At 37.5% G+C, this 56,625-nt stretch overlaps 6 protein-coding genes and 1 long non-coding RNA gene across 7 annotated transcripts; 3 read left to right on the forward strand and 4 right to left on the reverse strand.

Annotated features, from left to right (window-relative positions):
- Window positions 1-3,805: 3,805 nt before the first annotated feature.
- On the forward strand, window positions 3,806-8,032 carry LOC103450507 (uncharacterized). The gene is made up of 3 exons (XM_008389872.4): window positions 3,806-4,053; window positions 4,825-7,355; window positions 7,451-8,032. Exons 2-3 carry the CDS (start codon window positions 4,839-4,841, stop codon window positions 7,727-7,729), a joined length of 2,796 nt encoding a protein of 931 aa, XP_008388094.2. The 5' UTR covers window positions 3,806-4,053; window positions 4,825-4,838; the 3' UTR covers window positions 7,730-8,032.
- Window positions 8,033-8,259: 227 nt separating this feature from the next.
- Window positions 8,260-9,912, reverse strand: LOC103450508 (F-box protein SKIP8). Its single transcript, XM_008389873.4, has 3 exons — window positions 9,686-9,912; window positions 9,036-9,186; window positions 8,260-8,890 (listed from the first exon to the last, which is right to left on the reverse strand). The coding sequence occupies exons 1-3, from the start codon at window positions 9,716-9,718 to the stop codon at window positions 8,313-8,315; spliced, it is 762 nt and encodes a 253-aa protein (XP_008388095.2). The 5' UTR covers window positions 9,719-9,912; the 3' UTR covers window positions 8,260-8,312.
- Window positions 9,913-17,622: 7,710 nt separating this feature from the next.
- Window positions 17,623-22,071, forward strand: LOC103430400 (phosphatidylinositol:ceramide inositolphosphotransferase 2-like). The gene is made up of 12 exons (XM_008368538.4): window positions 17,623-18,292; window positions 18,441-18,530; window positions 18,984-19,070; window positions 19,188-19,256; window positions 20,073-20,153; window positions 20,575-20,646; window positions 20,811-20,868; window positions 20,955-21,057; window positions 21,160-21,255; window positions 21,357-21,403; window positions 21,503-21,630; window positions 21,739-22,071. Exons 1-12 carry the CDS (start codon window positions 18,260-18,262, stop codon window positions 21,817-21,819), a joined length of 945 nt encoding a protein of 314 aa, XP_008366760.2. The 5' UTR covers window positions 17,623-18,259; the 3' UTR covers window positions 21,820-22,071.
- A 5,565-nt stretch (window positions 22,072-27,636) lies between these two features.
- On the forward strand, window positions 27,637-32,356 carry LOC103430401 (serine/threonine-protein kinase BSK6-like). Its single transcript, XM_029089623.2, has 9 exons — window positions 27,637-28,172; window positions 28,260-28,480; window positions 28,590-28,859; window positions 29,052-29,157; window positions 29,530-29,615; window positions 30,117-30,305; window positions 31,162-31,326; window positions 31,472-31,585; window positions 31,895-32,356. Exons 1-9 carry the CDS (start codon window positions 28,091-28,093, stop codon window positions 32,135-32,137), a joined length of 1,476 nt encoding a protein of 491 aa, XP_028945456.1. The 5' UTR covers window positions 27,637-28,090; the 3' UTR covers window positions 32,138-32,356.
- Window positions 32,357-36,547: 4,191 nt separating this feature from the next.
- LOC103450511 (uncharacterized) lies at window positions 36,548-40,009 on the reverse strand. The gene is made up of 2 exons (XM_008389875.4): window positions 39,063-40,009; window positions 36,548-37,130 (listed from the first exon to the last, which is right to left on the reverse strand). Exons 1-2 carry the CDS (start codon window positions 39,497-39,499, stop codon window positions 36,893-36,895), a joined length of 675 nt encoding a protein of 224 aa, XP_008388097.2. The 5' UTR covers window positions 39,500-40,009; the 3' UTR covers window positions 36,548-36,892.
- Window positions 40,010-45,092: 5,083 nt separating this feature from the next.
- LOC103450512 (transcription factor MYB44-like) lies at window positions 45,093-47,447 on the reverse strand. Its single transcript, NM_001329010.1, is given in 2 exon segments — window positions 45,093-46,367; window positions 47,078-47,447. Coding segments are annotated over 2 exon segments (1,170 nt in total). The 5' UTR covers window positions 47,376-47,447; the 3' UTR covers window positions 45,093-45,495.
- Window positions 47,448-50,210: 2,763 nt separating this feature from the next.
- On the reverse strand, window positions 50,211-51,791 carry LOC139190202 (uncharacterized). Its single transcript, XR_011574281.1, has 2 exons — window positions 50,920-51,791; window positions 50,211-50,548 (listed from the first exon to the last, which is right to left on the reverse strand). It is a non-coding gene; the product is annotated as an uncharacterized lncRNA (long non-coding RNA).
- Window positions 51,792-56,625: the final 4,834 nt, after the last annotated feature.

Below are 56,625 nucleotides of genomic sequence, written 5' to 3' on the forward strand. Positions count from 1 at the left end.
GCTCTCAAGCATCCAGGTTCCCGAAGAATCAAGAAAGCCTTCTTCGTTCTTCGTTCATCGTTCTTCCAAGATCAAGCCCCGACGGCCCTTGGATCAACAATCATCCACCTTAAAGATCAAGCCCCGACGGCCCTTGAAGAAAGCGTTCTTCGTTCATCGTTCTTCCAAGATCAAGCCCCCACGGCCCTTGGATCAACAATCATCCACCTCCAAGATCAAGCCCCGACGGCCCTTGAAGAAAGTGTTCTTCGTTCTTCGTTCATCGTTCTTCCAAGATCAAGCCCCAACGGCCCTTTGGATCAACAATCATCCACCAATTCAAGATCAAGCCCTGACGGCCCTTGAAGAACTTCCACCAATTCAAGATCAAGCCCCGACGGCCCTTGAAGAAAGCACCATCGTTCATCATCCGTTCATCCAAGATCAAGCCCCAACGGCCATTTGGATCAACAACGTCGACAAATCCACACATCCAACCGTTCTTCAAGATTAAGCCCAAAAGCCCTTGAAGATCCGTTCATCACTGTTTTTCAAGATCAAGCTCAAAAGCCCTTGAAGACCCGTTCATCACCGTTATTCAAGATCAAGCCTTAACGGCCCTTAAAGAAACACTCATCCTTAACATCAAGCCCCAACGGCTCCTTGAAGATCCGCTCAAATCCACCTTCAAAGATCAAGCCCGCGGTCCCTTGAAGAAACTTCCAACAGTTCATCCAAGATCAAGCCTCAACGACCCTTGGATCAACGAAACATCCACAAATCAACACCTTACGGAGATCGAATCAGATGATCAAATTTGAGAGAGATTGTAACCCAAAATCATCAAATACAAATATTTGTTTGTGCACGTTGTTCTTGTCTCTTTCGTTTCAGGAAAATTTCGTGTTTACAATTTCATGATATGCATTGTGGTATATTGTTGAGACATAGCGATTTATGTGATGAATATTCGAGTGTAGTGATATGACGAACTACGAATGGCTTGATCCCTATTAAGGGTATGTAGGTAGTCTAACGAGAAGGTTAGATGCAACCATAAAGTATATGAAAAATTACTATGCAATTCGATTCTCGAGTTGCGATTTGCCATATCCCGGAGGTGGGGTATGTTGAGATAAGGGTATTTAGTGATGTCACGTGTCGATTTTAGACGTATGTCGAGATCGGGGTGTGACATAAGACCTCTTGGTGAAAAGGAATGCTACTAGACCATAGTACTAAGTGGCAATTTGAATATTGAATGGGAGGTAAGCAAATACTGAATAGGAGGCTGGTTATATGAATATGGGGCTACAATGGTACATAATACCTAGTGGTATGAGTTTTATGCCGGTATGAGTTTAATGTGAGATTTAACTATTGCCAAAATTCAATAAATCTCTCGTGCAAAATTTAATCGTTAATTTTCTAAACCATTCAGTAACACATACCATAAAAGAAAATTGATGAACTGAGCATATGTTTTGGTTCATTTCCTCCCTGCAAAATATTGCCAAATCTACAAACCAAGAGCCTAAAAAGGCAAGAGTAGCTTGGAGTTAGAAGAAGCTTTTGTGGTCCTTGTGTTTTTATTTCAGCTTTAGTCTTTTCCCCTTAATCATAGAGAGAGAGAGAGAGAGAGAGAGAGAGAGAGAGAGAGATCTTGTTTCACTATGCACAAAAGGGCAAATACCAAATCAGAAATGTAAAGATCGCCCACATAGTAAAGATCATTGGAAGAAATACTTGATTTTTGCACCTTTATTTTCCCCCGTCCGCACTTATTTTTGCTTTTCGAGCTAAAATTAATAGGTAGTGATATTCATATACATCTTTTTACTTCACATACATGTTTGGTAACTTCTATCATTTAATTTTTTTTTAATTCATTTAATCCGACAGTCAAAAATTGAAGAAAAAAAATATAGAAGATAAAACGATGTATGTAGATAACATCATCCAAACTAATAATAGAAGATACGAGAAAATGAGTGCAAAAGAAAGAAACTAAAAGAGCGTGAAGTTGTGAACATGTCTACGAGAATAAGCCCAAATTGGAATATGACAAGGAGAAATCACAAAGAAATGGAAATAATCCCGGAAAATGAAATAAAGGGGTCCAAGTTTGTTTTCTCCGCACATTTTATTAGAGGTAGGGTTTTTCTCTTGTCGAGTATTGTATTAGTAGTGCGTGGTCCATGCCGCCTGTGATAGTGTTGAAATTTGAGGCATGGATTTATGGAAAGTCAAGCCATTCACAGGGAACCTGCTTCTGTCATGATCACGGTCATACTGCGAATATATTGGGATTCATTAATCAAAGATTTTGTCTAATCCACACTGTATCATTCATTCTCTTGTTTTTGTTAATGATTCTTGTTTTATTTAATTAATTTTAGGAAACGAGGAGCAACGCAAAAAGGAAATGAGAGTACAAAAATCAGTTCTCATAACTCTCTTTGATTATAAGGTAATGGGCAAAAAATTGTTGGGATGCATGGTTAAAGGAGCGTAAATGGACAAACTAATCCGAGCAATTTAGTTTGGTTTTTACATTATAAAAGGTGAAATTTTAGATCGAGTTTGGTTCAAAACCTATTTGAGACAGCCAAAACCAAATCAAATTTCTTCCTTAATTTTTATTCTTAATTGTTATTATTTTTACTCTTACGTTATGCGAATTTGACGTGATCTCTCTCTCTTTCTATGTCTCTCAGGGTTAATCCATATTTGATACATGTAATATTTCCTTAATTGCTTATGAAGAGAAATGGTAGAACCAAATCAAACCAAATTGACTACCAGAATAATCAATTTGGCTTGACTATGTTAGTTTGAAGGTTAATCCGAACTCATCTAAATTTGGACGTTATGTTGTGTAATTTGAAGTCTAAATTGAACTCGATTTGTATTTTGAGACCTACACTAAACCTGATGCATAAATTAAGGCCTAAACTGAACTTCTATCTGAAAACCCCTCAACGACTAGACTTAGGTTTTTCAGCCATCTATTCAAACAATCACCTATACCTTTGAGATTAACAAAATTGATTTTTTTTATCGATTGGATAGGTTCTTCCTTTTGTTTACCGTAGTTGTACTTCTTTCCTCTTCGTAACGAGTAGTTACTTTCACAGGAGCATAATCTATTTTCTAATAGCATTTTCTTTGCTTGGTTAGATTCCCGCGCAAAAGAATTCACTCCGAATAAAAGAGTATTCAAAAAGGGGCAAGAAAGAAAGAAGCTAGGCTTCACCCAATCATCCGATCAAATCTTAAATTGTGCGCGCCGGATCCCTTGGGTGTCATATTTTGCCCCAATTTACCATGCCTCAAACTGTTACATCATATTCGGATACATAATTTGATACTTAAGCTAAATCAGAATGAGTCGTATTCATATAAATCAGCCAAAATGAGACCAAGGTAACTTTTCTTTGTTTGATGGTTTCAAGGACAGCATATATACAAATGGATATGTGTACTTTGGGTGGATTATACAAAGAAAAAAAACAAAGGTTAAGTCCAAGTTAAGGAACCTTAAATCCGAATAAAACCAAAACAAATGAAGAAAAATCCCAAACATTGTCGTAATCCTAGTCGTAATCCTAGTCATAGGCCAGGTGCCTAAAGCCATAAGCCCACCTCCAATCAGACCGGCCGCTGACATAGCCAAGGGAAATTTTCGGGCCCCACACATTTCATAGGGATCCGTGATAAGGGAAGAAGTCTCCTTGTGGGACCCCCGATAGCCACCTCCCCCTACGATGATGTGACCCCTCCTTCAACATCATAGCCTCATACCTATACACTCTTCGCTCCATCTCAGCCGTCCGATCGAAAAACCCTCTCCCTCTCTTTCTCTCTCTAGCTCAGACTGACAGAGTCAGCAAAAGCACAGTGACAGTGTGAACGTTGCAGATTTGTCTCTGTCCTCTCTCACCTCTGAATGCTCGCCTCCTCCGCCTCCGGCGGAACGAAAACGCAGCCTTTCCCACGCAAGCGGATCCCAACAACGGCCGTTTGAACCGAAACCGCTACAGCGGCGGCGCTCGCGGCTTTTTTCTTCTGGCGGTAAAAAAATTTCTTTGCTTATAATCTACGTTGCTTCGCGGTTTTTTTACTCTTTGTTGTTACGTTTCGGATCTGTGTCGGAAACGACGCGTTTCGGAGAATGCGTTTCGTTGTGAAAGGAACTTGTGCTTTCTTTCGTTTCTAGAAAGTTCGTTGTGAGAAACATGTCAGCGCATTTGGAATTATTTGTGTATTTTGTGCTCTGTTTGGTTGCCGAGAAAGTGGAAGGAAAATAAAGGACGAGGAATCGTTTTTGCTACAAATGTCGTCGCTCGTCATTGGAAACTTGCGAAAGGAAAAGGCTTTAGCTTGGTTCTTGCGCGTTTTGCATTTTCCTACATTTTCTTTGCAACCAAACAGAAAACAAGGGATTGAAGTTTTTTCCTTTCTGTATGAGCTTTGTTAGATCTATGAGTTTCTTGCTTTCAAGGTGGCATTCATGTGCTTTGATCTTGCATTTAATCTTGGAAATTCCATATTTTTAAGATGAAATAAGAGTTTCATGAAATAACTATATTTCCTTTTACGTAGTTCTCTTATTTTGTTCTTAATCTGTATAATTTGTGACAAAATTGGAATGTGATATCGTTCTTCGCTGTATAGCTGCCATCCGATTGCGATTCTTCAAACAAAATTGTTCTTAATACCGTGGTCTTTCAGCCGAATTTTAGATCCTGGCAAATTTTCGCAATGGTTTTGCCGGTAATGTGTGAAAGTGAAGCTCGAGAGTTATAATGCAATCTGATTGATGTCTAAATACTGGCTTTGTAGAACCTGCTGAAGATATGGGAAGTACCTCAAAAGTGCAAGACAATGTTGTGCAGCGCCAAACTAGTCGAAGAACAAGACATGTAGAGAAGGCGAAGGTGAGAACTGGTGTTGGTTTGCAGCAGAATGATGTGCATTGTAAAGCAAGAAAAGATGCAGGTGATGGTGCTGTGGACCAAGAAAAGTCTTCGGGAAGTCAAAATGGGAAGGGGAATGATGCAGCTAAAGTTGATGAGCTGGTCAAGCACATGTCAAACTTGCCCGGTTATCTTCAACGCCCTGCGAGAGGAGAAAAAAACCAAGAGAAGGTTTTGAATGTTGGGGTTTTGGATTGGGGTCGACTAGAGAAATGGAAGCACAAGCAGAAGCCTTTTCCTGAAAAAGTTAGCGGCAGGTCATCCTTGGAAAGGGCTATTGGATCATCTACATCATTTGTTGTCGTTCGCAATGGGACAAATGCTGAGCAACCCTCTTCGCGTTCTAGTGTCAAGTCGTCTCAAAAGAATGGCCTTTCACAGGGTGTCAAACCATCTGTCCGTAAAGATATGCGCTTCCAGGACTCCAAAACTGCTTCAAAGAATGCCATTCATGGGCAGAAAAAGATATCCTTTCCCAGGTCTCTTGGAAGAAATCACTCAGATATGATGCTTGATAAGGGAAAGGGAAAATATTCAGATAAGAAGTTCCCTTCAGAAATGGGGAATGCAGCGGCAAACTTGAAAAAGTATGGAGTGTCATTTGGTCCAAAGGACAAGGTTGGCACAGGGGATGGTCGAGCTATGGAAACAGAATCAGATATCAAGAAGAAAAATAATGATCAAAGAATCACTACGGAAAAGGGAGCTCCATCGCCTAAATTCAGAAGTTATGATGCCTCGCTGAGTTCAAAGGGAAAGACAATTGCTTGTAATGATAAAACTGAGAATAGGGTGGAAGAATTGCACAAATCAAACATCAGCACAGCTCATCAACACTGCCCTGCTGCGGAGAATACCGTTGTTCTTTCTCCATCAAAGGAACTGCCCCAAAATGACTTTCCAGAGGTCCTCCAGCTTTCACAACCAAGAGCATCAGGGGATGAGTGTATGACAGAACCTGATAAGATCAGCTTCTCGGGAGACTTTTCTACCAAGGAGATGGACTTTGCAGAACTCTGTTCAGAAGTTCCTTCTGAAGTTCCACACTCATGCCCCTTGCCTTCTGTAGTTGACACTAATACAGGATCAAACATGGTACCGAATAGCTCAATCAACGGTAAGAGTGCAGGGCTTAACTTTGTCCCAGCTCACATGCGCCAATGCTCAAACGAAACACAAGACCTCCTATATGAAGATAAATTTGTACAGAAGAACAGTTCAGAGAAAATGCTTACTCGTTCAAGTTTTGATACTTCAAAAACATTGGATCAAGAAGATGTTGAGCTAGCAACTAGAAAAGGCAGAAGCCCAACCCCCCATCGCCGGTTTAACTTCAGCTTAGAACGGCTTGGTAGAAGTTTAAGTTTTAAGGAAAGTTCAGATATTCCGCAGTTAAGTTCCACATATATGACAGTCAAATCAGGTCCTGTGAGATCCGGAACTTCTGACTGTCCAGATAATCCAAACAGAGAGAAAGCAAGTACTCATAACCGAGCTAGGTCAAGCCCGTTAAGAAGGTTACTAGACCCAATATTAAAGCACAAGGAGGCAAATCTACACCATTCTGCTGAAGCTGTTAGACCCCCGAAATCACTTTTTAATTCCTTCGTCCCCAAGCCAATTAATATCAGCGAGTCATTACAGAATCTGAAGGCTGAGGCATCATGGGTTAAAGCATCTTTGCAAATAACAATCAAGAATGGACTTCCTTTGTTTAAGTTTTGGGTTGACAACATCAACTGTTTTGCGGCAACCATGAAGAATTTATCATCTGGGAAGGATGACTTCTGCCAGTATTTTACATTTTACTGTATTAATGAAGCCAAGAAAAAAATTGGTGGCTGGATGAGTCAAGGAAGTAAAGGCAAAAGTTGTCGCTATGCCTACAATGTTGTTGCTCAAATGAAAGTTTCTAGCTCCGACTTATCTGATGTTAACAGGCAGGACTTAAGCAAGTGTGTGGTAAGAGAGGCTGTTATGTTAGGTGTTGATCTAACACAAGCAGATCTAGAATCACCAAGCGTCGTACCACATGTGGAGCTTGCTGCTGCTGTTGTCAAGTTACCTAGGAAAGACTTGAGCCATTCTGAACAGCAGTGTGACGAGGAAGTTATGGAGAAGAAGGGCTGCGCCAAAGATTCATCCGAGGATATCTGCTCTTACAGCTGGGAAGATAGTACTATAGTCATACTTCCAGGTGGAGTCCATAGCTCACCGAACAAAGGAGCACCTTCACCATTACTTGACCGTTGGAAATCTGGTGGGTTATGTGATTGTGGAGGCTGGGATGTTGGTTGTAAGCTGCATGTTCTCTCAAACCAGAACAAATGCTGTCAGAGTCCAAAAACATCTTCCGCATGTTACCCTTTTCCGGATACTTTTGAACTATTTGCTGAGGTATGATTTTTGGTTTCTGCAAAGCACTGTCAATATCACACATTTGATGGTGGTGTTTTAGCCAATTTACATGTTGATTTTGTATTTCATTTCAGGAGGGAGCTCAGGAGAACAGGCCAATTTTCAGTTTGGCACCAGGGAAGGATGGAAGCTACTCGGTTGAATTCAACACGTCACTTTCTTTGTTACAAGCGTTCTTCATCTGTGTTGTCATAATCAGCAGTTGCAAACCATCAGATCTTTCAGAAGTTAGTAACATGACAGAAGCGAAAGATTTCCAGGAACCGAATTTGAATCAAAGTAATGGAATCCAGGTGACAGGGCCGGCAAAGTATGCTCCAAATCCACCCATGTCCCCTGTTGGGAGGGTCTAGCTTTGTTCGAGGAAATCCTTTTTGCTGTTCGAGTCCAACAATCGATGGTTTGAAACACATCAGGAAACATCTCGTAGCCAACAATCCATTTGTCGTGTGAATCCATGGATGCTCAAAGTTTTGGGGAGACTTGCATGTTGTTACAGAAAACATGTATGAGTACAGCCGTTGCTCTTTTTGTGCTGGTTTTACTGCATTACCATGTGTAAAGGGAAAAACTCAAAAACCGTTCTTCGAAATGATGGTGTAAATATACCTATGCTAGGGCATTTCAGATATGACAGTACTAATTCTCCATGCTTACCAGTTCTGTTTAGATGATGTCATCAGGCTTCAAGCCATTCCTCGTCTCATCCTTACTCATCCTTGTTTATTATTAGTTTTTTAGATTGAATAAATCAAAGGAGGGCGGAAATAAACAGGAGCGTGTAGAAGGAGAGAATGGGTGTCCGGAAATCATTTCCGGCTCAGAAATTTGGAAAGTAAAGGTTCTCAAAACCAGAAAAATATAGTTAACCGAAATTCGAAAATGCGATATAAGCAGGGAAGTCGTACATTATAAATGTATTATAGTTTGTAAAATTCACAAGTCAAGAACTGAAGCATGGTGAATACAGATAAACCATTTACCATCAATTTTCTCAAACACATTTGTTGCAAACTGTCCCCCCCAACTGCTGCCCTTTGTCTTAACCAATTCCACACAAGAAACATACCCGACATCCGCTCTAACGTAAACATTAACGTCTTTCAGCTCAATCTCTAGTGGAAATTCGTAGTTTGCCCACACATAGTCCCAGCTAGTCATAACATCTTCGTAACCGTAGATCCCACATGCACCCGGGTGCACGCAACAGACTTCTTTCCTTTGGGCCCATAGGGCTTGCATGGCAGCTAAATCCCCAATCTTGAATGCCTCATAGAATTGTGCATTTGCTGCTCTAACAGAAGTTAGACTATCCTGCATCAGAAGTTTGAGGCTGTCACGAATTTGTGCTGCTTTGGCATAGTTCTCTTCTGCAATGGCAATGTCTAGATCACGCTCTAAAGTTTGTGCATCCAATATGACGCTTTCGCCGCTGCTTGAGCTTTCCTTTGAGTCATCGCCTTTCACATTACAGGGTCTTAGTGACCGCAATCGAGAGGCCTGAACAGAGGATACTGCACTGAAAAAGTAAGAATTAAAAGCATTCAAACCGACGTTACATTGCATTAAACGTCAATGTACTCCATTTATGGGTCACGTCCTAAACAAAGGTGCTCAAGAAATGCATATAGTTTATAGCTGCAGGGATAATATTCTTACTGGACTCTTCAGTTCGCAATTTGAGCCGAAGATAACCAGGAAACAACGGAACTTTATGCCCCTTTCCCAAAGTCTTTGCCACAACTAAATTGTTTTTCCTTGAAGAGGGTGAAGAAGGATGATGATTAAGCTCCCTAAGAGAAACATTGCCCTAACAACATAAAGATCCAAGTAAGAATAAATCACACAACCTTTAAAATCGGCATCGAAATAAGAATGCAAACAGTAACAAAAGATTTGATTGACAAATTCAACATACTCCACTCGTTTCTCTCTTAATCTTCAAAACACTCAATCCAAATATGAGATTCCCAACACTCAATCATGACATGGAAACTCGGAATCAAAGTGATCTTGTATCAGATGTGGATTAGGTCAGTTCGTTAAAGCAATGCGCCTGCCACATTGCACCAGAGTTCGAATCTTCTCCCCCATACAATAGAGCAGTTTACAATAAAATTGTACCTTTGAAAAAAAAAAAAATTTATATGCATACCAAATAAGCGTTCTTGGTTTAATCATCATGCATCAACCACTTTGAAGCTAATTAGTAACTTAATCAAACGTTACGAACCAATCTTTTTTTCAAAACGGGGAACATACAGAGCAAAATACAAACTAAACGACATTGATATGCAAGCATAACTCACATTTACGCAGAAGCTAGATCCATGGAGCGCCATGAAAACAGATGAATTTCTGCAATCCAAGCACAACCCAGAATTATATGATTAGAAATATGAAAAGGGTAGGGATAAGGATATAGGGTTAGGGCTTAGAGCTAGGGTTTTGAGCTGTCGGAGGCTCCTGCTTTTAGGCTTTTCGCACAGAGAGAGTCCTCTGCAGGAAATGGAAAATTTAGAGTGGTGCGGAGGGCATTTGAGGGAATAGAAAAATTGGCCCAATAAGAAGATAAAATGGGCCAAGACAGGTTTGTTTGGGCCTGGGCCTAAACTTTAGACCAACTCTGGACCTTCTAGAAAAGAGGTCGTTTTCTTTCTGGAAACAAGGAGGGATTTTGAAAGATACTTCCGAAGACAAATTACAAGTTAGCTTAATCGCGTAATGGCTCCAGAACATTCTAAGAATTTTAAATTGGTGGCTTTAAAATATTAATTTAATTAATTCTTAAGAAAACTTCATTGACTTGTTAAAATTTTACGCGTCGTTATATTAAAAAAATGTATTTAAACTTATAATATATTTAAAAATAAACGTACCAACTTTGGTATGTTTAGATTCTATTGGAGGTAATCAGACACACCTCTAAAAAAATTATAGAAAAAAAATATTTAATCAAATTCTTAAAAGGAATAGATGTTTAATTAACGAAATTGAAAAACGAGACGCTTATACCAAAATACTACTTAAATATTAAATATATCCATTTGCTTTGATGTTTTATTATATTTTTCTAGGAAATTTCAATTGCTCAAACTTACTTCATCGACAACCAATTTTCTTGTTATTTAAACTTGGAGGGGTGGACTAATCCCACATTCTCACATGGCATGTTTGATGTGACTTTTCAACCCCCAAGATTTCTATACAATCAAACTTATATTGTATCGAGTTGCTTAAATTGTACTTTGTCAAACGTCAATTAAGACATTTTGGTCCAAGATAATTGAATATAGTTTTGTGAAGAACGCCATCCGTACATTCAAAAGTCTAGATAGAGATGTGGTCAAAATTGGAAAGCTCTTGAAGCTTTCATGGAACGAATGGCATCTAGTAAGCGGGAGTTTTTTTTTTTGTTATTGTAGGAGATATGTTTCTGATTGTATGCTATAATCTCCGCCAATAAACGGCAAACACTAGGTTGTTGATGTTGATATATTTTCGTTTCTTTATAAAAATGACTTACAAGGACGGAGCTTGCTATAGGCTCTCATGGGTTTTAGCTCATCTTAAATGTAATCTACACTTCATGCTCTATAGATATCAGCCTAGCCTTATACAAAACGAGAAATGGCAAACACACACATTTTTTATCTTCTCATACATTTGTTTTAACTTTTGGTCGTTGAATTTGATAAATCAAACAAATCAACAGACTTGGTTTAACAAGAGTATGTGAGAAATTAAAAAAGTATGCTATTATTTCTTTATAAATTTCCAATTTTGCTCTTGACTTCTTCATGTAACGAGTCTTCCAAGTCATGTGATGAGTCCTAAGAATATAGAGAGGTGGGGGTAGGGGTATGTCGGTGTCGCCCAAGTACATTATTTGGCAGACAATGGGATCTTTCATCTTTTGCAAGGTTGTGGGCAAAAGAGGGTACTCTTAAGGAAAAAGCTTGAAATAATTTCACCCAAAATTGTGGAATTGCAAAGTACATATTTGTTAAGGTAGTAAATTGACTATTCGTTGTGCACCACCAAGTGGTTTGTTAAGTTGTCCCCTTGCCTTGCCTAGCTTTGACACCAAGAAGCTGATGAAGCCTAACAAATGGAAGACTACATCATTGTCCATTCAACTACATCAAGGAGCCAATAACAAGCCTCCCAAAACTCTAGAATTTTTTAAGTAGTATGTAAATTATCGTTCCACGCTAGTTACCAAAGTACAAACTACGTAGTAAAAAAAACTGTAACCATGACTATGAATAACATTACCAAAAACTATCAGAATCGCATTGTTTACTGATACTTATACTAGAACCAATATTTTCGTAAACTCGAAGTACCAATATATGTACGTGATATTTTAATCTCTATGTTGTGACAAAATTAGGGTTTTGGTAGATGGGTAGATCTAATTATCTAATAGCTATATATGTTTTGAACCTGTCTTTGCCATACAATAATTAATTGACAATTAAATGTAATATAATAGCACTAATAATAAGCAAATTAAGGAAGGGCACATAGATCTCTTTCTCGCAGAAACCCCCAAACCCCAGCCTTTGTCGCCGACTCCTTTCTCTGGTTGGGGTCGGCAGGCATCCCCTTGCTGCTACCCCTTTTCTTCCTCCTCTCTACCCTCTGATCTTCTTTCTCACCCCGCTCCCCACTCTTCCTTTCCTTCCATCTGATCTTTTTTCTCTCCCCGCACCCCCTCATCCTTTCCTTCCTTCCCCTTCTTCCCTGGGATTCGCTTCATAGTTTCTTCCTCTTTCTCTCATGGGCCGAGGGACTCCTCTTCTTTCCCTCTGTTTCTTTTCCTTTTCACTGTTGTTGTTCCTTTATTTCTCTACTTTTCTTTCCTACGTTTCTCTAGCCTCTTTGAGCCTTGTCTCAACCTCTCTAAGCTTGTCTCAGTTTTGGGTTTTATGCCCTTTTTTACCCCCGATGTTTCTCCCCGTCGTCAATCCTTCCCCGCCGACCTCCGCTACTCGTCCCATGGTGTGTCTCATTCTGGCAGTGCACCTTGGTGTTGGGTGGTTTTTAAAGTGCGTTTAGCACTATTTGGTAGGATAATGGAAGCACTTTTTGCGGGGGGTGGCTCGCTCACCCCCATTTTCCGTTCATCCAGTTTGTTCGTGGGTTCTTTCTCTTGGTGGGGGTGACGGATCGGCGATGGCGGCGCAGCTGGGGTGGTGGAGTTTGTTTTCTTTCAGATCTAGGGTTTTTGTTGATGTAAGCTTGCTCTTTATGAGCTTGTCGGTTGTTTTTATTTGTAGCTTTTACTTGTATATGGCTTGACTCCGAGCCTTCCATTTCTTGTATTAGTTTTTATTAATGAAAGTTCTCAGTTTGTCAAAAAAAAATAAAAAATAAAAAAAGAGAGGAAGGGCACATAGATATATATGGGAATCTTGGGCCTCCTTGGCACGTGACACGTTGCAATCACGTGGAAGAAGTCGCCGTGGCCGTTTATTGTCTTCAACCTTAACCCCCAACGACGTTCGAGTCTTTGACCAATCATTCACTCATATTGATTAGGTTCCCCCTCCTAATTTCAGTCCATTTTGTTCTGCCCCTCCGCACGTTGCTATGGTCATATGACCAAACTACCCTTTCCTATTTACTGTTTCTTTTCTTTTGATTATATTATTGAGATAATCAGAGCAATAGTTCCTAAATGTAAACTTAATTTGAGCTTTGGTTATTGAATAAAAATTTCGTAAATATTAGTTTCTGAACTTGTCATAACTTCGTTAGAACTTCTATTCATTTTTTGTCCACTTAAACTTATTTTGGATGGAAGTTAACCAAAGAACCATTACTTCAATTTTCTAAATTAGATATTTGTCATTGGATTCAATGAATTTGTAAAACACATCAAATAATTTTTTTTAATTATTTTAGCCGTTAGATTTAAATTTCAACGGTTCCAACTTTCCTTACCTTTAGATTTAATCATATTAAATCCTAGCAACTAAAAAAATACACATATATTGTGGGTCAGACCACTAAAACAGGAAGTAATTATGGGCTGAATTTACCCCAAAAAATGGGTTTTCTGTTAAAACTCATTTTTGGCCCAAGAGTTTGAGCAAGTTGGAATAGGTTTAGTCACTAAAATTTGAGTTTACGATAAGGGTTACAGTATGTCTTAGAAATGAAACCAATTGTTCTTATTAATCTATCATTTTTAGGGATAAAATATTTAAAAAATCGAAAGAATAAAAAAAGAAGAAAAAAATCCTACTAGCCGTTGTGCTCATGTAGCACAACCTAGGTTGTCAGATTGCAAAAAAAAAAAAAAAAATTATTGTGATTTGGTTAAAAAAATGTTTAAAAAAATTTACACTATAAATTAGACAAAATTATTACTAAATCATGGCATGCGGCGCTACGAGATTGATTAAAATTTTTATCCCGATTTAAACATAATATTATCTTTTTATTTATGCAACTGCCTGAACAATTTATTTACAGGATAAAAATGCACTTAGACAATTACTATCCATTAAGACAATAATTATCTATTATCCATTTAACTTAGCTATCATTGCCCTAAAGAGTGAAACTGCTTATCTATCACAATAACTGTATTTCTTCATCTTTTTAATGAAATTAATCTTTTTGAACCAAGAAAAATATGGCACAAGAAAATAGAAAATCAATACAGAATACAAATAACAACAATCCCATAAATAACTGAGTAGCAAAAAGAAAGAAAAAAGAAACTTCAAATTCGAATATGTACTCAATGAGACTCTCTAATATTTAGTGCACTCTATGTATGATTATATAAAGAATGCAAGTTATTTTAAGTGATTATAGGGGCTTCCCTATTTATAGAATGTGAGATACCTCTTTGGAAAGTATGTGACTATTCATGAAGATTCAAAAATTGCAACACTTCATTTAAGTAGACATATATTTCTACCAAAAGGATTTATTTCTAATTTCCATTCAATTAATAAATTTAATATAATAATAATATTATTAAATTTTCCAACAACTTCCCACATGAATGAAAATTGACTCAATACCATGCAAATGACAATGCAGACACTAAAGAGAGAATTCGGTAGGAAAAGTACCACATCGGGATATGTGGCTTTTGGCTTTGAACATTCCGTAGTGAATTACTATCGGATTTACTTAACTAATCAGGGAACGCGATGTCTTGAACTGCTCAGTCGTTTGTGCAAACCAAGACAATAGTAATCACACAATACCTTTCTAGACACCCCATGGTTGCTCGGTTGTGTTCATTTTTACCCTGAATAATTCTTGGTTTCTTATGAGTGCTTTTAGAGAACTAAGCCCTTCAAAAAATTCTCACAGAAACGGCCCTATTCCTCACTCCAGATAGGTGACTTCCTATTAAGAGTATCTTGCAATACCCCACTTGTTATTTCCAAGTATAAGAATCATTAAAAGCAAAGTTTATCCTACATACATTGCAGATATCACTGTTTCATCATAGGACATGGGTAGGAGGTAATCTCCACAGTGCCTGCATTGTCACATATTAGTAGTCTCAAGTGTAAAGGTTTTGTTTCAAAATATGGTAATTTACATTCATGTTACGTGGACTTGAAAATTAAACTCCCACCACCAATCAACCCTTTACTTCTTTTTTTTTTTAACAAACGATGTTATCTACCATAAGGGAGATGAGTGGGCTCTTCACAATGTGCTAGCAATAATGTAGTTCAAATTCGTATTTGGCGAGAATCAAACCTAAAATCTCTCACTTACAAATGAAAAAGAATTTGACTAGACCGTATTACTAAGTGGTCAATCAACCCCTTACTTTGTCGGGGCCTTTTACCTAGCTTGAAACGACACGCATCTTTTAAAGATAATATATCTGGTTTCAAATCTTCATATTTGAGTTTGGGATAGAATGCATCGGGTTATCTTTTATTTTGGGCTAAAAATGTTTATTCCGTTGTTTTATATATATATGTAGCTCGTTTAGATATACTTTTAAAATGACTGAAAACGTTTTTGGTGAAAATGTTTTTGGAACCAATCTTTAGTAAATATGCAAGTAAATCTTGGAAAAGCACTTAAAGTGTTTCCTGAAATAAGCACATAACTAATGCTTCTTGCAAAAAGCACTTCAAGTGCTTTTGGAACCCTAAAATATGCTCTCTAAAACGTGTAACTGTTCTAGGGCTCATTTAGAATGCTTTTAAAATACTTGGAAGTGCTTTTAGTGAAAATATTTTTGAAACCTATCTTTAATAAAATGCAAGTGAATCTTGGAAATCACTTGAAGTGATAATCATATAACTGGTGCTTCTTCTGAGAAGCACCAAGCACTTCAAGTGTTTTTTGAATTCAAAAACATTTTCTCTAAAAACGCTTTCAGTCATTTTAAAATACTCCCTCTACGTGTTTAGCTTGCTTCCCATTTTTCACTTCCATTTTTTCCCCCTAAATCTTTAAAATTTACTTAAAATTGTTATTGGCATGAATAGATTTAAGGGTTAACTACGCAACATTTTAAAGTGATTCCAAATTAGTCTAAATTGTTATTGGCATGAATAGAATTAAAGGTTAAGTATAGATAACTACGCAACATTTTAGAGTGATTCTAAATTGATCTCAATCTTTTAAAATATTCCAACTAACTACCTAATGTTTTAAAAATTGGACAAGTGAGAACATTATCAATATCAGGTGAAGTCGTTACTAGCATTAAATGATGAGATGGATAAATACTGAAGTTAGTTTTCACTAATTGTCTTTTTTGAAGCTCTAATCCCCAAAATTGACCATTTTTAGTCAAGTTAAATAGTAAATTTACGTAGCTAAATGCATCAATTTGGATATTAAAAGCTTCATAGATGACTTCAGAATTAAAATACGTTTTAATATTTGTCCAGATCATCACTTAGCACTAGTAAACCTAACAAATGTCATTTTTTAAAAACTTTAGGTAGTTAATTGGGGAAAAGGATCCTCGTTGGATCATCGCCGGATTCTTTTCCTAAGGATCCTAGGGATCCCGCAGTCGTGTACTTTTATTGTACATTGTACTATCAATTTTCGTTAGGTACTATTTATATTTGAATTTAAAATTTAAAATTTAAAATAATTTATAATTTCACGATGTACGATGAACGAACACGGTTGCGAGATCCCTAGGATCCCCAGGAAAAGGATAGAACCAATTTCAGTATTTAACCCAAGAATTAATATAATAAAATGGAATTAATCAATAATGAAACTCCAACATTTTTTTTGGACATGGATCCGGAAATCCTAAACCACCAAATTCATTGACTATTGAAATTTGATCAAACAACTAAAATTATTATAACTTTTAAAGTGGGCCGCTGTTTATAGTCGTTGGATCAAATTTCAATGATCCATATACATAGATTTGGTGGATTATGATACATGGATTCAGAGAGGATTAATGTCCATTTTTTTTAAGGAAAACTAATGAAAAATGATTGAAAACTTTGAGTTTTAACGATAAAGACAAAATAAAGGGTAAAGTGAATAGTATCATGATTGACTTTTTAGTGTAAAAATGTGATTTTTCGTTAAAATGAACAGTACCAGAAGTTTTTTGTTAAAATTCTATTTTTTTTAATGAAATGAAAATTTTAAATTTAATGAGCGGACCAGTGAGTCCGTTATCATCGTTTACTGAGCCCAAACGGCGGGGACCAGAGTCAGTCATTTCCCACTAAAATCAAGGACATAATCGTAAGTTGGCCACAGCCTCCAAACTTGATCCCATAAATCGTTTGATTAAGAAACTAAACAAAAAAATTAGTAATTTCATAAATCTGAATTTATAAAAAGAAATATAAGAAAATAAAACAAAATTAGAGCAGGCCGTGGCCGGACTATTTATTTACCGCCTTCCTCAACAGTAAAAGAAAAAACTGTGATACAAAATTATTATCCCTCTGCTACTTAGTATTATATTTTAACAGTATTCTATTTTATTTATAAATAAGAAATTTTAAATTTAATTTTCGTCAAATATAAATTTATTCTACAACATCGTTAATTTATCATGAAACTAAACTCACTATCATTTTTCAAAAAGAATAAAAAATTGCCGCCCCTCTTTTATTTATTATACTTTTTAAACCGCAACATTCAGTTACAGTTACTGTTTCGAGAACGAGAATATCTGCTTTTACCTCGTTTTCTCAAAATTTATTTATTTCCCTTCTTAGAAAACAAAATAAAAAATAAAATTACTGTTAAGAACAAGAGAGAGAAAGTGACGAGAGAGAGAGGGGTCGGCGATTTCCAGTAAATTAAAATAAAAAGGAGGGATTTTTCTTCTTTCCCTTCTCCATTTCGCTCTCTTTTCTCCCATCTTTGAGGTTTGCGTTTGTAGAGAGAGAAAGAGGAGAGGGAGAGAGAGGGAGATTTGGATTTGGATTTGGGATTTGGAATTTGAATTGAATTGAATTTGGTGGTAGTACTTTTCTCTCTGTCTCAACTGTCGCCCGCGTGTTCAACTCGCGTGGTGGCCCAGCACTACTCGACAGACGGAAGCCAAACACAAAGGAGAGAGAGAACTAGAAAGAGAAAGCAAAGCAGGAATCAAAATTTCAAAAGCCTTTCCCTTTTCTTATTCCTCTTCCGTTTCGCGATTCATCAAAATTTGTACGCGTTGGATGCTCTCTCTCGGATCTCCAGGTCGCAATCCGTGATCCCCTTCAGAACCCACCTATAAAACGACCCCGTGTTGCTTCCCTTCGTCTTCCTCCTGGCATTCGATTCGATTCTGGAGGTGCCCAGCAATCAATCATGGAGGTGTTGAACTTGTGAAATAATATGGAAGTTGTGGTTGCGTCAATAAGAACAACAAGAACAATAACAACAACGAGTGGAAGAAGATGACGCTTTACATTGGCCGCGAGTCGTCAAAGGTTTGCTCTTTTTATTCACTTTGCAGTAATGCCCTTTTGTTTTTCCCTTTTTTAATTTTAAAAAAAAATTGAGTTTTTGCTTTATTTGTTCTTTACTGATGGTGGTCATTCTTTCTGTTTTTCTTTTTTGGGGGTCTGATTTGCGAAGCTCTGGAAGAGAATCTGCGCTGAGGTAGTCACCGAGATCAATCTCCTCGCCACGAATTGGAAGTATCTTCTCGCCGGTCTAGTTTTTCAGGTGCTTCTTTGTTCTTCTATTCGTCTACCTTTTTGGGTTTTTGAAATTCGGAGGGTTCAGGTGAATTTTGTTGAGGATGATGAAAAATGGGTCAGCTGGGTTTTTTCTGATTGGACAAGGGATTTAGCAAGATGGGATTTTCGCTTTGATGGAGAGAACAGAGAAAGTGGGAAGTTGGTTTTGGTAGAAAGTTTCGATCATGGTTGGTTGCATTGTGAACTTTGAGAGAAGATGTATACTTTTGAGCATTGTAGGAAGTTCCTATAAGTTTATTAGTGTGATTAGTGTTAAACTTGAAGTTCTAGCAAATTTCATCTCCAATGATTGATGGGTTTCTATGAGTTTCAGAATAGATGAGAAAAGTTCCCGTGTGATCGTTGCGATTTTTAATCTTTTTCTCATGTTGATAATTTGCTATGTGATCTTTATATTTCAAGTCTATTTCATTTGCAGTACATACATGGTCTAGCTGCTCGAGGAGTTCATTATATACATCGGCCCGGGCCAACGCTCCAGGATGCTGGTTTCTTTCTTCTTCCAGTTCGTACCTATCATTTTTTCTTTTTGAAACTATATACTGTGAATTTGATCATACAAAGTGCTTTCCTATATTTATTTTTTGGTATTTTGGAATAATGAGTTTTGGTGTTTTTGTAGGAACTTGGGCAAGACAGAGCCTACATCAGTGAGACCCTTTTCACCTTCATCTTCTTATCTTTTGTATTGGTAAGGTTCTTCTATGTTGTCTTTGTCATATTGCTTTCATCTCTATCACTTAATTACATGTGCCGGTGTTCTGTTCAACGTTGGGAGTTGTGGTTGTGGATATATTGGAGAAAACGGTGTGTGAAACAAAATACATGTTGTTTCTGATATTAGGATGCATGGAAGGCATCAAGTCCAATATTGTAATTTACACATTGAGATGTGATGATTTATTGTTTGAATGTTGATTAAAAAGTGTTTTTCGTTTCAATGACTATTGATTCTTCTGTTAACTATGATGCGTATTTGTGTTCAGAAGGCCAGGATATAAAAGTGAAATGAAACATTATTTGGTGGTGACTTAATCAGAAGCAGTTCTTCTACAGCACTAAAACCTACGCGCTTCAGAATTAATAGTGTTTTCCTGATTAAGTTTTCCCAATTTCTTTAACAGAAAACGCTATGGGACGTTTTTCCTCCCTTTTGATAGTTTCTTTATTTAATATTCTTCTTTTCCTTTTAAGTTTTAAAAGTTTAGGCGTGTTTTATGCAATACTATCTTTTAAATTAGAGCACTTAAATTTAACATGTTATCTGCTGTCCATTTAGGGTTTTAATTTTTCTTATAAAAAAAAAAATAAAAAATTTAGGGTTTTAATTTTATTCCCTATGAACTTTATAGGGTGTCTTTTCCTTTGATTTATTAATATGTCTTCATCTTATTGCGCACTATTATTGTGGTTTATTCTCTAACAAGTACCAGTCAAGCTTGTGTGCTTTACAGAAAAGTTCAGTTTTATTTATATTTTTCCTCATGTGGTGCATGTTCTGTTGCAGTGGACCTTCCATCCTTTCATTTTCAAGGGCAAAAAGATTTACACAGTTCTCCTCTGGTGTAGGGTTCTAGCATTCTTATCGGTAAGTGGTGATAACAGGTTTTGAGAAGTTAGTTCTGTGATAAAACTGAGAAATATTGGTTCATTTTGGTTTGATATGTGAACTTTTTGTTTCATTTACATTAGCTTGTACCTTGTCTGACGAACTCATAAGAAAATTATGACAGTTAATTTGTTCTTATAGTTCATTTGATGTTTTGAACCATAAGATTTCCATTTTTTTCTGCCAATTTTGCGTCATTTCATGAGTTCCTTTCTTTTCTAAGTGCTGTTAGAGAGATAAATCGGGTAAAAAAAATTTGTTTTTCAAAAAAGAAAATAAGGGTTTGTCATTTAACTTGTGCCGTGAACCCATGTTTTATAGTCATAATCATGTAGTAGTCTAGGCACGGGGATTCAACAAATATATTCCCTACTCTGACAGTTTCCACTGTTTATTGCAGGCTTGTCAATTTCTGCGGATTATCACATTCTATTCCACCCAGCTTCCTGGTCCAAATTACCATTGTCGAGAGGTAGGTTGGTTGTTTACCTTCTTGTCGGTTTTGTTGTATACCCTAGGATGTAGTAGAGAGTAGAGATTACATTTTATTTATGTTTGAATTTATTTCTCAATTGGCGGGGTACAAAACCCTCCGTATGTTGTAATAAGCTAAGAAGCTTTATTTTAATTGTGCAGGGTTCTAAACTTGCCAGGCTGCCTCCTCCGGAAAGTGTATTAGAAGTCTTCTTGATCAGTAAGTATCTTCTTGTAATCTGGGCATTTGGCACATTGCTTCGCATAATACGTCTTTGTGCTGATTTGTGTTTGCTAAATATGCAGTTCCGCATGGTGTACTTTATGGTTGTGGTGATTTGATTTTCTCATCGCATATGATATTTAGTCTAGTCTTTGTGCGCACTTATCAGAAATACGGTACACAAAGGTAAGCATAGCTTTGCTTCATGGCTAACATCAATTTTAAGTGGTTGTTATTTGACGTACTGCTAAGATAAATGTGCTGCTTTTGATTTGTTGATCGATGCAGGTTTATAAAGCAGTTAGCTTGGTTACTCGTTGTGATCCAGAGTTTCTTGATTGTGGCATCGCGCAAACATTACACGGTTGATGTTGTTGTTGCATGGTAGGAGATTTTTGCATACTTTCATCTTTATCTATGTTATAAAAGCATGTAAGTATTGTTTCTAACTTCTTTATTTGGTTGAACAATATGATCTTCTGCAGGTATACTGTTAATTTGGTCGTATTCTTTATCGACAAGAAATTGGCAGGTTAGGACGCCTCCATTCGTTTTTTGTTTTTTTTCTGTTTTCTCCATATTTTTGGTTGCCAACCAATGAGCAGTGTTAATAACATAATTATAATTGCAGAATTACCTGACCGGACCAACGGAGCTGCATCTCTCTTGTTACCGCTAAGCACAAAGGACAAGGATGGTAAGACCAAAGAAGAGAACCACAAGCTATTGAATGGAATTGTCGGAGACCCTGCTGATCGGGTATAGTGAATCTTCATGTTGAGTAAATTCTATTGATATCATCATATCAGCACCATTTTGTGATCTGGGCAACCATCTTACAAACTTTTTGCTGTTATATATATCCAGAGACAAAGAACTCAAGTTAACGGCAAGACTCTAGATGATGTAAACACAGTACATGCCGATGCTACAACGAACGCTGCATAGAACTGAAGGATTATGTCGTTGCAACAAGGTGACTTGATGTGATTTGTTTAATAGGGGCCCTGGGTTTGAAAGGTTGTGTATCGTGTGTGTACGGGTTCTGTGCTGGAAACACGACGTGATTTGTATTCTAATGGAAAAGGGATTGGGGTTAGTTTTCGTGTTTTCCAGTCCTGCTTTTGTTCTAGTTCAGATCATCATATAACACCAGCATCTTCAGCATGCACAATAGATATTACATGATTTTCCCTTCAACCTGCCGATATAATCGGCCGAATAGTCTGGTTAAAGAGGACTTACCTACCTGCACCTGGAATATTACTGTGGCAGTACGGCAAACCAATGCACATTACCATGTTTTTAATTTGTTCCAAAGTATGTTATTGGTTTCAGATACCGCCACAATAGTATTCCGAGAGTTGGACATTGTATTAGAAGTGGACAAGAGGGGAAGAGGGCACGTGATGGTATATGTGCCACCACCCCCTACATTGTTCTGCAGTTTTTCCTTTTGAGTTGGAAGTTGGAAGGACCCCCTCCCCTACAAAATTGAGACCTCACCATCACATGTGCCCTCTTCTCTTATCACGTGGAGGGATAACGTGCTTCCTATCTTTTAATCTCCTAACAAAACTCAAATTCTAAATGCGGTTAGGTTGCATTTTCTTTAACATGGGGTGAAAAAAATTTGGTATAAAAGTTGGCATGCTTACACTATAATGGTCCATGATTAAACCCTATGGGGGCGTTTGTTTGCCCTCGTTAATGTTCATTGGACTGGACAAAATTAAGGGTCAGTCCAGTCTTATGTTTGTTCCCAACAAGGATTAGCTTTAGTGACACTAGCTCTCACTCACCTCGACTAAAGGCAAGACTATCCGGTCTTAGCGAGTACCCTCGAGAACCATGGGACTAGCTAAGACCATCTTCTATCTCATCCTTGTCCTGCTCGACGACTACTCACGATCACTCCTCGTGACCTTCAACCACACACTGCCATTAACTTTCCGATTCGACTATCTTTCAAATACGTTTCACAACCATTTTTCACATAAAAATATACCAAACTGAAGTTGGGAGTGAGGGGATTCCGTTTCTACCTGAATCGAGGCCAAAAGGTGGTTGAAAATTGGCCCGGAAGTCTCAGCATGTTTGAGTTTCTTCGAATCCATGACAGATTCGAGCATGCAAAGCTTCGATCTGTGTCTAGGGATGGTGAGCATTTTGTTGGTGGTGCTAACCTCATCCAATTCGACGAGGTTTGGCCAGAAAACATGATGGAAAACCTGCAACTCGTTGGAAAAAATGGAGATGTGAGGTTCCGTCGAATAACACAGAGCTAGAGCGAGGGAGAGAGGAGAGAGAGACTGGAATCGAGAGGGAGTTGGACAGAAAAAAGAGAGAGAGATAGAGACTGGAATTGAGATGTTTAATCTAGGAGAAGGAAGGGTGGGACGGAGAAGGGAAAAAAAGAGAGAGAAAGAGGGAGAAAAGGCTAGGATAATAATAAAATATTAATATTTATTAATTAAATAATATAATATTATTTATTTTGCTTTTTAGTCCGACAATGCACCAAACTTCACTAAGCTAGTCCAACTTAGTGCTGGTTTAGTATTGATGTGCTTTGAAAAAAAAACTACTGTCAGAATAAGCGGCTGTGCTGTGAGAATAAGTGGCTGTAAAATGAATCAGCAGAGTGTTTGGTAAACTTTTTTGTAAAAATGCTTTTGGAAAAAAAAACAGTCTGATAGTGTTTGGCAAACTTTTATGTAAAACAGCTGTGACTGTATGAAATGACCAAAAAGGATATAACATGAGTTTTTTTTTTAAAAACCTGAAAACCCACAAAAGTCTCTCTCTCGGATCGGTTTTTCCCCCGTCGGAGGAAACCATTTCTAGGGTTTGGAGATCCCCAAATTGGGGTTTGCGAGGTCAGATTTAAAGGATGCCCAACGCCTGGGAGCTTCATTCGAATCAGAAAATTTCCAGTTCTTCTACCCACAACCCAGAAAACCCTCAAGGCCGACACCCTTACCGTCTTCAACCGCACCCTCGCAAGGACATGAAGCATTTCGACAGAAAACCCACAAACCTAGAATACCCACAACCCAAATCCGATGTCCGCTCCATCCTCCTTGACCCCACCATCGGCGCACTCTCTGGACTCCACCCTGGAGGCATCCTCGTTGACATGACCACCTCCGAACCCTCCCTTGCTGTCAAGATCTCCTCCCTTATCGTCGACTCGATCTCCTCCCTTATCGTCGACTCGATCTTCGCCCACAAGTCCGGCGTGGGTCTTTTCATTAAAGGAGCACTGTAGCTCCGTGTGCTTTGAAAAAAAAGCCAGTTTTCCAAAGCAGCAAATAACTGCTTCAGCTTTTCCTTTGATTTCAGCTTATTCTCACAGCAGCTTCCAAAATAAGCCTTTTTTTTTAGTTTACCAAACACCTAAAACCCTCACAGCTTTTTTTCATGGGTGCTTTTTTTTAAGCACCTCACTCCCAAACCACCCCTTAGTCTATTCTAAGCCAGTCTAGCTTAATCCCTCAGTTAGTCCAGTTTGAGATAATCCGGTAAAACAAACGCACCCTAATATCTCACTGCTTCATCATTTCAACACAATCCTTCCGTTGAAATCAATCCTTTATGTATCCCAACGCATTGCGTCGGTCACTCACAAGAATCATATAAATCTCATTTTCATACTAGTTTCATCTGTGTATTAGTGCCTCGACGCAGTGCGCTTGAAAATTTCGCGTCCCAAACCATGTTCTTCGATCAAGCTTATGCACGCATAAGCGCATGTGTTCATGTCAAACATATAGATGAATGGTGATTTGAACCTAATCCATGTAATTAATCATTGCAAACAAGGTCCTTAAATTCGTTCTTTTAATAATTGTATTATTTTTGCTTGGTTATATTATTGTTTGAAAGATTTGGGCTAGATCACAGAAAAATTGCTTGCTAGGCCATGTGAGCTTTTCTGCTGATACTCGACAGCATGGAGGCCCCAATGTGCCTGCCTCATCCCTCTCTCTTCACTCATGAGTTATATGAGAGGCATAATGCCACACTTGGTTGCCATGGCCAGAAAGCACGCAGGCGCAATTTCAGCTGCAAAAAGTTGGTCCATAAAGTGTATTATTTGTCCAATACACAGTTGTTATGTGATCTGGTAATATGAAGAGCAATCTACATGATACAGGTAGATTGTAACTGAGTCGTCTTGTGTCAATGAGATAAAGTCGCGTGTAGAAAAACGTAAAATACAATGTGGGGACAATACAATGACAATGCACCTGTGTCGTAAAAATCGTTGTCATGTGAAAGAGGTGAAAAATCATGATTGAGGCATGTCTAGGCTTTTAAAAAACCCACAACTTTTCTCCATCGATTTGCTCTTTTTCTTTCTTTTTAATGTGTAAAGGAAGGGGTCCTCTAGACACCCATATGGGTGCATGTTACACTGTTACTACTTATAGCAACACTTGGCACACTATTGTCTGATCAATCACGCTCATTTTTTTTCTTTGTTTGGAGAAACATGCAATAGGTAAAAGGTTGATCTGGTTTTTCCCAAAAAGAAAAGGTTAAATTTGATCGACTAAGCCTTCTACAGTAATTTAGGTGAATGTGATACCATACGTAAGAATTAGCCATCGTGAATTTAATTTGTATTACACTATTGTTTTAGTGGTGTGAGTTTGATACTGATGAGTTTTATATATTAAATACAGGACCCCATCTACAATATTGTATAAGTATTACACTCATGAGATTCACTCTCGTATCACTTAAATTTTCCGACCTATTGTAAAAGTTTGCTTCCTATATTATTGGTAGCACAATCAATTTCCCGGTCTAATATGGGAGTCCTAATTCTCTAAAACAAGTAAGTTAAAAAACTGTTAAGTAACAATGAAAAGTTGCTTGTTTGGGCACAACGTGCATAGCCAATTTTACCCAACATCGGACTTTCTATTGCTACAATCTGAAGACGGGTAAAAAGTTAAAAACGATTCTCCTTCTATAATTTGGAATTGCCACCCTTCCAAAAGCCAAAGGAACCTAGTCAAGGTACAACTTTTGTTTTTCTTTCTTGTCTTGTAACGAGCGTATCTCTCTCTCAAATATACGTGTCACAATAAAAGAAACTATATCCAATGAATGACTGGGCATATTTTCTTTGCTTGATCAGCCTCCATCATGTAAAAATCATCAAATATAACGAGCAAGAGGTTGAGATTGCAAACACGTGGCCTGCGTATATCAGTATTAGGTATAATGTCAACAATTTGAGAGGTTTTCTCGAAGGACCCTCCTTTGTCATGTTCAGAGTAGAAAATATAGTGAGCCTTAATTGCATTAACAAATTAATTACCCTTATTCATAATACAAGAAGCCACTATTTTGCAATCTACTTTGTCTTTAATACACACATTATCGTATACAATTGATTATATAACAGATTTTCTCGCATGACCACTTTATGTTATGTAAAGATCAGTAAATATTGGCGCATAGACGTTAAGATCGCAAACACGACTTCTGATAGCAGTATTAGTAATTGTATTAACAAATTAATTACCCGTAATCATGATACAACAAGGCATTGTATTGATGGAATATCTCTACCATTAAAATTAAAAGTCATCATCTTTTAAGCATAAAGAAAGACCAATTAGGCCAACGTTGTCACGCATCATAACTGTGGATAAAGTTTTGTTTAATGCCAAGATTGTCACCACCAACTACCATCAATTCCTTTGTTTGTCAACATTTTGTAACAGGATAATGGCCTCCCTGAGATGGGACCCTACTTGTCAATTTGTGAAAGAAAGTGGGGAGATCATATAACGTGTATAAACTGATGGGGACTGAACAAAAGATAAAATCCAATCTTGAATATCTGAAAAACTTAAGTAGCGGTGTACGACCACCTTATTGTGTACGTGCCGTTTACAAAATCATAAATATTGTTCAAGTTTAGTTCTATCTTATTTAAAACAGGTCACATTCGGTGCGAGAGCTAATCTAGTCACGTATTCTAAGATTAAGAGAGATATTAGGGCGTTTTTACGCATCCGTAATCGGAATGAGAATAAGAAGTCTAATTCTAATTACGGATCATTCTTGTGTTTATTAAGATATTGAGAAATTAGACTGTGTGGGGCCCACATAAAATATGGAATTCAAACTTCCTTTTGTTTTTTGGAGGAATTGAATTCCTTGATAGGAGGTGGGAATGTATGATTTTTACCAATTATACCCCACATATTTTATAAAATGCGAAGTTTGCCCATGGTGTATTTATAGTAGTTTGGAGATGATGGCCTAAACAAAAGCAGTTAGAGAAATTAAAGTGTGCCTAGGGTGTATTCATAGTAATTTATAAGTATATGTTGCTATGGAAGTTAAAAGTTATTAACTATCACATAAATTAATTTATTCAGAACATGGGCCACGTAATTATACTGATTTTAATTTTAATTTAGAGGTATTTGGTAAATAGTTTCTATGAAATCAACATTATTCTTACTTTGATTTCGAACAGTTTAGTAAACAACTTATATTCGAAACAAATTCTAATTCCTTCTTAACTCAATTGCTCTCAAATTGATTATGGATTAGCAAACGTAGGAGTAATTAATCAAAAGAAAGTTTTTTATACACCAACTCATTCATTAGTTTGTTTGACTTTGTTGACCCCATTAAATTAACAAAGCAAAACGGCCATTGATTTGACCACTAACACTAATCCACTCCCTTGGAAAAAAGAAAAGAGAAGAGAGGGAAAAAGATCATGACTTTGCAGAAGAAAAAGGCCCTTTCCTTTTCAAATTTGCATATTTTGCAACATAAAACAGAGTCACTCACACTCTCTGAAAGTCTGACACTCACACACCAGACGTGAGAGACACACATTCACACTGATTACCACCTCCCAATGGCCTCCCATCAAATCCAAACAATAACACTAATTAATTAACAATTTAACAATAATAATAATCTTAAACACTAATTAAGAATTTAATTTGATTTTTTATATTTACTTTGTTAACACTGAACTTGCTGGGAGCAGCTACTTGGACTGAAAGCTCCTGAGAAATGAATCAGCTTTGGATCCAGAACTTTACTCTCTGAACTATGAAGATTTAAAAACTGCAACCTCCTCTGTTTTCCTCTGTTTCTCTCTGATTGATGTCCACCGTCTGATCATCTGACTTTCCCACTCCCACACTCGCTCTCCACTGCTGGATCTCAAATGGGAGCCCGCTGCTCCAGATTCTCCCTCTGCTGGTTCCACTCCCACCTTAAACCCTCCGACCTCGAATCCTCCGAACTGGGTAACCAACCCTTCTTCTCTGTTTTCCATTTTTGTTTTTTGAGCTTCTGGGTGTGATTCGGACCATTCGGTCACTGTTTTGCTGCAGACAATGGGGGCAAAAGCGACAAAAGCATATGGCCGGCCTTCACGGAGTACAGCCTCGACCAACTGAAAGCCTCCACGTCCGGCTTCTCCTCCGACAACATCGTCTCCGAGCACGGAGAAAAAGCTCCGAACGTTGTCTACAGGGGAAAGCTTGACAACGGCCGCTTAATAGCCGTCAAGCGATTCAACAAGCTCGCCTGGCCCGACAATCGCCAATTCCTCGTCCGTCAAACTCAACCCTCCCTCCATTTTTCAGCATTTCGATAAATCTCAGTCCCAGATTTTTGTTTTCTCAAAAAATAAGGAAAGATTGAATCTTTTTTGTTTGCAGGAGGAGGCGAGGTCGGTGGGGAACCTGAGGAGCGAGAGGCTGGCGAATCTGATCGGATGCTGCTGCGAAGGGGATGAGCGGCTGCTGGTGGCGGAGTTCATGGCGCACGAGACGCTGGCGAAGCACTTGTTCCACTGGGAGAGCCAGCCGATGAGGTGGGCGATGAGGCTGAGGGTGGCGCTGTATCTGGCTCAGGCTCTCGACTATTGCAGCAGCAAAGGTCGTGCCTTGTACCATGATCTCAATGCCTACAGGGTTTTGTTTGATCAGGTAGGTTATAAAGTCTTCTGTTTTTCGAATTGGATTGAATTTTTTGGGGGTTAATCTGTTTGTTTGTTTGTTTGTTTTTTTTGTTATAATCGAGTAGAAGGGAATGCAACACAAAGACTTCCCGCGAGGTTGCGAATCGCGGGTTTATCTGTTTTTATTATTTACCATTTGGGTTTTTGATTTGGTACACAGGATGGTAATCCCAGGCTGTCATGCTTTGGCCTCATGAAGAATAGCAGGGATGGCAAGAGTTACAGTACAAACTTGGCTTTCACTCCTCCTGAGTACCTCAGGACAGGTATGATCACTTTGATCAAAAAGCTTTCGGTTTTAGAAAGTATTAGAGACATTGTGCTTTTGAATTTAGTCATAGACACCGCTGTGAAGACCCATTTGCTTAGAACTGAATTCGAATTTGAGGAATCAATTTACTGAATTGGGGATTTTTGTATTGAAAAGTTAATGCTTTTTGTGCCAGCTTTATTCTTTATAAGAATAAGGGTTTCATCAATCTCTTTCAGTATAATTTGACGTTAGAATGATGCAAGGTTGTATATTTGATCTGTTTTTTCCCCTTTCCATTAAATTACGAATTCCATTGGGTTTCAAGCTTTTAATATGATCAAAAGGTACTAGAACTTCGTAAGTGTACATGTGTTTTGGTTGGCAGGTAGAGTGACGCAAGAAAGTGTAATTTACAGCTTTGGAACATTGTTGCTTGATCTTCTAAGTGGCAAACATATTCCCCCCAGCCATGTGAGTTCTATGGTGATTTTTCTTTACAAATGACGTTTCACGATATATATAGTAGTGGGGGATTATGGGACAAAAAAAATAAAATTCTCTGTTGGAATGAAAATTAATACATGAGTTTCTTTGGATGCCTAATAGCAATATAGGGTTGCAGAATCTTTGCATAAATATGCACTGTGTTTGGTAAAAGAGAGAGTAAAGAAATCTAAACGTTTGGTCTCAACTAAACAATTCCAATACATTGATAAATATCGTTTTCTTTGTTTCATTTGGTCCCTAGTAGTTATAGATTCTTTTGTCGCTTGGTGTTTGGTAATAATACTGGTAAGCAGTTTCATGCTCCTACCGTTAATACTTTTTTGCTTCAAATGTTGGCCCTTGGTGATTGCAGAAGTAGTACTTGTAAACTGATGAAAGCTGACCGTTATTAACACCCATAGGACCCTTCTGTTTTATGACTCCTAATGAATTAGGGGTGACCATTTTTGCATGTCTTGTTTGAAGGCGCTAGATCTAATTCGCGGAAAGAATTTCCTGATGTTAATGGATTCTGCTTTGGAGGGTAATTTCTCCAACGATGACGGAACTGAGTTAGTACGCTTAGCTTCCCGTTGTCTGCAATATGAAGCTCGTGAGCGGCCAAATGCAAAGTCCCTAGTCACTGCTCTCATGTCACTTCAGAAAGAAACAGAGGTAAGGATTCTATCATTATTGTTACAGTGTATCTCACATATTTCACATAATCCGGTACAAATATTAGGTCTAGATTCTTACTTTTTCCTCATAATGCTCTACACCCCTCAAACATATAACTGGGCTTTCCCTAGTACGTACATTATTACTTGCTCACAACATCCATTATTTCCTCTTTTCTTTCTTTTGCGTATCTATTCTAACATGATATCAGAGCCACCAATTGATGGTTTTTACTAATTAGTTAGCTAGTACCGGCTATCACTGTCACCGTGGTTATCTGTTATATTGCAACCAACCATCTCTGCACACCGTCTATATTCCTTCTCTCTTTAATCCGAAAATCTATTGGTCAAATCAGTTTAATAGTATCCCAATTTGATTTCATATAGTAAGAAGTTGGACCTAACACGTGTCTACGTTATTATGTGAAATGTGAGAAAAACATTGACAACGTCTGAAAATCATGGGTGATACACAAGAAACTACCTTGAACTTACTTGTATAAACAAGCCAGGTATAGGTTAGAGTCGTTTGCCCCGACTTTGGGAAAGATGCATTGTAATATCTGACGTGTATAGCTGAGATATTTCACATGCTTAATTAACCTAGAGTCCTAGACATGAATTGGGTTTATATTTTTCTAAACTTGTATCGTCTCTGGTACCATTGTAATAGATCGCAATCCCTAAGCCTTTCACGTTTTTACCCACTTTGACGTGCTCTTTTTATGCTTAAAGTGAAATTTACTTTTCCCCTCATCAGTTGTGGACATGGCATTGCTTAATACTAGCCTGCCATTTAACAGCTATAAGTTTGCTTGAGAAGAGTATAATTTGTCATAGTTTTCAAACAGGTTGCGTCACATGTTTTGATGGGTATTGCACATGAAACCGCATCCTCAACGCAGCCATTGGCATTAACACCTTTTGGAGAAGCTTGTTTGAGAATGGATCTCACTGCCATACATGAAATATTGGAAAAGAATGGATACAAGGATGATGAGGGGATTGCTAATGAGGTTTGTTCCAGTACTTGGATTTTTTTAACTGTGATATTTGACAGAAAGATTGTGTGTGAAGTTTGATCAGCAACAAGTGCTTTTTTTTTAAAAATATAATTATTCTCCGTACTGCTAATTTTGCTCGAGATATTTGGCCCTGCAGCTTTCTTTCCAGCTGTGGACTAATCAAATGCAGGAGACTTTGAATTCTAAGAAGAGTGGAGATTCTGCTTTTCGAGCTAAAGACTTTACAACTGCGATTGATTCCTATACGGAAGTGAGTTTCTGTTCGGGAATAATTTTAAACCGTTTGCCTAACTTAAAGACATCGCCACGTTCAAAAATTTACCCGTACCTGGATTTTATATTTTATTTTTCAAGAATGCTCACAAACAGTTTAGTAAGCCTCAGAATCTGATAGCAGTGTCAGATTTTGTTCATTTCTGCACTGTTTCTGTACGTAAACTGTCGATCATATGATATAAATTGTCAAACAGTTTTCTCTTATTTGCAATGCTATTGAGAAAGATCAGGAGACTAGCATTGGCTGATTTATGTTTCCACCCTCGTCTGGTGTCATTTGTAGTTCATTGAGGGCGGGACCATGGTATCACCCACGGTGTATGCTCGGCGCTGCCTCTCTTACCTGATGAGTGATATGGCACAAGAAGCTCTTGGGGACGCTATGCAAGCCCAGGTGGTTTCTCCAGAGTGGCCGGCGGCTTTATATCTTCAAGCAGCTTGCCTGTTCAGCCTTGGCATGGACAATGATGCACAAGAAACACTCAAAGATGGCACAAATTTGGAAGCCAAAAAGAACAAAACTTGAAGTGTATAGCCTAATAATTTTTCTTTTTTTCTTTCCTTCTTTTCCTCCGTTAACATCCCGGAGACGCTTTTATTCGTAGTATTTTGTTTAGTCTTGTATCTAATTCTTAAGGCTTTAAGCTTTGCTTGCTTCATTCAATTCAGGATTTTCGGAAGATTATTCTCTTGGTTTTGATAATTTGGGTATTTTAACGATTATTGGAATTATTTTGATTCTCGACTTTCCTGCATTTACAAAAACATTTCAATTCCTGAGTTCTCATGTGCTTACTAACACATATGGATCAAAGAAGAAGTTGGTTCTGTGTTAAAATGTGATCGAGGGGCCGGCACTATTCGCCTTTCCTACTTCAGCATTATGGAATCAAAAGCCGATTCCTTTTCTCAATTTGAGAACACCACCGGTCGATTGCCGGCGCAACCAGGAGCGTGCAGTGTATTCTCCGTTACGAGGACAACATCGAGACGTCCAATTTGTTAAGCATTGACGTAACTACGAGCATGCTGAGGTTTATCCATTACAAGAGCGGATTCGTGAACTTCAAGTAACAAGGGTCTGAGGCCCTGTTTGGGATTGAGGTGATTTTAAAAAAAGCCACTGTGAAAAAAAGCTGAGGGTCATTTTTGTGTTTGGTAAACTGAAAAAAAAAGGCTTATTTTGGAAGCTGCTGTGAGAATAAGCTGAAAATCAAAGGAAAAGCTGAAGCTGCTATTTGCTGCTTTGAAAAAAAGCCAGTTTTTTCAAAGCACACGGAGTTACAGTGCTCCTTTAATGAAAAGACACACTATCATCCTGATTTTTTTTTCCAAAAGCACTTTCACAAAAAAGTTTACCAAACACTCTACTGGCTTTATTTCACAGCCGCTTATTCTCACAGCAGCTTTTTTTCAAAGCACAGCAATACCAAATCAGCCCGAGTCTCTTTTGACACAAATTGAGCGGCTCTCGCGCTAAGACCAACTCCAATGGTTGGGCTAAAAGCCAAAATTTTTAGTCCGGAAAATTTATCTTTTAGCCCAAAAACAATTTTTCTGCTCCAACCCTTCTGGTCTAAAATTTTAGCCTGTGATTATTAAAGAATGAACTTAGACTATTTTTTTCTTGATTTAATTTAAAAAAAATAAATATGTAGACTATCGTAAATTAATTTTATGAACATTTTAATCTAAAAATATTTAAATTCCGATAAATATTGAAAAATCACTAAATTTTCCATAAAGCAAGCCTTCAACTTTCACCAATCTTTCAACCCTGAGCTAACTTTCAATTCACCAACCATTCAACACCAAATTTTCAATTCACCAACCGTTCAATACCAAACTTTCAACTTTCACCAACCGTTCAACTTTCATCAATCATCCTCTGTATAAACATATGTCCAATATTAGTTGATCACATAACTTTTCAAGTGTGAGACCCCGAAATTTTAAGGTAATTAGAAAGTGTTGTTATAAATTTTGGAGTGTTTTCGAATTTTACGAGTTATAGTTCATTTTAAATGGGTGATAATTTTACTTGAGTTCAAAGATTATTATGAGCTCGTAAGCACTCAAGTTGGTGAGTATTGTTGACTAGAGTTAATGACATGGGTGATGTTAAGAGAAGGTGTAAAGCTACATTTGGGATGTGGCATTCACCCTAAGCACTTTAGGTGCTGACTATGTTAACCTATCAATGGATGTGTGCTCTATATTAGCCATGCAATTGATAGCCACCTTGAGAACACTTGAGAGGCACTTGCCTTGCCACATGTTTTAAGTGCCACGTGCTAGACTCTCTCCACAAAGAAAGCAACAAAGTGGGGAATTAGAGCACGTAAGGTGCTAACCTATAAATTGGTTATCTTTTTAACCTTTTCCCTAGACTATGCTAGAAGTGCCTAATAAGCACCCTAGTTGTTAACTAAGGGAAGCTATAACCTGGACGTGACTTCAAATAGCCTTAGGTGGCTGCACATCATTAATCCTTTATTTGGGTTGAACCTTTTACTTTCCAATGAGATAAGAACCGAACCCTTTAAGTACACCTATAGCCGACTATGTATTTTCTATTATTTTCTTTTTCTTGGTTACTAGTTTAGTAACTGACTCCGTATAGTATAAATAGGATTCCCTCCATTTTAAAACGGAGAGACTGGTTGATATTTACTACCGAGTTTAAATGGCATGCAAAGCATGCAGTGCAGGCAACGAAGGGAAGGATAGATAGAGAGGAAAAAAAAAGAGAATGTATATATTTACATAAGTATAAACATAGAGAGATAAATTAGAAAAAAATTAGGGTGGAAGAAATACATTGAATTAGAAGTGATCAAGGAGCTTGCTTAAGTAGTTGGAGCCTAGCTATTACAGTAGTAACGTGGATCTTCGTTTTAGCTTTGGAATCGAGATATTGGTGAGGAATATTGCTTGCTTGGCTTGGAGACCAAGTAGGGGGATCTTCACTTACCCTAGTTATGAAATTTTGTGAATGTATGTATATGTAAATATACGAATGCCTGTGAAAGTTGCATATATTTTGCTATGATAGAACCATGAGGAAAAATGGTTTGTTTTATATCATGATATGCATGTTGTTTTATGCTACAAATTAATTGATGACTTGAGAGTGAAAGGGGCATAGCGACTGCCTTGGGTTTCGATCCCCTAAACCTCCGGAGGGGTTACTACGAAGGGATTAGTACCACTACCTTTCTAGGAGAGGTACTTGGATATCTAAGGGTAGAGTATTAAGGGACACTCTCGTTACACCTTACCATAAGAATATTCGTTCGGAGTTGGTCCAGGTAAGGGGGTAGTTGGTCATTGGACCAGTCATCAGGCATGTAGCGATTTATAGGGATCCCTGTTTTCTTTTTAAAAGGAAATTGTGTGAGCATACAATCTATTTTTGAAACTAAAGCTTTTGTTGTGCATCAAACATTTTTCTATAGTATATATAGTGTTGTGTACTATTTTCAAACCTAGCTGGGGTGGATTCCCTGAGGGGGAGCGATGAACGTTTGTGATGCTCTCCCCTACTTTATTACAAGACCGGTGCACCTACAAATAGATGATCTGGACTAAAGTCGGGACAAGCGTTGTTTGTTACTTGTCAACTTCTTAATCACTCATTGACTTTCAACAGGTTTTTGTTTGTACATATGCTTGATTCCCCTCCGTCTTGAAGGAATCTTTTGTAACTAAACTTAGCACTTTGTACTCCCCAAATCGTACCTAAGAGTTTGTTTAGTATGTTTACTTACTCTAAACTTTTTGGTTTTGTTGTAAGTTGTAAACTTCGTCTTTGATGTAAAAATTTATCCAAATTCCGTTGCCATTTCATTCTTCGTTTTACCAAAATGATTTCCGCTTTTGTTCTGTTTAAAAATAAATTATTTTACTTCCCCTTAAATAGCCTTATGTCCTATTGGGAATGTAGTGCTACATTGTTGGAATTTAACACTATAGTATTGCGTTGCTAATAGGGTGTAGCATTGTTATGTGCCCGTTTTTGGGGCGTGACATCAAGCTTCAATCATCCTCTATATTCACCAATCTTTCAACTTTTAAAGAGTTTTAGTTTCCTAAAAATCCTCAATATCTCATCAATGGGTGATAGAAGAATGCATAGCTATTGCAACATCTTCCTCACAGGTCCAATTACGACCTCTAATATGCTCTTTTGCCATGTTGAACAATTTGGAAATGGAAAGAAATGGTAGAAAGATAAATTGGAAGAATTGTAGGAGAAAATTGAGTTTTGTGTGGATGTTTGAACAAATACATAGGTATTTAGAGAGTTTTTGGGTGAATTTTGAGTTAAATAAAATTTTTTAAATTATTTTAGCCGTTGGATTTAAATTTGGGCTGTTAGATTTGATTATATTCAATCTCAGCCGTTGGATTCAATGTGTTTTAAAATAACATATTCTAAAAAAATTAAATTTGAATCTGGACCGTTGGATCAACCAATGGTCCTTAAAGCCCAGCCTTTGGATTAGAATTATAGCCGTTGGGATGATGATGTTGGCCGACACACAGCTGACAGCGGGGCCCATCCCTGTCGGGAAAGCCTTGCTAGCCAACCGCGTGGGGCGCATTGGAGTGTGGGTAGGCTGAGACTGGCCCAAGTGCTAGCGAGTCCACTCGCATGGGGAAGGGGGGGGGAAGAATTTGGGGGGATATTTGGCCCAGCTTTGGCATCTGGCTTTTAGCCCAATGTTTTAGCATGGGTTGGGTGGTGTTTGGGAGGGTGGGGGAATAAATGGGGAAATATGACTTTTAGCCCACCATTGGAGTTGGTCGAAGCAGCAAATCTCCACGAAACGATAGATTGATCTCATACTCTAATTCATGACTTGTTCGTACCATGTAAGTAAACATGCCGAGTAATATATAGTAGTTGAACCTGATGTGGTTGGACGTAGTATGATCCAAGAACAATGAAGCAATTTTACAATTCAATTCAGCAATTTTCCTACTCTTCAGAGAATACCACATCCTCCGGCCAAAACCCAAAAAAAAAAGAAATATATATTTTATATAATTATATTTCAGGTTAGGATCGAGGGATACCCATTTTTTGACATGTAAAAAGCCTTGAAGAGAAGACCCGATAAACGCTGCGACTTATGAACAAGAAGCACTCTAGAGAAGTGGGCATGAGGTAACATATGCTGTATTACTACTAATCTATATGAACGCTGCAGCTTTCTTTTACACTTGTTTTCTTCCTTTTGATTATCCAATTTTTCTCAACACTTTGCTCGGGATTTCACGACGGAACGTTGAAGTGAAAGAGCCATGATATGACAAAAGCAAATACCATGCAGGCAAGGAGGAAGTTGAGGAAGCGGTGACCGTGCCAGAAACTTTGAGTCTCTGTGGACGGCCCTGGGGCGGCAACTGAAGCTGTTGCTGAGGCGGCACTGGATTCGTTCGACTGCTCTGTGAACTCGATGTCATTTGGCCCAATGACGTTGCGTGCAACTGCCTGGCATATCTCACAGGTCCTGGAAAGTGGAAAACAAATTAAACTCTGAAACCTACAATCAAGAATCAAAGGGCAAAATCTAGTTCTACTTTTTAGCGAGACAAATTGGCCAAAAGAACGACCCATTTTTTGCTACCAACGTCGGCAGGCCGCGAAGTTAACACCCCCACTCAACAGTCGTGAAATTTCTGTGAGAGATAAAAGTTTCAAGACTAAAAGGTAGGAGTGTAACAACTGACAAGACGCACAACATATGTGAGATCATATTGCACAGCTTTTACAAATAAACAATAAAATTTCATAAAATCTCATCAGATTCAAACATCGAAATCATCAGGTTTCATATGAAGTATCTGCACCATGTATTTGTTAAGGATTTGGATATCAATGTCTGGCTCTAAGGAATCTCTGAGCATCACCAGGACATGTGCACATTGCAATAACGAGATTTAACACAATGGCTGCCAGATGGGATTAAAAGTGGCAATGCCACCACACATCTTACTGTCAGCATCTATTCTGGCATTGCTACACATATATAATCGAGAGATTCTCTCAAGAAACCAAGTTTTAGTCCCAGTGGCTTCACCGTCCAATACATGATTGTGTTGTTTGTTCAAAAAGTGCACGACTCATCCAATGAACGATTGTCATATGGGGAAATAGTGACATGTGAGAATCTCTTCGTATAAACTCTCATGATGAACGACACATGGCAATCCGTCAAAAGATCGATTACTTTGAGTTCGAAACATTAGACCAATAATTCTCCATCTATCATACTCAAAATATGCATACGAAAAGTGATTTGTCACTAAGCATGGTGGATGAATAGGAAATGTGGATATACACATAGGAAATCATCAATTATTTAGTGCTTAGGCAGACAACCCTAAAGATTAATAAATCTAATGGAAATATCAATAAGATGTCATATTCCTACTTTCATAAGACCATCTCCAACACATGGGATAAAGCTTCAAATATAAGCTTTAAACCCCCCCCAAACCATCTTCAACCATGGGCTAAAAAATATATCTCTGGGCTAGATTTCCCCCAGGATTTAAACCTAACTTAAATTATTCTGAACCCACAAAACTGTCATATTTCAAACCATTTTTTGTTTTTTACTTATAATCTAACAGCTATGATCAAATGAGGCCAAATCTAATAGTAAAAAAAAAATTCGACGGTTCAAAATTAAATCTAACGTCTAAAATAATTTAAATCAAATTTAACTTAAAACTTTATAAATACCTGTGTATTTATATCATTTTTAATTACTAATTGGAATTTAAATATGTTTGGACTAAAATGTTCATAAAAATAAATTAAGATAATCTACATAAATTTTATTTTAAAAAAAAGTAACCGAAAACAAAAGATTAAACTAAAATTATTATTTAATTATCACAGACTAAAATTTTAAGCTACAAAAGTTAAAAGAGAAAAGCAATTTCTAACTTATGACCTAAAATTTTATGCCTTAAATTTTTAAACTTTATCTTTCAAAGTTGAAAATGGTCTAAAAACGAAAGAGAATCACAGAGGAGCAGAGATTCCTAAACTTGGAGAAAAGACAAAGCAGTACTTGGAGGACACATTTCAATGCTTTTACCTTTCCCTTTGCTTTGTCTGCCATCTTATAATAATCCTCTCATTTTTCGACACGAAGATATTCTAAATTAATCTAATTTATGGAATGAGACTTTTTAACGCAAGGAGCGAGAACACTGATAAGACCAATTGGCCTAATTCAAATGTAATCACAATCATAAACTATATCAAATAAAAAAAATAAAATATAAGCTTGGCATAATGCTACAAACTAAATACCGAGGTTCTGTGTTCGATTCTCTCTTCCGTCTAAGCTGGTTAAATAGCCATTACAGAAAGAACTTGAAATTTAATATATACAAAAAAAAAAAAAAACAGAGAGAAATTAACTCACTTGTTGCCCTTAATCTTGAACCACGTATCAGCACAGTTCTTATGGGCAGCAGCCAAATCATCCTTGCAAGAACAACCCAATTCAATCGGAGCCCCGGATTCGTGGCTGTTACTCTCCAAACCCAGATGACAAATCCGACAATCTCTCTCTACTCTATCCAAATGCACCTTAATTTCCGGAACTCCAATCTCAATTTCGACAACCTCGACCGAACTGTCCGAAACAGACGAGGCTCTCCGAGAATCTGACACCACGCCGATCTGAGGATCAGAGACGAACGCAAAATTGTACTCGTCGTAGGAGCCGCCATTGGTCGAGAAGAACTGAGAGTAACACGACCCGTCGTCTGCGTCAGAGAAGCAGACGCTGCTTCCGCCGTCGGCGCTTCCGGACAAGGAGCGGCGGTGGGGCCCTTGCTCTAAATCGACTTGGGACATGTTCGGAGGTTAAAATTTCAAAAACCCAGAAGCTGAATCTCTGCCGGAAGGCAAAGAACAGAGCATTCAGAGATAAAGTTTGGAGCCTTGGGGTGTTTCTAATACTAAATTGAAGAAATATTTGATGGAATTTGAGGATTTAAGGAAGTAGTTTTTGTTGGATTAGGTGCACATCGACTCCATTAAGATTGTTTATGCTGGAAATTTGTTACCAACAAAATTAAATGCACCGAAGAAAGTTTAATCAGTTTAAGGACACAGGTTAGGCTTGCAAGATTGAAGGGTGTGTAGAGAGAGAGAGAGAGAGAGAGAGAGAGAGAGAGGTGTCAGAGACCAAGAGTCATGCTTTGGAGACTTGGACTGAGGTCCCCTCATGGAGGAGGGAGAGATATATAGAAAACGTGCAGTGGGTGCACTGATTATTTCAGAAGAGAGATTTTCGTTGATAAAGAAGACTGCAAATTTGAAAAAAGCAATGATAAGTGGAAAAAAAAAAGGAAAAAAAAAGTTGGTGGAATATTTGGTGCTCTGCTAATTTTATACTAGAACGCTCCATATTTTGTTTAAATTTTTTTTGGTTTTTTTAGCTAAAATGATTTTTGAGGTTTGCATAACTCATCATTTTGGTTCATGAGATTGGAAATTGATAGAATTGGTCCCTAATTTTGTCTACAATCAAATATTTTGGTCATTCAGAGCAAAATCTCCATAAAATGAGAATAAAATGACCAAAATACCCTCAATTGTTGTCAAATCATTTGGTCTATTGTTTATTATATTGAGGGTAATTTTGATCCTTATTTAATATAATTTTTCATCGAATGACTAAAATGATTAATGATGGACAATCTTAAGGACCACTTCTATTATTTCAAATTTCAGGGATCAAAGTGAGAAGTTAAGCAAATATCAATTTTGGCTAAAAAGTTTTTTCTTTTATATATTTTTATTTTTTGCATTTTATTTTAAGAAATTGCGATAGGCGACACAAGGGTAGAAGAAGATCTTTCTCTAAACTCTTTGTGCTGTTGCCAAAACTCAACCCTAGATCAAAGTTCAGCCCCTTGCTCTTGCTCGGGGTCGGCGGTAGCCCGCTACTCCATCCCTCTTTCCTCCTGCTTCCTTCTCCTTTGCCTTTTCCATCATTTCCTCCCCTCTCATCTCATCTGCCCCTTCCCTTTCACAACATCTCACCTCATTTTCCTTCTCCTTTTTCAGTCTTCTTCCTTTTTCTTTTATTTTGGTTCTTGTCTGAGTTTTATCTCAGTTTTCTTTGAGCTTGGTCTCAATTACTTCCTGAGTTCATAATAGGCTTCATGCCCTTTATCTAGAGTTTTTTTCGCCTCTTTTTACTACTTTACTTTTCCTTCCTCCCTCCTCCTTATAAGTGATTCTATCCCCACCATTTCCTGTGCTCGGATATGCGAGCTCCAATCAGAAATTGGATATCATATCCACTCTCCTCCCCACTTCCCCTCCCCCAACTGGCATGTTGAATCCCCATCGAGGTCAAGTGTTATGCGGCCTCCACCACATGAAATGTATTTTACATACCTGTTAGCCTCACTTTCTATCCATAAGGTACTTTGTGTGTATATATTTGCAGAGTTTGTGAAGGGGATTTAGATCTGATGTCTACTTCTCAGGTTGCAGCTCTCTTTTTGCTTGGACCTGTTACTTTACCTGTTGTTGTTTAGCTGGCTCTTTTCGGGCCTTACACTAGTTTTTAATGGAAGTATTCTTGTTTGACCCAAAAAAAAAAACTGCAATATAATTTCATTAATAAAAGTGAACGGAGAGAAACAAGAAGGCTAATGAACAACCTACAAAACAGAACATAACACTCTACAAATAACAAGTCTGAAATGAGGTTCCATGGATCTTCAAACCAAAGAAAATTGAAACCAGATGAGTAACGTTATTGGCCTGATGACAAACATGAGTAGAAGTAGCTACAAGCAATCGACACCTTATAAGAATCCTTCAATGCGGCTACAATCTAGAGCGAATGGCTTTCCAACAACAGAACTTGAAGTCCCCTACCTTCAATGCACAATGTTTGTTTTTCCTAGAGTATTGAGGTTGTGTGACAAACATGTCCATGGAACACAATTTGTGGTGTAGATTGAAGGGATACGAACACCTTATAATTTCATAAATTTCTAAACGGGAAATCCTTGGCTCCTTATGTTCTTCCTTGTCGAACAATCGAATAGAAGTTAATGATTTTTCTTGTAATTTAGGATGGTATTTGGTTTTATTTTACTAGCATTGAGTGTAAAGTGAGGCATATTGACCAAACTTAATTGGCTACGCTAAATTTTGTTACAAAAATATAAGAACAAAATGGAGCACTAGCTGATTACCAACACAATTCTTATTCCATTAACAAAAAAATAAATAACATTAAAAAAGGAGCCATTTTTAACTTCAAAATTTGAAGAAGTGTTTTTTTTTTTCCAATTAGAAAAAGATTGGCTCCTTTTTAAAAAAAATATCAAAGTCAATATCAACTCATAAATCTTGAAAACCGTGAGGTCTTCTTCAAATTATTAATGATATGGATGTCTAAATCAGATTAATTGTTTGATATAATAGCATTTCCTATTTATAAACTCAAAAAATACATACAATTATTACATCGGCAATGCTACCAAATCTTCTTAGTGAGACTTTCGCATCCTACCTTCTTCATTCTTATTTTACATCTTCAAAATGTAGTTCAATGTATCAATCTTTTACTTTCTCGTCACCATTTAAAGATCATATTTGCAGAAGATTAGTTAAATTCAAAATTGTTTAGTCATGTAACTATTAGATAATAAATAGACGAACAATGTTTCATACTTGAACATTGAAATTTTATTAATGTTAACCAAACAATTAAACAATGTAATTTGGTTATTTAATTTTTTTTTAAAAGATTATCTAAAATTAGATGTTCTAATAAACAAATATTATTACGAGATGAAACAAAAATCGAAAAATAAAGGGAGAAAGTAAAAAAAAAAAAAACGATTGCGACAATTGAACAACAAATGAATGAAAGCAAACAATACGATGATTGACAGAAGATGAGGAATCGGAATCCTCTCTAGATCTTCTTTTACAAGGATTTCAGAAATTTGTGAATTGTGTCTTTTCATTCTACATTATGTATTCATAAATTATTTTAAATATTTTTATTTAAAATTAATATAAAAAATATTTAACAAAAAATTAATTACATAATATACGAAGAACAGACAAAATTCATAAATTTTCGAAATCTTCACAAAAAAATCCGGAAAGTATCCTGTGGGGAAGATGAGAAGCAATGGTGTCAGAAACTACATCTCAATTATTTAGTACTTTCAGTTACCCAGTACATACATTAATCAGTAGCTGCTGCTTGCTCCTTCTCCTCCTAGACTACAAAATAATTTTAGTACCTGCAAGTTGAAAGTTGCAACTGCATGCAGGATTCTCCTCACTGCATCTGTCTCCTTTACCACGTAATGTTTTCATGCAGGGATCATGGCCGTCTATTTTCGGGTGCTATTAACCGAACGATGAAATGGACGAAATCAAGACCCTAGATTGTGAATATGAGCAGAGCAATGCATCAGTTTTTTTTTTTTTAATTTTTAAAATCTCCTATTTTTTTTTCTAAATTTTGGAGGTTGGAATTTCCCAGTCATGATGAAGTTGACTGGAGGTGGGACCACCTCATGGTCCGTGTCGCCTATGTAATCTTGCCTTTGCGTGAAGAACAAAAAAGTAAAATAATTTACAATAAAAAATTAAGTCTTATGTAAAAAGGAAAATGGAGTGGAAAATTTGGAAAGAGCTACATTCCAATTCTGGCTGTTTGCCAGAGAGACTCATCTCCTAAAGTTCCAACGAACCAACTCGGAATTGGAATGGCCTTTAAAATCTCCTCTCTCTTTTCTTCTTTTTGAAAACATTTGTATTTTCTAGTGCTACAATGCATCGTAATGGTAAGGAAAATGCTTTGTATCCTACAACGACTCATTCTTAGTTATTCTCGATTACTTTTGGAGAAAATGTTATGCATCCAAACGTTTATATAAAATGCCAGATACGAAAAAGTTTGGAATTTGTCTCTCAAACCCGAACAAATTGTTAACTAATTTTGTTTTAGTGGTTTAATGAGTTATTTTAGAAGGGTGATTGCAAATATTGTAATGGAATTAAAAATAAGGAAAATTAATGAAAAAAACTTTGAAAACTTTGAATTTTACCGATAAGGACAAAATAAAGGGTAAAGTATATAGTACCCAGATTAATTTTTTAGTATAAAAATGTATTTTTTCATTAAAATAAATAGTATTACAGACTTTTCTTTAAAACTTCCTTAAAAATACGTAGTTAGGTAAGGAGTTGGAATCTCATCCTTTCTTCTACTTTTCCTTTTAGCTTTAATGTTCTTCCCTCCTTCCTTGTGTTGTGGGTCATCCTTTGATTCCTCCATCTCATGACAAAAAAGCTTTGTCTTCCAATTATCCACTCTCACATGACAAAATAATTAGCAAGCCAACAACACCATTTAGCAAACCAAACGCACCGTTTCCGAATTGCTTTGTATATCCTTCTCACATGTGTAGTGTGGGTGGAACCAACGCACTTCCTCCATCTCGAAATTGAGAGAGGGGCAAGTAATTATTGAGGAAGGTCATATAGTACATCGTGGTGGGGCTGCCCTATATCTAATGGGGTGTACTATCCACACATCCATTTTTACTTCTCACACATCCTTTGTTAATTTATGTTTGTTGATATTCTTTAATTCATTCGATCCGATGATCGAAAACTGAAAAGGTATGAGAGAAGTAAAAAAATGTATGTAGATATCACATCCCTATCTAATAACTTCACCTTTATGGGACAGTTTGTCGACTCGACAGCAACATTACACTGAAAAAGGAGAGGAGGCTTGGAGGACACTATCCATCTTCTGGGGTCCTACTTGTGTTTTAGTTACTTGTTTCTTTCTTTCCCCTGCCACACTTTGGAGTTGGTTTTGTTGCTCCTCTGAGTCCTCTCAATAAGTTGGATTCGAATTAGTCATACTTCCTAGTTATCCATTTGGGTAGGACCCGAAAGCTTCGGTAGGGCTGAGGCTGACTAACTATGAGATTTCCCACACATGGTGGGATCAACGTGAAGTTGAGTGTGATAAAAATGCAGGGGTATCATGTTTTTGTTAGAGGTTTCCAACAGATGATTGATTGGGTACCCTACGCAAGTTTTTTCCCCTGAGAGATATCCCTTGGGTGGGGCAAGTTGCGTACCCATCACACAAAAGACGAGTGTGAGGTCGGTTGGACCACAATACAGAGGCTCATATTTTGTCTATGGGTCATACGGGTGACTTGATCCCTGCAATCGGACCTAAGAATTTGGGTTGGTATTAGGAAAGGAGAGATCTTAAACGAAACATCACATGGCAAGTAATGAAACGTTAAAAAGAACTTAGTTTTGAGGATGCCCAATAAACCTGGAAGTGTTAATATGTGCAAGCTATCTTTTCACATGTCAAAGGGCGGGAAATGCATGATTCTCCAAAGAGAGACAAAAGAGAAGATGGATGTTAAGTAATATTCCGAATATAGATTGAACAACAGAAACAATGAAACATATTTTCTAAGCTGACAGCAGCTACAAGGGAGAGAGTTTCTTGAGTTGAAAAGAGTTGCTTCAAGTTCTGTTGAGCTAAATAACTACAAGCATATCGAATGAATGGAGAGGCGATGTTCGCACCTTTCTACTGAATTAACAAGTTACATTCTCCACTTGAACATATGGATGGAACTGTGAACTCATGCCACTGCGTCAACTGGAGAAACAAATTTCTTCATCATGCTTTTACATCGTAAGTGTGCCTCCGACACAATGCATCAGCTATTATGTCGTACAACATTCAGGAACCCAGGCCAAAAGGTTATTGAAAGTTTCTTAAAGAAAATTTTGAACCTTTCTCTTATCCGTGGCTCTTAGGTTGATAGCACATTTGTCTTCATGCCCATTAGCCTATCCTTTCTCTCTTCAGTGGGAAAAAGATGATTCATTCTACTCTCCTCAAAACGCCCCGTTTGGTCTTGAGACCCATGAGTTGTTATTCTACCAGCCGTTTCACCCACTGCTCTTACACTGTTATTCTCCAACCCACTTTTAAGCCAAGCAAGGTTACTTATATCTGTGGCAATTGCAGCCAATTCAAAACTTGGAAACAAGGGAGGCTCGGAGAATTCCACGAATTCTGGCCCCAACAACGAGTTTTGAAAGTTCATACCACTCTCTGCACGACAGCAACCGTGGCCACACCGATCAGGCACTGATCGCTCACCATAAACTCCTTCAAGAAACTTATTTATGCCAACATCTAGTTTTGATGCTTGAACAAGAGGTCCTTGCACTGGGATCGGCCTTGGGAATGATGATGCAGGCTCCTGGCTATTTGATTGGTTATATACACTAAAAGCACTGATCCTGGCCATTGGTCTAAAGAGAGTAGGCTGTTCGGTGGCTTCATGACTAAACTGAACTTCTGATGACCCGTTGTATTCATCTTGATCATCCATATGCTCTAAAGAACTGACTTCTCTTCCTTCCATAGATTTAGATGAATTGACGTCCCCATACGAGGTCTCTTCAGATGATCCTTTTGTTTTGTCAAAGCTAACATCTTCAACCATATTACCAGATTCTAACTTTATTTTGTCAGTGTCCATGCACCGGCGCTTTAGTGTGGAATTCCAATGGTTTTTTATGGCATTATCTGTCCTCCCTGGTAGAAGCCGAGCAATTGCAGCCCATTTGTTTCCATGGATTGCATGGGCTGCAACTATCATCCTATCCTCCTCATCTGAAACAATTCAAAACCATCAGCTTTCTTCTCCAGGAAGACTCACGTAGACATGAATTCATGACAAATGGGCTGGATAGCCGACGGAAGAAAGTGATAAGATTGAAATTATATGATATCAGATTTCAACATAATGCACAATTCCACTAACCGAATATGCATATTACATGTAACAACTCAAGTGTGCCTGTTCTTTAGGTAGATCCCTCCTACTACACATCAACGTATTATATACATTGTCTTTTCAGTAGCTCACATCAATCCGTTAAATTCCCTTAGATTCTTAAGCGCAGAACAGCCGTTTAATTCAGCAATGTATGCTACACATTGATGTATTCTAGAATTTTTTATTTAGGTAATAAGAGAAAGCCTAGCAAAACATGTGAATAACAACACAGTCCGATTCGCGGTAGGTAACGATTGAATCACACTCACAACCAAACAAAACATCACACGAAATTCTCCAAACGTATGCAGAACACCGTCTGAATCATGGTCAAATGCGAAAGCTTGCTAACAATGTGCTCAAACAGACAGTGCAAAAACCCAACTTGAAATCAAATTGAATCTCGTTCACCAGAGCACTTGAAACAAAATCTTAATTAAAAGGCTGCAAAAGCAGCAAAACCCTCAATTCGAAATTCAAAGTTAGAAGAACATACATTTGATTAAAGAATTTGAGGGTTCAGTTCAGAACAAAGTGTACATACGAGTAAAGGGCTTGCGCTTGACGGCGGGGTCGAGCTGATTACACCACCGCAGGCGACAAGACTTGCCGGATCGTCCGTCGATTCCTCGGGCGATCAAGCTCCAATTCCTCGCCCCGAAATTACTCACCAACCGGGTCAGCACCGCGTCTTCTTCCGGAGACCAAGGACCCTTCACGTTGTCACGCCCCGATTTTCTACGGCTTCCGCCTCCCGCCACAGCCTCTTCGCCGCTATCTACTCCGCCGTATCCAGCTTCGATATCGACGGCGGCGGGGTCGTCGGCGACTTCCGTTTCCATCTCTATCCTGTTTTGATTTGTTGGTGTTTGGAATTGGAAGTGGATCACAGTACTCGTACTCGACTACCTACCTGACTTAACTACAAGAGTAGACTACTAGTACAACTACTGTTTTCTGTTGACACGACAAAAGACTTTATACGACAATTGTTTTCTGGATTTTCTGTTTTTCTTTCGAATATCTGAGGTGTTTTGCATAAATTTACCTCTGCGCCCTCCGCGGAAATTTAACAAAGGTTATGAAGAACAGTGGTTTAGGGATTTTAATAGACATTTAGAATTTTTAAGAGTACATCCAAATTTAGGTGTATTTAAAAAAATTTATGGATTTTATAAGATTTTATTAAGTTGGGAATTTTAAAGACTTTTTCCGCTACTTTAATGGTACTACGAATTTGAGCTTATCCTTACGCATCCCTAGCAGATTCAACCTCCTGATTCTTGAAATAATGCTTGCCTTGTTTGTTATGTTGCTGATGGTTATCCGCACAAGGCATGTTTCCAAATGGTTGTGTCTTTATTGTTTGGAAATACTGCAATATTTTGGAGGTCCACGAAATAGACCTTAGTTGAGAAATCTTTGAATTGTTCTAAGACTCACAACACCTCACCATGCCAAACTTGAGAGACATGGTTGAGAGACATGGTTGAGAGCTCTTGTTGAGTATATTCAAAATACATGCGGTTTTTTATCCATCGTTGAGACAATGTTGCATGTATTGACCAGATTAAGACAAGATACATCAACAAAGTCAACACCAAGCATATTATGCTGTTATCGCATCAACAAAGCATCAAAAAATTGAAGTCAAACAAATTCGATCCTAAGACAACCTTGCTGACCTTTTCTTGAAGTCACTACTGAAGTCAACCTTCCAGAAGTTTGCCTGAGGAATTGGTAAGTATAACTATCGCATTTGCAATACTTGTAGTTCTCATTTGGAAGTTCTGTCAAACTCAAGAGGAGTATCTAGAGGTATACTCTTTTGAGCCTAATGTACTCTTTTTCCCTAGGATTAAGAGCATTTTTCCTACTAAATTTTTACTATGTGACGAGATTTTAACGAGGCACCCATTTTCGGCTGGTCATACCCTTGTGTGCGTTCTATTTGCTTCCTGAAGGCTTTTTGTTTTGACTTAATACAACTTCTCACTTTTCTCCTTACACTATGAGTTTTTGTCTCACCTTGGGTTTTATCATAGCGAGGTTTTATGAGTTTTACTATCAATGCACTATTCCGTACATTTTGAGACTTGCATTCGCTCATTTTGCAGACTAGACGAGACGACTTCACCAATTATTTCTACATCATCATATGAGGACCTGACACGTCATTTACTTGAGTATTTACACACTCATTTTGGAGATGGCTTCACCAATCAAAGAAAGAAAAGTAAATATAATCCAGACTTACATATCTATCATCAAAGAAGAATCCGCGCTTACATCTTTGGAAATATAAAATAAGATATAGATGTAGGCCTGACAATTTCCACAAGGGTTTGTGTTCCCGTGGGGTTTTGCCTTGAATGGGTCTGGTATGAAAGATAAAAAGCGGGGATGAAGATGAACTTGGAGAAATGTTTTTGTTATGGTGTTCGGGGAGGGGCGGGATGGCACTTAACCTTGAGCCAAACCCACCCTGTTTTGAGAAAATATATTAATTATTTTGTATATAATTTATTTTTATAGTACATATCACTACTAATTAATAAAATCATCTTTGTCAACAAAAAAGGGTGAAAAGACAAATTAGTCTTCTATCACACAAAAAAAATGATGGGCAATAATGTAATTTCACAGGTTCAAATTTTACTGTTTTTTATTGAAGCATCACCTACATGTGATGTTAAAATACTTCCAATATATATATATATATATATATATATATATATATATATATAGGAATTGCTTAAGGGGAGGGATCCCCATTTTTTTCAAAAAAATGGGGATACGCTCCCCACCGTTGGATTTGACTTTAATGAAATCCTGTGGTTGAGATTCTGTGGCTTGTGTTTTAATCTCAACCACACAATTTCATTAAAGTCAATCTAACGGTGGGGAGCGTGTCCCCATTTTTTTTGAAAAAATGGGGATCCCTCCCCTTAAGCTCCCTGTATATATATATATATATATATATATATATATATATCCCTCTCATTTTCTAAAAAAAATGTGTTCATACACACAAAGTGTGTATGACACATCCCGATCGAGATCAAGGCATACTGGCCGTCACGTGAGAGTGACGTAGCCATGTGCACAGTGCGGAAGCAATAAAGATAAGAGTTATACGAATAATTAAAAACCGAATTACTAGAGTGCACTACTAACAGGAAGTGATAGGAGTTAGTTACAATAGTAAACACTCCTAACTATAGCATAATAAGTCTAGGTGCAGTCCAGTAGGACAAGTACTAATTATACAGTACCAGGAATGTCCTACTATTATTTAGATAAGTCAGAACCGCCAACGTCATCTAGTCACTAACAACAAGCTTACTTAGAACTTGGAGGGGCGCAAAACAGAAAACGTGAGTGGGCAAAAATAAATGTTTTACAAAATCGTTTTCTTTATCAACATATCTAACCCCTCGTTGTAAAACATGTATACTTTTTCCCAGAATCAGAATATAAGTATATGAAATCATATATATTTATATATTATGTATATATAAATACACCATTTAAATTATCGTCAAACTGAGTAAATAAACTGCACAAAAAGACAACCTTAATATACAAAAGGAAAACTAACCCTCTATGTAAAAAAAAAATCACAGTAAAATTACAAACTTGAAGTCCGAATTTGTCACCCAACATATACAAACATATCAAATAATAAAATTAATTATATATTTTAAATTATTTCTCACATTCCTCAAAACTAAAGAAAAATCGTATCGACAGTAAATTAAGCATAACATAATAAAAATGTTAGCTAAAAAGGAGAAACCAATATCCACATACATGCAAACCAAGACTTGCTTCTCCTTTTCCTTGCCTGTGCAAAGTATTACTCCATCATATCTTTTCTTCCCTGAAACCATCTCTATTCCAAGCATTTGTAAACCAAACTTTGTGATAATTCCAAGTTCTGAGTGGTAGCAATTTGAAACAAAGAGCAACCTCGCTACAGTTGAAGCAAGGTGGGACTAAGGACTATTAATCCCTGCAAGCATCAGTTGCATTCAAAATAAAGTTAGGACTTTTAATTAATATATATACATTGAATGGAATTAATGGAATTAGTGTCATTTTGTATCCAATACAATACCTTAATAAAATTAAAGGAAAACTAATGAAAATGGCTTGAAAACTTTGAGTTTTAATGATAAGGACAAAATAAAGGGTAAAGTGAATAGTACTAGGATTGACTTTTTAGTGTAAAAATGTGGTTTTTTGTTAAAGTGAACAGTACCAGGTGCTTTTTGTTAAAGTTCCCTAAAATTAAACCATAAATTGTTAACATAATAGTGCAACAAAATTAGGGGTTTGTAAAATCACGAAAAAAAAAGAAGATAAAAATACACATTAGTGTACCTTAAAACTTGATAGCAATATCTTCGTCACTCAAGTCAAGATTAATGAGTACATCCACCTTGCATACATAAGAATTGGAAACCATCATATTAAAATGGACAGTGAAACTAAAATCCCCCCACCCTTTAAATTCTGCAAAAATGAGTAACCATTATTTAACTAATAAATTAGTATATAATAATGAAGTTAACAGAAATTTTCATACTTCTTGCAATAAAACAAATGGAAGGGGGGCTGAAACCTTTCATAGTCGGATGGTGCAAAATATACTTCTTCTGTATTTTTCCTGTCAAACCAACTTCAAAACTGATTATACCAATTAAAAATTTTCAAACGTTCACTTACCCATAAACCAAAAATGAAAATTTTATTAAATTAATTAAAATAAACTCTTTGGCAGAAGGAACATAAAAATGAAAATTTCTACTAACTAATTAAAATAAGCTAATTCGTAGGAGGAACATAAACAACCGTTTGAATTAATCTAAAGAGATCCAAACTAAAAATACTAAGATTAAGATTGACAGGAGGAAATGATTGAGAATTGAGAATAAAAGATCTAGATTGAGAGTTGAGAAGTTGTACCGAGGAAGACTCTTTGTCGATTTATCTCTCTGTTTCATCCTCTGCCGCGCCCTCGTTCTCTTCTTCTTTATTTCTGCAATGAACGGATAAACAATTTGCTATAAAAAATATATATTTGTGTAATCAGATAATATGTAGCGAACTTGGTTGAGAAGAAAGTAGGAATTTCGTAAGATGGAGACTCGGTGCACGTTTTTATTTTCTGATTCTTGAATTTAAATGAGATTTGTGGAAGGATTTATCAAACTGTTTTTTGCTCAAAGTGGGTGCAGTTTTCAGTTTCCACGTTCTATTTTTTATATGAGGGATTTATCATGTCTCTTTTGTAGTCTTTTTGTCGAATTTTAATCAATTATTTTTCAATAAAATAATATATTGGTAGTTTAGTTTGATAGAAACTCTGCTTTTTGTTGAATGTTGGGTGCAATTTTTTAGTTTCCACGTTTTATTTTTTATTTGAAGTATCCGTCCTTTTTTATTTGTTGTTTTTTTCTTTTCATTTTTTTCCCAATAAAATAAACTTTTACAAATTTTTATGCATTTATATGGAATCATAATATCTCTCCTAAAATGGAGGAGGAGTGGGGTTATTGGCCCCTTTTTCTAGTGAGATTTAATACACGTATTCCCCTATTTTATTTTATTTTATTTTGCTTATAATAAAATGAATTTTAGATTTACATTTTTTTACAAAATTGCCCTTGCATGTTTTCATGTATAAAATTCGGTCAGTTCTTTTTTTTTTTTTTTAAGGGGCTTTTCAGTCCATTTTTTTTGGTGAAGTCTTGAGACACCAAAGTGTGCTTCTAGCTTTCTAATATTAGAGATTAATATTAATTAATAATAATTTGAAGAGAAGAATACATAACCTGTAAATGTAGTAATGGTTTACGTATATTATACCCAGTTGCACTATGTTCTTGTTTACATAAGTTGGTTTATATTCAAACAAAAATATTAATAAAATAAGGTTTTGATTCGAGTGCTGTTGGCTTTTGGCCTTATTTTGTGGACAAAGGCGGTGAAGATTCTATTTTAGCAGCAAAAATGGAAGATTGACAAACAGAAAACTAACAAACAGAACAATTAAAATTGTTAGAAGTAGCCACTTAGTACTACAGTCTAGTGATATTACTCTTCGCTTGTAAGTGAGAGGTCTTAGGTTTGATTCTCACCAAAGACGAATTTGAACTACATTAGTGCTAGCTCGTTGTGAGACTTAATCAGCCTCCTCCTCCTTAACATAGATAATATCGTTTATTCAAAATAAAAAAAATAAAAAAATAAACATTGTTAGGGGTAAAACTGAAAAGTTGTTAGGTTATTTTGGTTGGGCCATGTTGATTGGACTAATTATTAAAGTTGAGTTTTGTCTTGATCATTAAATAAAATTATTACATGATTTTTTTGTTAAAATTTAAAATTTTAAAATCATTTTCATTAGCTTTCGTATACATGATTTATACATTGTAAATTAAGCTATATTCTAGAAAGTCAACTCTAAGATATCAATACATGATTTGCATAGAGCCAATCTATTCCTACAATCAAGGGAAATCAAATATCCTAAATAATTTTGTCTTATAATATTTCAGAATTGTGTTCATAACTTTATGCTAGCATTCTCTGATGAGTCGCCAACTTAATCAAACTGTTAGCTGGATACACAATACCATTCCTTTTATATATATATGCCTGCGCGTTCCACGTTTCAAAGTCCTTAATTATCAAAGCAAGTAAAATTTATTGCTTAATTTGTTAGCTACTTCTCTCCAAATGCCTATATAAACATAACATATATCTTCACAACAATATACGATTCTCAAAGTTATCATTTCCCTATCAGCTAGCTCCTTTGTTCCCCATATGGCAGACTTACCCTTTGTGCTAGCTTGTTCTGTAACTCTATTGGCTTCTTCAGTAGCCTCTGGGGCAATTGTTGAGCATTCTTTTAGTGTAAGTCTAGCCTCAATTTTGGGTCTGCTCATGAATGTTTCTAGAATGGCTAAAACCGCATTTTGACTTCCAAAATTACTTCTGATTAATTTGACGAAAAAATTTAAATTTTCATAGAAACGGGTTTTCGAAACAATATTCAAACAAGCCCTTCGGGATCCTTGTTTTATTATGCATATTTCTCACTAATTATTTAAATGTTTCTTTTATTTTTTATTTCAATTGCTTCAGGTGAACAACTTGACTGTTAGCCGATTGTGCCGGAATCAATCGATTATTGTAGTAAATGGGTGTTATCCCGGACCAACAATACATGCACGAAATGGAGACACACTTATCGTCCACGTTTTAAACCAGTCGCCCTACAACATTACTATTCACTGGTAAATAATAGTTTACATATCTAAAATCATTTACCACTCAACATATTCTAGAACAAAACAAGAATTCTATTTGGACACACTTAATGACGCACCCTTCAATAAAGATGACCCATCAAATTATTTAGGACCCACAAATATTAGAGAGTGTTGAGTTTTGTGTGTTTAAATAACATTATTTAGAACAAAATGCAAATCCATATTTTCTTCGTCAATTTTTTTTTTCTTGATTAACAATCCCCCCGGGGAATGTTGGGTTATGTTTTGTTCATGTTTTATAGTTTCTTTCTTATGCAGGCATGGAATATTTAAGCTTCTAAGTACATGGGCGGATGAAGCTGCATATGTAACTCAATGCCCTATAAGCCCTAGACAAAGCTTTACTTACAAATTTAATATTGTGGAGCCAAAAATATTCACTAGGCGACACGTGGACTTTTGGACAAAAGAGGACAAAAATACCCTCGAGGCATACCGGGTTTCCTACACGTTAGCAGTAGAGAATCATTTTTTCAACCAAGTCAAAAGTGCCCAAAATAGGTGTCAACTTAAAACCTAATTTATTCATATATTTCCCATTTCATTATTTAGCTAATCAATTAGCTAAATAATATACTTATTCCTTTCATATTTCATAAAATCATAATAATTGACTAATTAAGGGATTAATTACCTAATCAATCCCTTAATTGTCAATTTGAAACATCCACTCAAACCTAAAAACACAAAGAGGGCCGGCTATCCCATTGAAAAACCTAATCCATTACCTTTTTTCTACCTTTTCCCACCATTTCTTCCTTTTTATTAGCCAATTATACAAAAAACCTCCAAAACATTCATTTTATGTTTAATAGCCAAATAAATTGGCTAATTAAACCTAAAAACCCTAGCCACCTCCTATCCCTATAAATATACTCCCATTCTCACCAAAAAGCTAATTCCAACACTTTGGCAAAAATCCCAAAATTCTCTAAACACTCTTTCTCTCTAAATTCTAACTTTGGCATCAGAGGTTCTTCGGCCAAAGCCCCCCCCCATTCATCGTGGGCGCGTGAGGCTCTTGGCCTTAACCTAAGGTGTTAATTGTTTTGTAGGTGCAAAATCGTCCAAGATCGAGGAGGAAGAAATTTGCATCCACAAATTGGTGCTTTCATTGAGAGTTGAAATCCATACTCGTAGAAGACTCTCGCACAAAAAAGGTTTTTTCTTTATTTTCTAGTCCATTTGAATATTTTTCATACGTTCTTATTATTAAAATTTTTTACTTGCAAAGGTTCTTTGATAAAACGTATAAGCAAAATATAATGGCTAGAAATTTAGAAAATTCCACAAGTGAAAATTCTAATGTTCAAGAAATGGGATTGCGGAGATTCGTGAGGCTAAATGCGACAACAAGGGGAGCGGCATCATCATCACGAGCTTCCACCATGGGAACCACCATGGTGGCTACTTCGGTAGCTACCCGCGGCGAGGTCCATGGTGCCTTCACCACGGCCACTATGGGAACCACCGCGGTGGCTACTTCGGTAGCCACTCGTGGCGAGGTCCATGGAGCCTTCACCACGATCCGGAGATCCGTAAGGCAAAATGCGACAATAAGGGGAGCGACATCATCACCACGAGCTTCCACCATGGGAACCACCGTGGTGGCTACCTCGGTAGCCACCCACGGCGAGGTCCATGATGCCTTCACCACGGCCACCATGGGAACCACCACGATGGCTACTTCGGTAGCCACTCGTGGCGAGGTCCATGGAGCCTTCACCACGGCCCGAGCCGTGCCATCCAAGGCTCACGGTACCAAGACCACGATCCAAGCCGTGCCATCCAAGTTCACGTGGACCCAAGCCCAAGCCTCGCATTCACATGCACCGCGCATTGAGCAGCCTGCTCCCGTGATCCAGCCTGCTCCCGTCGAGCAACCCACTCCCGTGGCCCAGCCTGCTCCTACCAAGCAGCCCACTCCCGTGGCCCAGCCTGCTCCTGCCAAGCAGCCTACTTCCGTGGCCCAGCCTGCTCCTGCCAAGCAACCTGCTCCCGCCAAGCAACCTGCTTCCGTGGCCCAGCCTGCTCCCGCCAAGCAACCTGCTCCTGCCAAGCAGCCTGCTCTCGTGACCCAGCCTGCTCCCAACGAGCAGCCCACTCCCGACTAGCAGCCCACTCTCAAGGCCCACACTGCTCCCGTGGCTTTCCAAGCAGCCCAAGTCGGCCCAAAACTATCTCAACCATCTGGACCTACCATCGAGCCGGGGGCATTCTCACCACATTTTTTCGCGGATTTGACATTTCCCAACTCAAATCTCGCGCCCGGAGTCTACCACCCTTCCACTGCTCAAGGAGGCGCATTCCTTCCAAGCTCTTCCAATCCAAATGGCGAACAACACTTGTCTCGACAAGTCATAGAATTGACGAGCACCCTTGCACAACAGACAACTTTGGTGAATCAACTTTTGCAACGCATCGGGATCCAACGTGCCCCGGATGAGGTATCCCGAAGTAGGACAAGGGCAGACGAACCTTTCCAGCAGCATCCCAGCAAGCAGCCATTCGACCAGCCACGAGCTGAACGTTCAGGCAGTGTACATTCCCGATTGGGCCCCCGAGATAGCGTATACTCCCGTCTTAGCGCGCGGAGGAGCGTGTACTCTCGACTAGGCCCACGGATGAGCATACATTCACGGTTGGGGTCACACTCCGATAGTCAACATGAGCAACCTTCCAGACAAAGTGTTCATTCGCGGCTAAGCCCACAAGGAGCATCATCCACCTCACATCAGAGTAGGCA

This window comes from Malus domestica, chromosome 12 (assembly GCF_042453785.1).
Source record: "Malus domestica chromosome 12, GDT2T_hap1".
Classification (NCBI taxonomy): Eukaryota; Viridiplantae; Streptophyta; class Magnoliopsida; order Rosales; family Rosaceae; genus Malus; species Malus domestica.

Bases quoted from the DNA above. Each gene is read 5' to 3' on its own strand.
- LOC103450507 (XM_008389872.4), top strand. From the start codon at position 4,839: ATGGGAAGTACCTCAAAAGTGCAAGACAATGTTGTGCAGCGCCAAACT. The intron at 7,356-7,450 runs GTATGATTTTTG...ATTTCATTTCAG, and splicing joins CTTTTGAACTATTTGCTGAG to GAGGGAGCTCAGGAGAACAG.
- LOC103450508 (XM_008389873.4), bottom strand. From the start codon at position 9,718: ATGGCGCTCCATGGATCTAGCTTCTGCGTAAAT. The intron at 9,187-9,685 runs GTGAGTTATGCT...TTATGTTGTTAG, and splicing joins GATCTAGCTTCTGCGTAAAT to GGCAATGTTTCTCTTAGGGA. The intron at 8,891-9,035 runs GTAAGAATATTA...TTTTCAGTGCAG, and splicing joins ATTGCGAACTGAAGAGTCCA to TATCCTCTGTTCAGGCCTCT.
- LOC103430400 (XM_008368538.4), top strand. From the start codon at position 18,260: ATGACGCTTTACATTGGCCGCGAGTCGTCAAAG. The intron at 19,071-19,187 runs GTTCGTACCTAT...GTGTTTTTGTAG, and splicing joins CTGGTTTCTTTCTTCTTCCA to GAACTTGGGCAAGACAGAGC. The intron at 21,058-21,159 runs GTAAGCATAGCT...TGATCGATGCAG, and splicing joins CAGAAATACGGTACACAAAG to GTTTATAAAGCAGTTAGCTT.
- LOC103430401 (XM_029089623.2), top strand. From the start codon at position 28,091: ATGGGAGCCCGCTGCTCCAGATTCTCCCTCTGCTGGTTCCACTCCCAC. The intron at 28,860-29,051 runs GTAGGTTATAAA...TTTGGTACACAG, and splicing joins ACAGGGTTTTGTTTGATCAG to GATGGTAATCCCAGGCTGTC. The intron at 31,327-31,471 runs GTTTGTTCCAGT...TTGGCCCTGCAG, and splicing joins ATGAGGGGATTGCTAATGAG to CTTTCTTTCCAGCTGTGGAC.
- LOC103450511 (XM_008389875.4), bottom strand. From the start codon at position 39,499: ATGTCCCAAGTCGATTTAGAGCAAGGGCCCCACCGCCGCTCCTTGTCC. The intron at 37,131-39,062 runs GTGAGTTAATTT...TCCACTTTCCAG, and splicing joins TTCAAGATTAAGGGCAACAA to GACCTGTGAGATATGCCAGG.